General features: G+C 39.9%; 2 protein-coding genes and 2 long non-coding RNA genes across 7 annotated transcripts; 3 read left to right on the forward strand and 1 right to left on the reverse strand.

Moving 5' to 3' along the window:
- Positions 1-22,138: 22,138 nt before the first annotated feature.
- LOC122015488 lies at positions 22,139-24,415 on the reverse strand. Of its 4 annotated transcripts, none has more exons than XM_042572399.1 (4): positions 24,136-24,415; positions 23,288-24,050; positions 22,478-23,194; positions 22,139-22,382 (listed from the first exon to the last, which is right to left on the reverse strand). In XM_042572399.1, the coding sequence occupies exons 2-4, from the start codon at positions 23,891-23,893 to the stop codon at positions 22,275-22,277; spliced, it is 1,431 nt and encodes a 476-aa protein (XP_042428333.1). In that variant the 5' UTR covers positions 23,894-24,050; positions 24,136-24,415; the 3' UTR covers positions 22,139-22,274. The 4 variants fall into 4 exon arrangements, with proteins under 4 accessions (XP_042428333.1, XP_042428334.1, XP_042428335.1 ...); XM_042572400.1 differs by having other exon boundaries at positions 23,288-24,064; XM_042572401.1 differs by having other exon boundaries at positions 23,288-24,070.
- Positions 24,416-45,380: 20,965 nt separating this feature from the next.
- On the forward strand, positions 45,381-46,414 carry LOC122017733. Its single transcript, XR_006121437.1, has 3 exons — positions 45,381-45,442; positions 45,526-45,615; positions 46,246-46,414. It is a non-coding gene; the product is annotated as an uncharacterized LOC122017733 (long non-coding RNA).
- A 1,906-nt stretch (positions 46,415-48,320) lies between these two features.
- Positions 48,321-52,079, forward strand: LOC122014037. Its single transcript, XM_042570232.1, has 4 exons — positions 48,321-49,544; positions 50,040-50,547; positions 50,995-51,372; positions 51,601-52,079. Exons 1-4 carry the CDS (start codon positions 48,321-48,323, stop codon positions 52,077-52,079), a joined length of 2,589 nt encoding a protein of 862 aa, XP_042426166.1.
- Positions 52,080-54,060: 1,981 nt separating this feature from the next.
- Positions 54,061-56,395, forward strand: LOC122017095. Its single transcript, XR_006121271.1, has 4 exons — positions 54,061-54,072; positions 54,156-54,245; positions 54,874-54,935; positions 56,224-56,395. It is a non-coding gene; the product is annotated as an uncharacterized LOC122017095 (long non-coding RNA).
- The last annotated feature ends 15,694 nt before the right edge of the window (positions 56,396-72,089 follow it).

The raw sequence follows: 72,089 nt of genomic DNA on the forward strand, positions 1-72,089 counted from the left end.
ATTGGATTAAGAGTAATCCAAATTGGGCTAATTGAGTTGGACTCAATTTGATTCATGTATTCAATGAGTCTAATTTAGATTATGACTCATTAAATCAACTTAATTTAATGAATTAGATTCATTATATTAAGTTGGCTTGAATCAAATGGTTAGATTAGATCAACCATGAAAGAGATTTGGTCAAGTTTGACTTGACTTGAGAGGAAGAGGAAGAGTCAAGTTTGACTTGACTAATCGCCACATCATTAGTGAGATGGCAAGATGTGGACCAATGATGATGTGCCACATCATCAAAGTGTGCCACCTCATGGGAGTTACAACTCCATTCTCTTTAATGGCTACATTTAATGAGAATGGGGGTTACACCTTGGAGAGGTGGCCGACCACTTATGGTTTTGAATGGAATTCATTTTTCATTCAAGTGGGTAATCACTCTCTCTTCTTCCTCTCAAGCTCTCCCTCTCCCTCTCCTCCTCTCTTGGCCGAACAAGACAAGGTGCTAGCACACCTTTGTTTGGTTTTCTCCATCAAGGATTGTTCATGTGGATACTTCTAGAGGACCGTACGCTTGACGGTCTAGAGATCCGGCACCTTGGACGAGTGGGATTCACAAAGGGCCGCTTCAAAGGTATAACCTTTCTTCATGTAGATCTAGGAGTAGATCTAAGTAGAAACTCGTACAAGAAATTTTTGAAATCTATTCTTCGCACGAGATCCAGTGGCATGGGTGATTCGGGGTTTCCGCGACGCGAAAACGCGGTTTTCGCGGCCCGAAACACCCAACAGTGGTATCAGAGCCACGTGCGAAGCTTGTATGAGTTTAGTTTTTGTTTTTATGAAAAAAACTCAGTTCTATGATATTCTATAATTTTATGGTTTTTAGAGTTTTTATGGGTATTTTTCTCGTAGAAGCGAAGCACATGTGTTTCGGCACTTTTAGGCTTCGACTACCGAGAAGAATTTTTCAAAACGACAAAGTTTCGCCCCAAAAATTTTTGGGACAGCGGGCTAAGGCACTCTTGGATCGCTTAGGAGCAACTCGCGATGGTTAGATCGCGGGTAGGGGTACTGCCCCTAACCCCGCAAGGGGATTTGCTCCGCGATTGCGCTCGAAATCGCTGATCGGGACCGTCGAAAAAAATTTACTCATAAAATCTGTAAAATTATAAAAAAAAATTACAAAAAATTATAGAAATATATAATTTTGAATTATATATTAATTTTGTGATAGTCATGGCCCAAACGACCCAATTTGGATTTGGAAATGTGTTGTAATTCATAATACGGCCTGTGTGTCGTTATGTGATGTGCGTGCTGTATTTATTTTATTTTTATTTTATTTTCACGGCCTGCGCGTCGTGCCTTTCTCTTATATTCTGGTTGTAAATTAGATTTAGACTCGAATGTAACTCGAGTTTCAAAATTGTAATATAATTTTGAAGCGGTGAAATATCCACACGAGACGGAGTTACGAGGAGGGCGCGAGCAACACAAGGTGGTCAAAGGAAGAAGCTTGAGAAGCTGTTGACCTTAGGTTGACCATCCGATCTTCTCATTGGCTTGAGAAGATCGTAGTAGGGCCATGACACAATCACAAAATAATTTAATTAATTGCTTATATGTATGTGATGCATGTTTAATTAAGTAGTTAATTAGTGCCTAGCGATTAGATTAGATCTAAATCGTGCACATGATGCACCCTTCGATTAGATTAGATCTATCGAGTATATGATACGCATCATCATTTAGATTAGATCTAAATCATGTCAACTCGTAATGCCTACCATGCCGTGATACCTACCACTACCTCGATCGCATGTTGTTGTTGAATCTACCAAAGCAGAGCAACACATACTATCTTGGTAGGGTACGGAGGGACAATCTTGGTCCCGTCTATCAACGCATGGGTGAGTACAACTCAATTAGATTGAGTATTCCTAGTTAACTCGGTTGGATCGAGTACAACTGTAGGCATTCTTCCAACGGTTGGAAAGGTAGGACAAAATCACGTTTATATTAACTCTCGGGCGTATTATCCAAAGCTAACTCGAGTTTTAATATAAATGCGGATTTTGATCCTATAAACAAGAGTTGCATAGAGATGTAATTGGTAATCGTTACCTACCGATCATACTAAGTCTTGGGCGTATTAGCCAAAGCTAACTCAAGGGTTAGTATGATATGGATCTTGTCCCACATGAATTATAGAATTCAATGGGAGCATCATTTAGTTAAAGGCCTAATTAAATGATTAAGAATATGATACTTATTTCTGCATTTATTTCTGTTGTAGAATTTCCATGACGTTGAACACGAACACCTTCTCCCTGCGATCTGTCCTCGAGAAGGACAAGCTCAACGGAGCAAACTTCCTGGACTGGTACAGGAACCTGAGAATAGTTCTCACCCAAGAACGTAAACTGTACGTTCTGGAGCAGCCCATTCCGGAGGCTCCTCCTGCCACTGCCCCGCGAGCTGACCGAGATGCTTTCAAGAAGCATCAAGATGACGCATTAGATGTGTCTTGTCTAATGCTCGCGACCATGAACTCTAAGCTTCAGAAGCAACACGAGTTAATGGGCGCTTACGATATGGTTGAACATCTTCGTCAACTGTATCAAGGACAAGCGAGGCATGAGAGATTTGAGATCTCAAGGGCACTGTTTCAGTGCAAGATGTCAGACGGGGCTCCTGTAGGCCCATATGTACTCAAAATGATTGGGTACATAGAGAACCTACAAAGGTTGGGGTTCCCACTTGGCCAAGAGCTGGCTACTGACCTGATCTTGCAATCCTTGTCGGATAGCTACAGTCAATTCGTTCTAAACTATAATATGAATGAGATTGACAAGCCACTGCCCGAGCATGTTAAGAACCGCTGAGCTAAACCTTAAGAATGCTAAACCCAACACTTTTCTGATGGTTCATAAACATAAGGGCAAGCCCAAAGGCAAGGGAAAGTCCCAAGCCAAGGGCAAAGGCAAGGCAAGCCTAAAGGAGGGTCGCCAAGGATGCTACCGCTTCCATTGCGGTCAGGGCACTGGAAGAGGAACCGCAAGGTATACTTGGAGGATCTTAAGAAGAAGTGAGACTTCCTCATGTATATATGTTATAGAAGTCAATCTATCTATTTCTACATCATGGGTATTAGATACTGGATGTGCTTCTCACATTTGTACTGATGTGTAGGCGCTGAGAAATAGCAGGGCATTGACAAAGGGCGAGGTGGACCTACGAGTAGGCAATGGAGCACGGGTTGCTGCTGTTGCTGTAGGGACTTACTTTCTATCTCTGCCCTCTGGGCTTGTACTAGAGTTAGTCGATTGTTGTTATGTGCCTGCATTAACTAAGAACATTATAGCAGTTTCTTGTTTGGACAAGAAAGGTTTCTCGTTTACTATAAAGAACAAATATTGTTCCGTCTATTTAAACGATATGTTCTATTGTAGTGCACCTCTGATAAACGGACTCTATATTCTAGACCTTGAAAGCCCTATCTATAACATAAATACCAAGAGGTTCAAGTCAAATGACCTGAACCAAACCTATCTCTGGCACTGTCGCTTAGGTCATATAAATGACAAGCGCTTATCCCAGCTTCATAAGGATGGTTTGCTGGACTCATTTAATTTTGAATCATATGAGATATGCGAGTCATGCCTACGAGGCAAGATGACCAAGACTCCCTTTAGTGGGCACAACGAGAGAGCGATTGATTTGTTAGGACTTATACATAGTGATGTATGTGGCCCTTTCAATGTCGCTGCTAGAGGCGGTTATAGGTACTTCATCACATTTACTGATGGCTTCAGTAGATATGGTTATGTGTACTTGATGGCACATAAGTCTGAATCCTTTGAAAAGTTCAAAGAATTCAAGAATGAAGTACAGAACCAGCTTGGCAAGAGTATTAAGATACTTCAATCCGATCGAGGTGGAGAATACCTTAGCCATGAGTTTCGTGACTATCTAGCAGAGTGTGGGATCCTATCCCAACTCACTCCTCCTGGAACACCACAGTGGAATGGTGTATCCGAAAGGAGGAATCGTACCCTATTAGATATGGTGCGATCTATGATGAGTCACACAGATCTTCCGACATACCTTTGGGGTTATGCTCTAGACACGACAGCTTTTATACTCAACCGAGTTCCATCCAAGGCCATGATAAAGACACCATATAGGATATGGACTAGGAGAGATGCCCAGGTGTCTTTCATGAGGATTTGGGGTTGTGAGGCTTACGTTAGACGTCAAGTCTCAGACAAGTTATAACCCAAATCCGACAAGTGCTATTTTATTGGATATCCCAAGGAAACTAAGGGATATTACTTCTACATTCCCAGTCAGCACAAGGTAGTTGTGGCAAAGACTGGGGTCTTTCTAGAAAGGGACTTTGTTTTTAGAAAGACTAGTGGGAGCATGTTCGATCTTGAAGAAGTTCAAGATGCGAACAATAGCACTGAAGCCTCGATGGAAGTTGAACTGGAACCACAAAGTGTTGTGGATGATGTTGTTCCACAAGGAGTTGAGGATCAACAACCAGTTCAAGTAGACATACCTCTTCGCAGGTCTGATAGGGTACGTCGTCAGCCTGAGAGATACTCATTTCTCTTGTCTGACCATGATGACGTTGTGCTCATAGATGATGAGTCTACCACCTATCAGGAAGCTGTGATGAGACCAGATTCCGAGAAATGGCTAGAGGCCATGAGATCCGAGATGGAATCCATGTACACCAACCAAGAATGGGCTTTGGTTGATCCACCTAAAGGGGTAAAACCCATTGGGTGTAAGTGGGTCTTTAAGAGAAAGACTGACATGGATGGACTTATCTATAAGGGTCGCTTGGTAGCTAAAGGTTTCAAGCAGATTCATTGTATTGACTATGATGAAACCTTTTCTCCAGTAGCGATGTTTAAGTCCATTCGGATCATGCTTGCTATTGCAGCCTACCATGACTATGAGATATGGCAGATGGATGTCAAAATCGCGTTTCTGAATGGAAACCTGCTCGAGGATGTGTACATGACACAACCTGAGGGTTTTGTAGATCTATAGCATACTAGCAGAGTATGCAAGCTGCATAGGTCCATTTATGGACTAAAGCAAGCTTCTCGGAGCTGGAATCTTCGATTCGATGATGCAATCAAATAGTTTGGTTTCATCAAGAATGAAGATGAACCTTGTGTCTACAAGAAGGTTGTAGGGGATATAGTTGTCTTTCTCATATTGTATGTGGATGACATACTACTCATTGGGAAGGACATCCCTATGCTTCAATCAAACCGGCTAGGGAGTTGCTTCTCAATGAAAGACTTAAGCGAGGCATCCCGCATTCTAGGATACAGATCTATAGAGATAGATCTAAGAGATTGCTTGGCTTAAGTCGAGTACATACATTAACAAGGTACTCCTTCGGTTTGCCAGAACTCCAAGAAGGGATTTCTGCCGATGTCACATGGCGTGAGTCTTTCGAAGACTCAAGGTCCCTCTTCTAGAGAGGAGAGAGACCGCATGGATCAGATCCCTTATGCCTCAGCCATAGGATCGATCATGTACGCCATGCTATGTACTCGACCTGATGTCTTGTATGCTTTAAGCATGACGAGCATATAGGTGAAAGTCATCGATAGCGGTCAAGAATATTCTTAAGTACTTGAGAAGGACTAAAGAATATTTCTTGATATACGGAGGCAATGATGAACTACCCGTAAAGGGTTACAGTGATGCTACTTCCAAACCGATCGGGATGATTACCGATCGCAGGTGGTTCGATTTTGCATTAATGGTGGTGCTGTCACCGGAAGAGTTGCGGGACATGAGTCGATTCTACAACAGAGGCCGAGTACATTGCTGCATCAGAGGCAGCAAAGGAGGCAGTTTGGATCCGCAAGTTCATCACTTAACTTGGGGTGGTTCCTAACATTGCTGACCCCATTGAGCTCTATTGTGACAACAATGGAGCTATAGCACAGGCGAAGGAACCTCACTCACACCAGCAGACCAAACACATACTACGGTGCTTCCATCTCATTCGAGAGATCATCGAGAGAGGAGATGTGAAGATTTGCAGAGTACCTACAGAGGCTAACATCGCAGATCCCTTGACCAAGGCTTTGGCACAGAGGAAGCATGATGGTCACACTAGGTCATTGGGGCTTAAAGCCTATATTGATTGGCACTAGTGCTAGTGGGAGATTGTTAATTAGAGCCCTATAGCCAATCATTTGATGATTGTATTTTTGGACTTGTTGTATCATATTCTATATAAATAAAGGCATTTGGTTTTTGGTAATTATACTTACTTGTATTTGTGCCAAATAAACTAAGTGTAATAACGTCCTTGAGTAGAAGGTTCTTACCTATATCAATCGATTGGTTGAATCGATAGTGAGATGATATAGGGAACACTACTCTAAATCATTCCTAGTCGAGTATTAACATTCAGGGACAATGTTAATGCAATAAGACTAGCATGTAGGTCAACTTGATGACTTGATCTCACAAGTCATGGATATAGAGATATCAAGTTGACACATGGGTATGCATTGGAGAATGTATACTCAATGACCCGTCATGAGAAAGTATCATGGATCGTTATATGAGTGTCATATACTTTCTCATGTGGCTATTAGTATGACTACTATTCCTTAGACCTGAAGTCACCATGGTTCCCTACATAAGGAGTTATGTACTTTGGTTTCGTCAAATGTCACCCATAACTGGGTGGACTATAAAGGCGATTACTGGGTATGTAACGAATTATGCAGAGGGATGTGAGTGATGTAGATGGGATATATCCCTCCTATATGACGGGAGTGACATCGATATTCTTGATAGAGTGAGACCACGAAGTGAATGACCATGCCCAAATGAGTCAATATGAGATATTGAGCTCATTTGATTGAGTGAGTCTACTTGGAGTTCAAGATTTAGATTGGTCAGAGGATGACACGGTCTATGTCTCACATTGATTAATGTAGATGTCTAGGATAGAAGGGCACTTGTCATATATTGTGAGGAGTCACAATTAATAGTCACAAGGTGATGTTGGATCTCAACATTCTTGTAACATTGGGTAGTAATGATGTGTTGCTAGATACCGCTCATTACTTATGCTCCTAAATGGGTTTAGGGGCATTGTCAACGTTACAAGAACCTATAGGGTCGTACACTAAGGACAATTAGATGGAGATTGGGTTTATATGATGAACCAAGAGGATTAGATTCATTTGATGAATCAAATTGGATTAAGAGTAATCCAAATTGGGCTAATTGAGTTGGACTCAATTTGATTCATGTATTCAATGAGTCTAATTTAGATTATGACTCATTAAATCAACTTAATTTAATGAATTAGATTCATTATATTAAGTTAGCTTGAATCAAATGGTTAGATTAGATCAACCATGGAAGAGATTTGGTCAAGTTTGACTTGACTTGAGAGGAAGAGGAAGAGTCAAGTTTGACTTGACTAATCGCCACATCATTAGTGAGATGGCAAGATGTGGACCAATGATGATGTGCCACATCATCAAAGTGTGCCACCTCATAGGAGTTACAACTCCATTCTCTTTAATGGCTACATTTAATGAGAATGGGGGTTACACCTTGGAGAGGTGGCCGGCCACTTATGGTTTTGAATGGAATTCATTTTTCATTCAAGTGGGTAATCACTCTCTCTTCTTCCTCTCAAGCTCTCCCTCTCCCTCTCCTCCTCTCTTGGCCGAACAAGACAAGGTGCTAGCACACCTTTGTTTGGTTTTCTCCATCAAGGATTGTTTGTGTGGATACTTCTAGAGGACCGTACGCTTGACGGTCTAGAGATCCGGCACCTTGGACGAGCGGGATTCGCATAGGGCGCGCTTCAAAGGTATAACCTTTCTTCATGTAGATCTAGGAGTAGATCTAAGTAGAAACTCGTACAAGAAATTTTTGAAATCTATTCTTCACACGAGATCCAGTGGCATGGGTGATTCGAGGTTTCCGCGACGTGAAAACGCGGTTTTCGCGGCCCGAAACACCCAACAACTTGTCACCCCTAACTTCGTCCACCAAGTTGTCCACGGGAAACTTGATCTTCTAGCAGAACGTGGACACGACCGCTCGAAACTCATTCAGCGTCGGTCGACCCAAAATGTTGTAGGCAGACAGGGCATCCACCACATTGAAGTTCATCGTCCTTGTCCTATTGAGGGGTTCCTCCCCGAGGGATATGGCCAGTCGATCCTGGCCAATCTGTAGCACCTCATTGCTCATGAACCCATACAAGGGTGTTGTTATGGGTTACAACTCGCTCTGATCGATTTGTAATTGATTGAATGCCTTCTTGAATATAATATTTACTGAGCTGCCTATGTCTACAAAAGTGCTTTGAATCTTATAATTAGCAATTACCACTTTGATGATCAGGGCATCATCGTGAGGAACCTCTACTCCCTCTAAGTCTCGAGGATCGAAATTGATCTCGGGTCCTTTTGCTCTACCCTTGCTGCATCCGACAGCATGTATCTCCACTCATCGGGCGTGTGACTTCTGAGCCCGGTTAGAATCAACGTCGGTCGAGTCTTCTGTAATCATGTCTATGTCACCCCAAGTGGCAATGCTACGATTTTTCTCTTCATAGGCTGACAGGCGTGATCGCTCGGCAGATGCTCAAGTGAGCCCCTCATAATCTCTTCATTGAGCCAGCTGTTAATGTTGTTCGGTGGCCGACCTTCTATCCTCACACCGCCCTCCTGATCAGTGGAGATGATGTTGATCAGGAGAGGGGGGTCGATGGTGGATTCTTGGTAATGCTGCTCTACGAGTCTTCGATTTGAGTTGGTAGCAATCTTTAGTGTTATGCATTGGTGACCAATGATAAGCACAGAAGAGCAGTGTCCACGGTCTGGACTTGGTGAACCTTGTCCGCTCGGCTTTAACATACTGGACTGCATCGGTTCGAGGCTCTAGCTATGACTGTGCTATTCCTGTTTGGGTCCCCTTTGGTGGTTGGTATGTATGGGCCGCTCCGTAATCTAAGACAGCGACCGACTTGGGGATCACTTCCTTCTTCCGAGCCACCTGAGCCTCTTCAATGTTGATGTACTTGGTAGTCCGTCCGAACAGATGATCGAAGTCTCTCAGGGGCTTCCGGATGAGTGGCAGAAAGAACTCGCCCTCTATAAGTCCTTGGAAGAAAGAACTTATTAAGATTTTCGGAGTGGTTGATGGAACTTCTATGGCCACTTAGTTAAACCTCTTAATGTAGGTCCGTATTGCTTCCTTGGTCCCTTCTTTGATCACGAACAAGTTGACGTTAGTCTTCTGATAGCGGCGGCTACTTGCAAAGTACTAGAGGAACGCCGTCTAGAAGTCTTTGAAGCTGCATATGGATCCGATCAGCACTCGCCTGAATCACCTCTGCACTGATCCGGAGAGCATGGTGAGGAATACTTGCCATTTGACTCTATCAGTAGACTGATAGAGAGTGGCCATGTTATCAAATTTTATCAGATGATCCTCGAGTTTGATTGCCCCTGTGTATTCCCCGATTATTAGTGATCTATAATGACGTGGCAGTTAGTCATCCAACATCTTCTGGGAGAACTGCCTATTGATCCGCTCGGGAGAGTCGTCTAGTCACGGTGCTTTTCCTTTCTGCTCGTCCCGGGCGGGCATGCCCTCTGAAGAGGATCCTTGTGTCCTCTTCTCTCGGCCCTGCTCTTTTGATAGTGTGTGGAAAAATGCGCGGTGGTAAGGGATTTGCGCATTCGACGCTTCTTTGAAGGCGTTCGTCGACCTGTTGTTTGGCTTATGAACAGCGGGATTTTTCTCTCAGCCTCTTAGATCAGCTTGTCGACCCGTCAATGACACGACTAGGTCATTTGGCGCTCGACCATCAGCTGCTGCTTCTTGTTGCTATTGTACCATTTTTGCAACTCGAGTATTTATGAGCATCTCCAACTCTTCTTGTGTCAGTATTACCGTGGTGAGTCGTCCAACATCCTCCATTTTTCGTATTTCGGAGTCAGGTGAAGTTCCCATAAATGGCACCAAATATGATCATGTCCGAAAGCGGAGAAGATGGCAAGCTAGGGATGTGGCTGGAAATTTGACTGGGCGAAAACTCCATGTGGTCCTGCAACACAAAAGCGTTAGTGTCGGGCCGGGAATGGGTTCCTGGCATTAGCACTCCTATGCTCAAGTCAGTTTCCGGCGATGTAAAGAACAGTAGGAATGTTGTAGCAAAAGACCGTGTAGAATGATGAAATTGCACATCCCTCCACCTATATATGGGAACCCCCTTTTATAGTGCCGCTATAGTGTATGCGCATGCATCTCAAAGCATGCATACGTTTTTCCACGTGTCCTATGAAAAGATTAGTCAAAAAGTGTCCATGACATCTTTCTTTAAGCGAGCATGCATATCTCTGATGCGACAGGATGGAAGCTTCCAAAGTATGATTTTCTTGTGAAATATGCTCTGTTGTCAATGGCACAAACCTCCAAAAGAGTACGAGGAGATAGATGGATGGGTCCCATAGTAGGTCGGCCGGTGTCCACGCGGCCATGACAGCTCCATTCGATTGTGCTGATCAGAACAACCTTCCTTCACTTATCTTTCCCGTAGTCGGAGGGTTGCATCTCTCCCAAATGGACACGTTGTATGCTCGGCCGGGATGATGGTCGTGGGATGTAGTATCCGTCTGTCTCTTGACTTTATGCTATTTGCTTAGTTTGGCTCACCCGCACGGACGTGCTGTCTGTCCGACCATAACTAGCTTATTCGGTCGATCTGTGGCCCGCATCTCTTTTACTTTGACCTCCACGTCAACCGGTCTTCCTTACTTTAGTCTATCTTTGGTGGGGCCTGTTAGTTAGAGCCCTAGAGCCAATCATTTGATGATTGTATGGACTCATGTATATCATATTCTTGTATATTAATAAAGGCATTTGTTTGGTTATTATACTTATTTATATTAGTGCCAAATAGACTAAGTATAATAGCGTCCTTGAGTAGAAGGTTCATACCTATATCAATCGATTAGTTGAATCGATAGTGAGATGATATAGGGAACACTACTCTAAATCATTCCTAGTCGAGTATTAGCATTCAGGGACGATGTTAATACAATAAGACTAGCATGTAGGTCAGCTCGATGACTTGATCTCACAAGTCATGGATATAGAGATATCAAGCTGACACATGGGTATGCATTAGAGAATGTATACTGAATGACCCGTCATGAGAAAGTATCATGGATCGTTATATGAGTGTCATATACTTTCTCATGTGGCTATTAGTATGACTATTAGTCCTTAGACCTGAAGTCACCATGGACCCCTACATAAGGAGTTATGTACTTTAGTTTCGTCAAACGTCACCCATAACTGGGTGGACTATAAAGGCGATTACTAGGTATATAACGAATTATGTAGAGGGATGTGAGTGATGTAGATGGAATCTATCCCTCCCATATGACGGGAGCGACATCGGTATTCTTGATAGAGTGAGACCACTAAGTGCATGGCCATGCCCAAATGAGTCAACATTAGATGTTGAGCTCATTTGATCGAGTGAGTCTACTTGGAGTTCAAGATTTAGATTGATTAGAGGATGACACGGTCTATGCCTCATATTGATCAACTAGATGTCTAGGATAGAAGGACACTTGTCATTATTTTGTGAGTAGTCACAATTGGTAGTCACAAGGTCATGTCGGATCTCGACATTCTTGTAACTTGGGTAGTAATGATGTGTTGCTAGATACCGCTCATTACTTATGCTCCTAAATGGGTTTAGGGCATTGCCAACGTTACAAGAACCTATAGGGTCACACACTTAGGACAATTAGGTGGAGATTAGGTTCATTTGATGAACCAAGAGGATTAGATTCATTTGATGAATCAAATTGGATTAAGAGTAATCCTAATTGGGCTAACTTGAGTTCGACTCAAGTTGATTCATGTGTTAAATGAGTCTAATTTAGATTTTGACTCATTGAATCAATTTAATTTAATGAATTAGATTCATTATATTAAGTTGGCTCGAATCAAATGGTTGGATTAGATCCACCATGGTAGAGATTGAGTCAAGTTTGACTTGACTTGAGAAGGAAGACCAAAGGTCAATTTTGACTTGACCTTTTGCCACCTCATTGGTGAGTTGGCATTAGGTGGACCAATAATGATGTTCCACATCATCATGGGTGCCACCTCATGGAAGTGACAAAGCCACTCTCTTAATGGTTTCATATTAATTGCAATTAATACAATTAATGTGATTTTATGGTTTCATATTAATTGCAATTAATGCAATTAATGTGAATTTGAAATGTGGCCGGCCACTTTGTTTTGGGTGAAGAAATTCATTTTTCATTCACTTGTGTGCATCTTCCTCCTTCTCCCTCTCAAGCTCTCCCTCTCCCTCTCCTCCCTTGGCCGAACCACATAGGTGCTAGCACACCTTGGTTTTTGGTCATTTCCATCTAGTGTGTCCGTGTGGATACTTCTAGAGGACCGGCGCTTGACGGTCTTGAGATCCGGCATCATTTGGACGAGCGGGAACGCGAAGGGCATCGCATCAAAGGTATAAATGGTTTATCCTTATGTAGATCTACTGTAGATTAAAGTTTTCAAACTCGTACTCTTTTCGCTCGGTTTTACCTTGCACGAGATCCGTGGCTTGGCGATTCGGGTTTCATGACGCAAAGCGGTTTCGCGTCCGAAAACCCAACAAAGGGTATCGAGCCACGCAAGGCTTGTACGAGTTTGTTTTATTTTTATGAAAATAAAACCTTCTGTAATTTTCTGTAAAATTAGTTTTTATGATTTTATGGGTAATTTTTCCGAGAAGCGAAGCACAAGTGTCTCAAGACTTGTAGGCTTCGACCACCGAAAAGATCTTTCAAAACCGGCTTCGTTTTGCCCCAAATCCTTTTGGGACAGCGAGCTTGGGTGCCATTAGATCGCAAAGGAGCAACTCACGATGGTTAGATCGTGGGTAGGGTACTGCCCCTAACCCCGCAAGGGATTTGCTCCGCGATTGCACTGAAATCGCTAAAACGAACCCGCCGGAAGATTTTTCCGAAACGGCAATGTCTCGACCCAAATCGCTTTGGGACAGCGGGTTTAGGCGCTGTTGGATCGCAGGAACCCTAGCGATGGTTAGATCGTGGGTAGGGGCGATGCCCCTGGGCCCCGCAGGATCCGCTCATGATTGCCAAACCGCTAAACGCGATCACCGGAAATTTTATTCAGAAATTGTAAAATTAATTTTAAAATTATAGAAAATTATGAAAATATATAATTTTGAATTATATATATTAATTTGTGATAGTCATGGCCCAAAGCCCAATATGATTGGTTGTGTTGTAATTCATAATACGGCCTGCGTGCCGTTATGTGTTTGCGAGTGTTGTATTATATTCGCGACCTGCGTGTCGTGCCTTCTCATATTTTCTTGTTGTAAATTAGATTTAGACTCGAATGTAATTCGAGTTTCAAATTATAATGTACAAATTGGAGCGGTGGAGGGTCCACACGAGACGGAGTTCCGAGGCGGGCACAAGCAACACAAGGTGGTCAAAGGGAGGCGCTTGGAGAAGCTGTTGACCCTAGGTTGACCAATCGATCTTCTCATTGGCTTGAGAAGATCGTAGTAGGGCCATGACTAAATCACAAATAGATTAATTAATTAATTATTATGTATTTGATGCATGTTTAATAATTAATTAATTAATTAGTGCCTTAACGATTAGATTAGATCTAAGTCGTGCACATGATGCACCCTTGCGATTAGATTAGATCTAAGTCGTGCACAAGATGCATTCTTCTCGATTAGATTAGATCTAGATCGAACCAACTCTAAAATGCCTAACCGTGTCGTGATACCTATCACTACCTCGATCACATGTATTGTTGAATCTGCCAAAGCAGAGCAATACATATTATCTTGGTAGGGTACGGAGGGACAATCTTGGTCCCGCCTATCAACGCATGGGTGAATACAAACTCAATTAGATTGAGTATTCATAGTTACTCGGTTGGATCGAGTCAACTATAGGCATTCTTCCAATAGTTGGAAAGATAGGTCAATATCACATCTATATTAACTCTCGGGCGTATTAGCCAAAGCTAACTCGAGTTTTAATATAAATGCGGATATTGATTCTATAAACAAGAGTTGCATAGAGATGTAATTGGTAATCGTTACCTACCGATCATACTAAGCCTTGGGCATATTAGCCAAAGCTAACTCAAGGGTTAGTATGATGTGGATCTTGTCCCACAAGAATTATAGAATTCAGTGGGAACATCATTTAATTAAAGGCCTAATTAAATGATTTTTAAGAATATGATATTTATTTCTGCAAATTTTTGTTGTAGATAACCATGACGTCAAATACGAACATTTTCTCTCTGCGATCTGTCCTTAAGAAGGACAAGCTCAACGGAGCAAATTTCCTGGACTGGTACAGGAATCTGAGAATAGTTCTCACCCAAGAACGTAAACTGTACGTTCTGGAGCAGCCCATTCCGGAGGCTCCTCCTGCCACTGCCACGCGAGCAGACCGAGATGCTTACAAGAAGCATCAAGATGACGCATTAGATGTGTCTTGTCTTATGCTCGCAACCATGAACTCTGAGCTTCAGAAGCAACATGAGTTGATGAGCGCTTACGATATGGTTGAACATCTTTGTCACCTATATCAAGGACAAGCAAGGCACTGGAAGAGGAACTCCAAAGAATACCTGGAAGATCTTAAGAAGAAGAGAAATAAGATTTCTACTTCAGGTATAAATGTTATAGAAGTCAACCTCTCTATTTCTTCATCGTGGGTATTAGATACTGGATGTGCTTCGCACATTTGTACTAATGTACAAGCGCTGAGGAATAGCAGGCATTGACGAAGGGTGAGATAGACCTACGAGTAGGCAATGGAGCACGAGTTGCTGCTATTGCTGTAGGAACTTATCATCTATCTCTTCCCTCTGGGCTTGTACTAGAATTAGATGATTGTTGTTATGTGCCTGCCTTGACTAAGAACATAATTTCTGTTTCTTGTTTGGACAAGAAAGGATTTTCGTTTATAATAAAGAACAAATGTTGTTCCGTCTATTTAAACGATATGTTCTATTGTAGTGCACATCTGATAAACGGACTCTATATTCTAGATCTAGAGAGCCCTATCTATAACGTAAATACCAAGAGATTCAAGTCAAATGACATGAACCAAACATACCTCTGGCACTGTCGCTTAGGTCATATAAATGACAAGCGCTTATCCCAGCTCCATAAGGATGGTTTGCTGGACTCATTTGATTTTGAATCATATGAGATATGCGAGTCATGCCTACGAGGCAAGATGACCAAGACGCCCTTTAGTGGGCATAGCGAGAGAGCAACTGATTTGTTAGGACTCATACATAGTGATGTATGTGGCCCTTTCAATGTTGCTACTAGAGGCGGTTATAGGTACTTCATCACATTTACTGATGATTTCAGTAGATACGGTTATGTGTACTTGATGACACATAAGTCTGAATCCTTTGAAAAGTTCAAAGAATTCAAGAATGAAGTACAGAAGCTTGGCAAGAGTATTAAGGTACTTGATCAGATCGAGGTGGTGAATACTTAAGCCATGAGTTTCGTGACTACTTAGAGTGTGGATTTTATCTCAACTCACTCCTCCCGGAACACCACAAGGGAATGGTGTATCCGAAAGGAGGAATCGCACTTATTAGATATGGTACGATCTATGATGAGTCACATGGATCTTCCGACATATCTATGGGGATATGCTCTAGACACGGATCTTTCATACTCAACCGAGTTCCATCAAAGGCCGTGATAAAGACACCATATAGGATATGGACCGGGAGACCCATGTGTCTTTCATGAGGATTTGGGGTTGTGAGGCTTACGCTCGACGTCAAGTCCCGACAAGTTAGGACCCAAACCGACAAGTGCTATTTCATCGAATATCTCAAGGGATATTATTTCTACATTCCCAGTCAGCACAAGGTAGTTGTGGCAAAGACTGGGGTCTTTCTAGAAAGGGACTTTGTTTCTAGAAAGACTAGTGAGAGCACGTTCGATCTTGAAGAAGTTCAAGATGCGAACAATAGCACTGATGCCTCGATGGAAATTGAACTGGAACCACAAAGTGTTGTGGATGATGTTGTTCCACAAGGAGTTGAGGAACAACAACCGGTTCAAGTAGACATACCTCTTCGCAGGTCTGATAGGGTACGTCGTCAGCCTGAGAGATACTCATTTCTCTTGTCTGACCATGATGACATTGTGCTCATAGAGGATGAGCCTACCACCTATCAGGAAGCTGTGATGAGACCAGATTTCGAGAAATGGTTGAGGCCATGAGATCTGAGATGGAATCCATGTACACCAACCAAGTATGGACTTTGGTTGATCCACCTGAAGGGGTAAAACCCATTGGGTGCAAGTGGGTCTTTAAGAGAAAGACTGACATGGATGGACTTATCTATAAGGGTCGCTTGGTAGCTAAAGGTTTCAAGCAGATTCATGGTATTGACTATGATGAAACCTTTTCTCCAGTGGCGATGTTTAAGTCCATTTGGATCATGCTTGCTATTGCAGCCTACCATGACTATGAGATATGGCAGATGGATGTCAAAACCGCGTTTCTGAATGGAAACCTACTCGAGGATGTGTACATGACACAACCTGAGGGTTTTGTAGATCCACAGCATACTAGCAGAGTATGCAAGCTGCATAGGTCCATTTATGGACTAAAGCATGCTTCTCGGAGCTGGAATCTTCGATTCGATGATGCGATCAAACAGTTTGGTTTCATCAAGAACGAAGATGAGCCTTGTGTCTACAAGAAGGTTGTAGGGGACATAGTTGTCTTCCTCATATTATATGTGGATGACATACTACTCATTGGGAAGGAAATTCTTTTGCTACAGTCTGTCAAGCATTAGCTAGGGACATGTTTCTCAATGAAGGACTTAGGTGAGGCATCCCGCATTCTAGGGATACAGATCTATAGAGATAGATCTAAGAGATTGCTTGGCCTAAGTCAGAGTACATATATTGACAAGGTACTCCTTCGGTTTGCCATGCAGAACTCCAAGAAGGGATTTCTGCCGATGTCACATGGCGTGAGTCTTTCGAAGACTCAAGGTCCCTCTTCTAGAGAGGAGAGAGACCGCATGGATCAAATCCCTTATGCCTCAGCCATAGGATCGATCATGTACGCCATGTTATGTACTCGACCTGATGTCTCGTATGCTTTGAGCATGACGAGCAGATACCAGTCAGATCCAGGTGAAAGTCACTGGATAGCGGTCAAGAATATTCTTAAGTACTTAAGAAGGACTAAAGAATATTTCTTGATATATGGAGGTAATGATGAGCTAGCTGTAAAGGGTTACAGTGATGCCAGCTCAGACCGATCGGGATGATTACCGATCGCAGTCGGGGTTCGGATTTTGCATTAATGGTGGTGCTGTGAAGAGTTCACAGTCGCTGATTCTACAATAGAAGTCGAGTATATTGCTGCATCGAGGCAAGAGGCAGTTGGATCCGCAAGTTCATCACCGAACTTGGGGTGGTTCCTAGCATCACGACCCAGTTGAGCTCTATTATGACAACAATGGAGCTATAGCAACGTGCGAAGGAACCTCGCTCACACCAGCGGACCAAGCACATACTACGCTTCCATCTCATTCGAGAGATTATCGATAGAGGAGATGTGAAGATTTGCAGAGTACCTACAGAGGCTAACATCGCAGATCCCTTGACCAAGGCTTTGGCACAGAGGAAGCATGATGGTCACACTAGGTCTTTAGGCCTTAGAGCTTATACTGATTGGCACTAGTGCTAGTGGGAGATTGTTAGTTAGAGCCCTAGAGCCAATCATTTGATGATTGTATGGACTCATGTATATCATATTCTTGTATATTAATAAAGGCATTTGTTTGGTTATTATACTTATTTATATTAGTGCCAAATAGACTAAGTATAATAGCGTCCTTGAGTAGAAGGTTCATACCTATATCAATCGATTAGTTGAATCGATAGTGAGATGATATAGGGAACACTACTCTAAATCATTCCTAGTCGAGTATTAGCATTCAGGGACAATGTTAATACAATAAGACTAGCATGTAGGTCAGCTCGATGACTTGATCTCACAAGTCATGGATATAGAGATATCAAGCTGACACATGGGTATGCATTAGAGAATGTATACTGAATGACCCGCCATGAGAAAGTATCATGGATCGTTATGAGTGTCATATACTTTCTCATGTGGCTATTAGTATGACTATTAGTCCTTAGACCTGAAGTCACCATGGATCCCTACATAAGGAGTTATGTACTTTAGTTTCGTCAAACGTCACCCATAACTGGGTGGACTATAAAGGCGATTACTGGGTATATAACGAATTATGTAGAGGGATGTGAGTGATGTAGATGGAATCTATCCCTCCCATATGACGGGAGCGACATCGGTATTCTTGATAGAGTGAGACCACTAAGTGCATGGTCATGCCCAAATGAGTCAACATTAGATGTTGAGCTCATTTGATCGAGTGAGTCTACTTGGAGTTCAAGATTTAGATTGATTAGAGGATGACACGGTCTATGTCTCATATTGATCAATCTAGATGTCTAGGATAGAAGGACACTTGTCATTATTTTGTGAGTAGTCACAATTGGTTGTCACAAGGTGATGTCGGATCTCGGCATTCTTGTAACTTGGGTAGTAATGATGTGTTGCTAGATACCGCTCATTACTTATGCTCCTAAATGGGTTTAGGGCATTGCCAACGTTACAAGAACCTATAGGGTCACACACTTAGGACAATTAGGTGGAGATTAGGTTCATATGATGAACCAAGAGGATTAGATTCATTTGATGAATCAAATTGGATTAAGAGTAATCCTAATTGGGCTAACTTGAGTTCGACTCAAGTTGATTCATGTGTTAAATGAGTCTAATTTAGATTTTGACTCATTGAATCAATTTAATTTAATGAATTAGATTCATTATATTAAGTTGGCTCGAATCAAATGGTTGGATTAGATCCACCATGGTAGAGATTGAGTCAAGTTTGACTTGACTTGAGAAGGAAGACCAAAGGTCAATTTTGACTTGACCTTTTGCCACCTCATTGGTGAGTTGGCATTAGGTGGACCAATAATGATGTTCCACATCATCATGGGTGCCACCTCATGGAAGTGACAAAGCCACTCTCTTAATTGTTTCATATTAATTGCAATTAATGCAATTAATGTGATTTTATCGTTTCATATTAATTGCAATTAATGCAATTAATGTGAATTTTGAAATGTGGCCGGCCACTTTGTTTTGTGTGAAGAAATTCATTTTTCATTCACTGGTGTGCATCTTCCTCCTTCTCCCTCTCAAGCTCTCCCTCTCCCTCTCCTCCCTTGGCCGAACCACATAGGTACTAGCACACCTTGGTTTTTGGTCATTTCCATCTAGTGTGTCCGTGTGGATACTTCTAGAGGACCGGCGCTTGACGGTCTTGAGATCCGGCATCATTTGGACGAGCGGGAACGCGAAGGGCATCGCATCAAAGGTATAAATGGTTTATCCTTATGTAGATCTACTGTAGATTAAAGTTTTTCAAACTCGTACTCGTATTTTCGTTCGATTTTACCTTGCACGAGATCCGTGGCTTGGGCGATTCGGGGTTTCCGCGACGCGAAAAGCGGTTTTCGCGGCCCGAGAAACCCAACAGGGCCCCCCTTCATCACCGCATTAGGAAGATTTTTTGGACAATTATTGCATAGGTTGTACACTTTCCATTACTCAACAACCTCTGACATTCTTCGCCACCTCATGATTACGGAGATTATGAGAGGTGGTATATAAAGGGGGTCCTCTCCTTTGATAAGGTGCGTTCCTTGAACATCTGAAGCTTACTTTCGTGCACATGTTCTCTATTGTTCTTCATTCACCCATCCGAAATTGTACTAATTTGAGCGTTGAAGGGCCTTCACCAGGGACTCTTCTGATAGTGTGCGGAATAACGCCTAGTGGTAAGGGATTGGCACATTTGGCGCTTCTCTAAAGGCGCCGATCGACCTATTATTAGGCTTGCAAACGATGGGGTTTTCCACTCAACCTCTCGGATCAGCTTGCCGACTCGTCGATGACACAACCGGGTCGTTTAGCGCTTGACCATCAGTCGTTGCTTCTTGTTGCTTTTGTACCATTTTTGCAGCTTGAGTATTTATGAGCTTCTCTAACTCTTCTTGTGTCAGTGATGTGCGTAAATATTATGATCGTTTATGCATGTTTTAACGCACATTCACTTGCTTTATACGTATATATTCCTTGCATGATCGTCTCTTTTATCATATACTCATCATAAATACTCTTTTGTTTGGATATCTGCTCTTTGTTTGGTTTTGTGTTGACAGGGACAACTTTCGGAGCAAAAATAGTGATTGTCGACGCATCGGAACGAGGCAGAGAACACGACCGTGCAACCTCGTACAACCCTGTGGCCAAGCAGAAGAAGAGCAGTGCATGACCGTGCAACTCTTGCACGGTCATGCGGCCAACCAGAGACGGATCCTTGCATGGCCGTGCAATCCTGCATGGCCGTGTCCCCCACGACTATAGCCAAGCAATGCACGACCGTGCAAACCTGCAATGTAAAGAACAGTAGGAATGCTGTAGCAAAAGACCTGTAGAATGATGAAGTTGCGTATTCCTCCGTCTGTAGATGGGAACCCCCTTTTATAGTACCACTGTAGTGTCTGTGCACTCATCTCAAAGTATGCGCATGTTTTCCAATTGTCCTATGAAAAGACCAGTCAAAAAGTGTCCCTGACACTTTTCCTTGAGTGAGTATGCATATCTTTGATGTGAGAGGCTGAAAGCTTCCAAAGTATGATTTACTTGTGAAACATGCTCTATTGTCAGTGACACAAACCTCCAAAAGAGTATGAGGAGATACACGGGTGGGCCCCATTGTAGGCTGACCGGTGTCTGCTCGACTGGGACACCTTTGTTCGGTCGTGCTGATCAACATAACCTTCCTTCACTTATCTTTCCAGTAGTCGGAGGGCTGCATCTCTCTCGAACTGACACGTTGCCCGCTCGGCTGGGACGATGGTCGTGGGATGTAGTGTCCGTCTGTCTCTTAACTTTATGTTGTCTGGTTAGTCTGGCTTGCTCGCTTGGACATGCCGTCCGTCCGGCCATAACTAGCTCGTTCGGTCGATTTGTGGCGAGCATCTCTTTGACTTTGACCTCTATGTCAATTGGTTTTCCTTGCTTTAGCCTATCTTTGGTGGGGCCCCCTTCATCACCGCATCAGGAAGATTTTTCGGGCAATTATTGCATAGGTTGTACACTTTGCATTACTCAACAACCTCTGACATTCTTCGCCATCTCATGATTACGAAAATTATGAGAGGTGGTATATAAAGGGGGTCCTCTCCTTCGGCAAGGTACGTTCTTTGAACATCTGAAGCTTACTTTCGTGCACATATTCTCTATTGTTCTTCATTCACCCGTCCGAAATTGTACTAATTTGAGCATCGGAGGGCCTTCACCAGGGACTCGTCCTGGTTTCTGGGCACTGTCATTTTGTTTGCTAGTCTCAGTGTGCGTAGGATCGAAAGGAAATCTCTTCGTGGAGTAAAACATCTTCTCTCAGTCAAAAATCAAGTCAGTTGCTAGCGCACTATCTCTTCAATTTTCAAATAGGACCACGTGTGATTAAGAAATTTTAAAAATTTAGATGTTATTCAATAAATTGCCAAAGGAACTTTAGATGAGTTAAACTGACCAAGCTGATCATACCATCCCAACTGAATAATAAATTGATTCAAAATTAATTAATATGAACAAAGCATTAAACCTAACTTGCTCAATCTGACCCCATCAATTCGCTCAATTATATTGGAACACAATCCATTTGACAATAGTCTGTCCCAGGGTGACAATAATCCACTGAGCCAGACTCTGCTTGGCCTTGGCTGTCAAACTTGACCAAGACAATTGGATAGACATTATGATAGTATGAGACTTAATTAAATAATAATTTTTAAAAAAAGAAACACAACTACTATAACAATAACAACAACTACTACTACTACTACTAATAAACCAGATTAAACTAAAATGATAATTTTTCTGATAAGAAATTAAACAAGAGCACAACTGACAAAATGATACGATAACTTATTGATCAGTTTCATTCATTTACTACCACCCTCTCCCACCGTCCTCTCTTCTCCTTCTGATGGATCATTCACCCTTCACGCCCATCGAAGTGAGCACACCAACAGTGCTTGCTAAGAAGGCGTCCGTTAGCGCTGTTTTGGACGTCAAAGCAACAACAAGAAAATCATGAACCTGAAACAAGAGCAACAACAAAAGCAGCATGAAGTCTCGTATACTTTTGTAGAACTAGAACTGACACAAATTAAAGGCGAAGCAACCACACTGACCTCCTCTTCAGCTACGCTCAACTCTGCCATCATTATGGGATCAGAGATTTCCTTGCGAAATGAAATGACTTCTGTGAGGGATAGTGGGGTGACTACGAGTTCGTCAGTGACAATGTACATTAGTTCCTGACAGTAGCTTCCGCGTGAAGAAATTGTTCCTCCGGGTTGACCTTTGGGGTCTATAAGTGTTGCCTGTTCTGCCCACGCCTCATGTAAAATGCAGCAATAACGCGTAGTGCTTAGTTTGCAGCAGTGGTTACAAGTATAGTAGATAACTTGCTTCTCCTCCTCCACTCCAATGACTTGATTCTTGCAATTGAAATATGGCGCAAGCTTAGGATTAAGAAGTCTCTCTTCGCAGCCTGCAACCACGAAACCAGATGACCGCAAACGCTCTGCACTGCCATACAAGTTATTGAGACATCCAATCCGGAATCGACTGCCCAAGTGCCTCTTCAGAGAACCCAATGGGAATGTGAGAAAACTGAAAATTAAATCAACGAAGTCCTGACTTGCCGCAGCATACAGCACCTTGTTACGAGTAAGGACCATGTTGAGTTTGTAGATCTTCTTCTCCTCATCAAACGCCTTTCTTTCAACTGTTTTTTCAATGGAAGGGACTGAAACCTTGGGCGTCGTCATGTCTTCTCCATTGTGCAATAAAACATCAGTTAGCGGAGTGTTGGAAATGAGGGACCTTTTAAGAATATGTAAAACCTGCATGCGTTGAATTTAACAATTGAATTACCATCAGCTATTGAAGTAGAACGACAAGAAATTAAAAGACGCCGAAAGAAAAAGAAAACTTGCCTGCTCTCGTTCGATCTTTACCAATCTCTCTTCCATATGGTTACAATCATCATTGCCGCACTCGTTTAAAGTCGAAATGAGGTCCGTAACGAAAGCTATACAAAGAGCATCTGTAACAACAAATTTAGCCCCTTTGACGAATACGCCATGAAATTCTTCATAATTAACACCATCTCGATTCAGCTCATAACTAACTACTGCCTTATTAATGGAACCACCACACTGGCATTTGAGGCCTGAATAATAGCTGTAGCTAAGCCGATAGCAGTTAGCGGAAGAGCATTTATATAACTTTCCCATCTCGTCGATATTAATCCTAAGTTTCTGGCATTTCACTCCAGAGGAATTCACTGGGTTGGTCAACATCGATCTGCACGCTGCCGTCACCAGGTACTTCTCATCCAGCTGTTCAACGCTTTGGTAAAGCTTATCGAAGCAACCCATGGACGACTGCTTGTTGAGAAGACGGACGACGGTGCCAACAGGCAGCGTGAGGAAGCTGAGGAGAACATCTACGAAATCCGAGTCCGATTCGACAAAAGCTACGCAGTTGTTGGTCTTGTTCACAAAGACTTTGAGGGTGATCTGCTGCTGATCAGTGGCCATATATGTCCAACTAGTTCACACAACGTTCGTCATGAGGAGATAGAGCAGAGAACCTGTTTGGATTTTGTGCAAATATCTAAACAGCCAACAGCGAAGAGGAAATGAAAGGAGTGATGGTTACTGGAAGAAAGGTGATTAGCGGGCTTGCCGTTGGTTACTGGAACAAGAGACCTTTTGCTAGAGATGAGTTAAACAAAAATCAAGAAAACTACCGTAAGTGTAAAAAAAAAAGGAAGGAACACCTTTTTCCTCTTCGCTGGCGGCCTCGGCTAGCTCCGGCGGCTGCGGCCGAGATGTGAGGAGGGCAAGGAAAGGGGAAAAATAAAGGCTGCTGTGGTGGCTGCTGCTCTTGAGAAGAGAAGGAGCAGCGGGGAAAAAAGAAATGGAGGAGGGAGGACTGCTGCGGGTTGCAGTTTGGTGGCTGGAAGAAAAGGAGCAGGGAGAGATTGCTGCTGTTGTGAAGAGAAGCAGGGGAGAAATAGAGAGGAGAGGAGAGGAGAGGAGAGTCGGCGCGTGAAAAAGGGCAGGCACGTGAGGCCGCTGGAGGAGAAGAAACGAGGGAAAGCTAGGAGAACAGGTGGCGAGAAGAACGAAAAGTTTCCACATAAATTTTCTATTTCGTTTTAAATTTATCGATCCAATTTAATCAGTTTAAAATTTGATTCAATCGTCATTTAACCGATTCAAATCTAAAACGAACTCAATTTGTTTGTGCAGTCGCAAAGAGACCGTGAGTTTGCAATATCCACAAATTAAACTCGTTCAATCTTGTCGCGAACTTGAGTTCATACGGAGCCAAAAGCTCTCGTTAGCGGCATCACTATCACTAGTTGGTCTATCGTGGTTGCAAGGACTCCTTTTCCCAATTCTTTTCTCATTAATTTTTTTCTCAATCTGTTTTTCTTTTCCCGACCTTTCTCTTTAACCTTTCTTTTTCTTCAGTGGATTCCTTTCTCTCCATAATAATTAAAAACAAACAATAAAGATATGCTAAAGTTGATGTGAACTTTAAATTCTAAATCTTAAATTTGATATTTCAAATTATACTATTAAATATCTCAAAAAAAAAAAAAAAATCTACTATCTTAACGGTCCTCTAATATTAGCCCCATGGATACAGAGAGAGGTTCATATAGATACACAGACCATAGATAGAATTGACCCTTGATCATTACGTCAAAAATAGCATGTGCTCACCGTCTACGCTACGCCCTGGGAACATCCCTTTCTACTAAATATCTCTAAAGATGTTATAATTAGCAAGCCGAACAAATACCATAGAAATTCAAATTTGAGTGAAGAAAATATTATAATATCAATCTGTTTTTAATAAAATCATCCCAAAATAGATTAACAAAATTTCTTTTATAGTTTAATTAACTACTACTATATCAACATGAATGTGGTTTCCACCTAACATACTTAATATATAGAAAGTCTACCAAATATACTTAGAACATCCCCCATCCGATGCTATCGTATCTAAAGATTTTATTTTAAATTTTAGATAAGATAGTTAAAAAATCTTTACATTATCTACTTTATCTATTCCTTAAATTTAGATTTGATGAATAGTAAATCTCTAAATTTAGGAAATAAAATCTCTATCTGAAAAATAAAATAATATTTTTTTCTAATTTATTTCCTTTCACTCATTTCATAAATATAATATAATAAAAAAATAGAAAAAAAGAAGAAAATAATTAAAAATTGAAGATAATGAAAGTTTTAGGATAGTTGATATAATCTATAGTGAAAAGTGATTATCTAAATTTAATAAAGTGAATTATTTATCTTAAATTTTAGATATAGAGATAGGAAAACTCATATGGATGCTCTTAATACATAGAAATGCATACCTTTCAATAATGTACTTATTGGACGATGGATGTGAGCATTAATGGATATGAGTCAATTTAGGGCATCTCCTATAGTTAAACTTTTCCTAAAATTTTTTTTTTTTATTTTATAGTTTTCAATATGTCACATCAAAAAAAAAAATAGCCTTCCTTTTACAATAAAAAAAAATCTCCGTATACTTTTTTTTTATGATCCTACATTACAAATCACATATCTTTATTTATTATTTTTTTCATTTAATATCTCTATATAATTTTTACTTAATGTTTTAATTAATTCTGATCTTTAATTTAATTTAATTTATTTATAATTTTTAAATAATAAATTAATTAACTTATGATTTTTAGTTTAATTTAATTTATAATTTTCATTTAATATTTAATTAACGTATGAATTTTAATTTAATCATACTCATTTATATTTTTTAAACTTATTAAATATATTTATTTTAAAGAAAAGGAGTACAAATTTGATCATTCAAATAAAACATTTTAATTATTTAAAAAATTAAATATGTAATATTATTTTTTTAATGAATAATAGCTCCATCCCTAAAAGAAAAAACATAGATTTAAAAATTAAATTTGCTCTTGAACTAAGACCTCCATACGTATTAAAGCCTTTTTATTGAGCTTTTTTAATATTACAAATCTTTTTAAAAAAGCTGGCATGAAAATGCTCTTAATATTTGAATTGAATGGACCAGTTAATTCGTCATGCAATATGATAAGAACTTTTAATTTTCAAGTTAACATAACCTTTTTCATCATTTCTTCAAGTGGACCTAAATACTACGTACCCTGCTTTGTAAATTGCTTCGACACGAAGAAAGAAATAAAAAAATGGTCTCGATCTCCAACACATAAATGGTCATGAGGTCATGTTTCCATTATCTCCGTGTCTATCTAATTTAATTCGAATTCAAATTGACTTTAACTCAATCTTTCATTTTGTGTTCCCGATTCAATTAGTCTATTTTTATAGATCTAAAATTTAAATATATTTTTTCTCATAAAGATGAATATTTAACCGAATTTATCATGGCTGCTTTGAAGTTAGAAGGTTTTAGATGGCTTGGGTTTTCCAAATCATACGCAAGAGATGCATTTTCACTAGAAAGGATAAATCATATAAGAATTTTGATATTTTTCTTTATTTATCTAATAAGAAAATAACTTACTATGGATTCTAAATTGGTTTCCAGTAAGATTTTGGTTTATTTTTTTCATCCATTCAGAATTATACAACAAACTTTTCATCCTCTTCTAAAACATACAAATGCAAACAACAGTTTAACGAAGGCGTCGATGGGAAATTACGAATTAGCTATCGCAATGTCTTTGTAGGACCATATCCTCGCTCTTCTTTTCACTTTAGTTGTCTTCTCTCTCTCTCCTTTTTTTTTTTTCTCAATCTTTCTCTTTAACCTTTAGTTTTTTTAGTGGATTCCTTCTCCTCTTTCATCCATCCATGAGCCAGGCTATAAAAGATATAAAGGTATTCTAAAGTATAATCTCCAAAGATTTTGATTAGTAAGCCGAAATGAATACTCATAAAGTCACAAGTACAACCTATAACATAGAAAATTTAAATTTGAGTGAAGAAATTGTTGGGAATATGAATGAAATAAAAAGTTAGAGACTAGGAGATTCTATTATGCATGAGTTTTTTGTTTCACATTAGAAGTCTTTTGACTTTATTTTTGATTTAAATTGTGACACATGCATTGATTTTGTAAACATATACATGGGAAGAGTCTCTCTCACACATGAGTGTGCAAGGGTGGGTGCAAATCCAGGGTCATGATTATACTGAACTAAAGTTGACTTGTGTGCGAGTACGACCTACGCATGTCGAATACCGGACCAGTTGAGGCAAGATTTGCCTAAAAGAACGGACCAACGTTTTGCCACCTGAATATTCTTTTTTTACTTGCTCAAAAGTGTAACTGAAGCATTAATATGAAATTCATGCCGATTCTGTAACGTCTCAACATTAATGACGACATTAAACTTATTAATAGTGATTTCGTAACATCTCATCATTAATGACAACATTAAACTCATTAATAATGATTCCATAACGTCTCGATATTAATGAAGACATTAAACTCATTAATGACGACATTAAACCCAACATTTAATGACCATAATTTGGTCATTTATTACCGGCAAGGTGAGAGGTCCTATATAAGGAGGCTGTATCTTAAATAGAGGAAGAAATGTAAGAGAAGCGAAAACAAAAGAATTTGTCCACCTTTGTTTCTCGATTCTTTTATCTCAGTCGTGCATCCGTTTGGCTAAACTACTCGTGATAGCACTCAGGTGCATTCTAAGTTTGCCACATACAACCAGTGCTTGGTTATGTGCGTGGTTCTATCATTATATCTTGGAAAATAGACAACCCGAGAGAACCTCGAAGCACAACTGGAGGTGGTGCGAATCTGTTTCAAGGAAACTGCATTGAGCGCAAGCCTCGACATCTTCCTCGACGAATTCTTTTTATGATTTTGCTACGCACCGTATCAACTTTGTGACTCGAACCATCAGAAGCTTGGCAGAACCAGCCCCGCTGCAGCTTGAGATTATCTGTTCAGGTCATCTCGACAAATAAGTTGAATTTAATTTGGTGTATTTAAATTTAGCTAATTCTTCAATATCTCCGTCAATAAATTATTCAATAATCATGAAACAGACTCTATTTTGTTGAGATGACCACATAACAAAGTGTTAAGGTGCAATAGACTCAACACATGAAGGCTCACTCCACCCCGATTGGAACTGTGCCAATCAACCACGGAGAAAGGCTAGAGAAGATCATTGGAGTGAACTTCAAGAGCTGACAGCAAAAGATGCTCTTTTACTTGACCACGCTCAATCTGGCTTAGCTCTTGACCAAGAACCCTCCCAAGCATGCTAAGGATGTTGATACGCAGATCATCAGTGTAGTGGAGACATGAACTCATTCTGAGTTCCTTTGCCAAAACTACATCCTCAACTGTCTTGCCAACTCATTGTATACTGTGTATAGCATAAAGAGAATGACTAAGGAGTCATGGGAGTCCTTGGACAAGAAGTACAAGATGGGAGATGCAGGGACCAAGAAGTTTATCGTGGGCCGATTCCTAAACTACAAGATGGTTGACTCCAAGATGGTGATCAGCCAAGTCCAGGAGTTTTAGGTGATCTTGCACGAGATCCACTTAGAAGGGATGGTTTTGAGTGGAACCTTCCAAGTGGATATTATCATGGAGAAGCTACCTCCCGGATGGAAGAACTTCAAAAACTACCTGAAGCACAAATGGAAGAAGATGAATGTGGTGGAACTCATTGTTAGACTTCGTATCGTAGATGACAACAAGAGTTTAGAAAGAAAGTTGTTCTCTCAGGCTATTGTGAAAGCCAATATGGTCGAGCACAGTTAAAACTCAAAATGGAAGAACCTAAAGACTTCCAAGATAAGACCTAGAGGAGGCATTGAGAAATTCTCTGGGAAGTGCTTTAACTATGGTCGAGCCAATCACAAATCTTCAAAATACAGAAAGCTGAAGAAGAAGCAGGAGGTCAACCTGAACGAGGGACGAGAAATGGATGACCTTTGTACTGTTGTCTCTGAACTGAACATTGTCGATTCAGACCCGCGGTAATGGTGGATCGATACTAGAGCCACCAGACATGTCTGCTGTAATAAGGAACTGTTCCACAACTTTAAAGAAGTCAATGGAGACAACCTGTTCATGGGAAACTCAACAACCTCGGACATCATGGGTCAAGGAAAAGTAGTGCTGAAAATGACCTCGGGTAAAGACCTTACTCTGAATAATGTGTTATACGTTTCAGAGATTCAAAAGAATCTAGTACCCGGATTACTATTAAGCAAGCATGACTTTCATATTATTTTTGAATCAGACATAGTTGTATTGCCTAAGAATGAAATGTTTGTAAGAAGGGACTATGTATCTGATGGACTATTTAAGCTCAATGTAATGACCATTAGACTTAACATAAATAAATATGAAAGCTCTTCTATATATATGCTTGAGTCTTCATGTTTGTAGCATAGTAGAGTAGGATATATTAATTACGATATGTTGTGTAGATTAATAAACTGTAAAATATACCTACATTCCACCTTAACCCAAAACACAAGTGTGAGATTTGTGTTGAAGTGAAAATGACAAGGTCATCCTTTTAATGTGTTGAAAGAAGCAACGAATCACTCTGGCTAATTAACACCGATAGGTGCGACCTCAAAGGTACACCGATATGTGGTGGGAATAAATACTTCATTACTTTTGTAGATGATAACACAAAATATTATTATGTGTATCATCTCAAAAGTAAGGATGAACCTATAGAGAAATTTTCTCTCTATAAGAATGAGGTTGAAAACTAACTTAATAAAAAGATTAAGGTGGTTTGAAATGACTAAGGCGGTGAATATGTATCGTCGTTCGTTGAGTTGTGTGCTAAACATGGGATCAGACATGAAACCATAACTCCTTATACATCTCAGCAAAATGGTGTTGCTGAGTAGAAGAACCACACTCTAAAAGAGATGATGAATGCTCTTCTATTGAGCTTTGGACTGCCTAGTTCATGTGGAGGAAACTGTGTTAACAGCTAATTACCTTTTAAATATGATGTCCCGAAAGAAAATATATAAGAGCCCTTATGAGTTATGGAATGTAAGACAACTGACCTATAAATATTTACGAATATTGGGGGTGTCATGCCAAAGTTTTGGTGCCTGATCCGAAAATGATTAAGATAGGACCAAAGATTGTCGATTGCATATTTATTAAATATGCATATAACAACAGTGTGTATCAGTTTTTTGTGCATGAGTCACAAATATTGGATATACACAAGAACTTGATAATAGAATCAAGAAATACCTCGTTCTTCAAGCATGTATTTTCGTATATGACCTGAAAGAATGCTAGCTCCTCAAAATAAACATGTGAAACACAAGGCGAAGAAGATAATGATGAATCAGTCGAGGTTGAGCTTAAATGGAGCAAAAGAGCATGAGTAGAAAAATCCTACGGATAAGATTCTATCACTTTCATGTTGGAAAGTGAACTCCGAAGTTACTCAGAAGTAGTAAACTATTCTAATGAACCTCACTGGAGAGAGACAATTACATTTGAGATATAATCTATCTTACAAAATCACACTTGAGAACTTACGAATCTTCATCTAGGAAGTAAATCATTAGGTTGCAAGTGGATCTTTGAGAAGAAAATAAAGTCAGATGACACAATTGATAAGTATAATGCTAGATTGGTAATCAAAAGATACCGACAGTAAGAAGACCTTGATTGCTTTGATACGTATTCTCCAATATGGAGAATAACTTCCATTAGAGTATTATTGGCTATTACAGCTCTATGAAATCTGGATATATATCAAATTGATGTAAATACATCCTTTCTAAATGGAGATTTAGAAGAGAAAATCTATATGGAGCAACCTGAGGGGCTTTTTATACCAGGATAGAAAAATAAGGTCCGTAGATTGGTGAAGTCATTATATAGCTTGAAACAAGCACTAAAGTAGTGACATGAGAAATTTGATAATGTCATGAAGGAATGTAGATTCAAGATTAATGAATGTGATAAATGTGTTTACATGAAAATCATATAGAATGTCTACATTATCTTGTGTCTATATATAGATGACATATTTATCATTGAGAGTAATGATAAATAATCAAATCTACTAAAGATATGTTGAACTCAAGATTTGACATGAAAGATATGAGTCTAGCTGATGTGATTATAGGAATTAAAATTCTTAGAATAACAGAAAGACTTGTTCTCAGTCAGTCCCATTACGTGGACAAGATTCTTAAAAAATTACCAAGAGTGATATTGTGTTGGCATGAATGCCGATAGATACAAGTCAATATTTATCAAAAAAATCAAGGTGAAAGTATTTCTCAGATAGAGTACTCTCGAGTGATTGGAAGTCTAATATACATGATAAGTTGTATACGACCAGATTTGCCTACGCAATAAGTAAACTGAGTAGATACATGAGTAATCCTATTGTTGAGCACTGGAAAGGGATAACATGAGTATTGAGGTATTTGAAGTATACTCATGAATATGGATTGCACTATATGAGATATCCAACTGTTATAAAAGGATATAGCGATGCGAGTTGGATATCTGACATAAAAGACTCTAAGTCTACAAGTGGATATATATTCACTTTGGGAGGTGTAGCCATTTCCTAAAAATTTTCTAAGCAAATGGTAATAATCAGATCCATGATAGAATCTGAGTTTGTAGCGCTTGACAAATGTATTAGAGTGTATACTAAAAGTCTACCTTTTTGTATATAATAATCACATTGGTCAAATGTCTACATTTATATGCTAAGTGTAGTTGTTTAATTAATTTATATTGTAGATAACATGGTGTGTGGTATCACACACAGAAGATCATGTTATTAGTTCCTTATAAATTATAAACAGTAGCTTGCGACTAAGATGGAAAGGAATAAACCATTGGAATAGTCGTAGTATAATTAAGTATTAGTTTATCTTGACTGATAAATTACACTAGTACACTATGAGTGTATTGAGCAGGACCATTTGAGGTAGTTTCTTTTTATACTGACTAAATAAAAGAACAATACCTCTGTTATTATGGAAGTATGTGCTCTTAATCCTAATATAATAACAAGCACATATACTTAATATTTATTTTTTTAATTTATCAAAGGGTGTGATTTAGTTCGATAAATCAATAAGCCCGATAAGTTAGGAAATGATATTACTTATAGTGTGTGTTGTTGATTATAGAAGGAAATTGTGTCCTAGTAATCTAGGTTGATAATGTCCCCAAGAGGAGCTCATAAGGATTGTCATGTTAAACCCTGCAGGTGGACTTAGTCCGACATGACGATAAGGTTGAGTGGTACTACTCTTGGACTAAGATATTAATTAAAGTGAGTTGTCAGCAACTCGTTTAATTAGTGGGCATTCGACATCTTAAACACAGGGAGACTAACACACTCATAATAAGAAGGAACCCAAAATATAATTTGGGATTGACGTAGTAGTTCAATAATAATTATTTAGTGGAATAAATTATTATTGATGAAATTAAGTTGGGTGTTCGAGGTGAACACGGGAAGCTTAATTTCATCGGGAGACCAAAACCAATTTCTCCTCTCGGTCCCTATCGTAGCCTCTTAATTATAAAGTATTATATCCACCCATACTCACCTTCTTATCCATCCTAGGTGGCTAGCCAAGCCATGCTTGGAGCCCAAGCAAGGGCTGACCACATAAAGGCTTGGATGGGATGAAGTGTGGCCGACCCTAGCTTGAACTCAAGCTAGGTGGGTTGGCCACAATAAAAATAAAAGGGTTTTATTTTTTAAAATTTTTCTTATGTGATTCCATGGTTTTAAAAGAGAGTTTAAAATTTAAATTTTTTCTTTTATAGCTTTCTACAAAAGATTAAGAAAAAATTTGATATCTTTCCTTATTTGTTGATTGGAAGGAAGATTTTAATTTTGAGAAAACTTTCCTTTTTGTAACCATGTTCATGATTTAAAAAGAGAGTTTTAAAATTAAATATTTCCTTTTATAAGTTTCTACAAAAGATTAAGAAAAGATAAGATATCTTTCCTTATTTGTAGATTGAAAGGAGATTTTAATTTTAGAGAAAACTTTCCTTTTAGAAATCATCCACATGTTTTAATAAGAGAGATTTTAATTTATAAAATTTCCTTTTATAACCAACCATGAAGGGATAAATTATTAGAGAAATTTTAATTTTAAAATTTCCGGAAACAAATAAGAAAGTTTTAATTTTATGTTTAAAACTTTCCTTATTTGGAGCATTGGTGTGTGGCCGGCCATAGCATGGTTAAAAGGAAAATTTAATTAATTTTCGCTTAACAACCAAAGGCAAGGAATATAAGGGAATTTTAATAATAATTAAATTTCCTTATTTGCCAAGACCAAGGAATATAAAAGAGGGGGTAGAGGTGCCTTCACCTTACAACATCTCTTCTATTGTTCCTCCTCTTTTCCTTGGTGTGTGCCTGGCCCTATTCCCTCCTCTTCTCTTCTTCTTTAGTGGCCGGATCATCTTTCTCTTGGAGCTCTTGTTGGTGGTCAGTTCTAGCTAGGAGAAGAATGAGAGAAATGAGACTTTACTCTTGCATCCCTTGGAGCTTGGTGGTGGTGGCCGAACCTCTACATCTCTTGGAGACTTGGTGGTGGCCGAAACTAGCTTGGAGAAGAAGGAGCTTGGGTGGTTCTCGTCTCGGTAGATCGTCGCCCACACAACGTCCGAGATTAGAAGAGGAGGACGGTAGAAGATCAAGAGGTTATTGCTTACAAAGAAAGGTATAACTAGTAATTATTTTCCACATCATACTAGTTTTTCTTTGTATGAATTCCAAACACAAGAGGCATATGATTCTAGATTTTCGGATTAAAAAATCGAGTTTGTATTTTTTTTATTTTTCGAATTTGTGATTTGATTGTTCCTTTTGGTTAAACCTAGAGTTATATAAGGAAATTAAATATTAAATTTCTTTAAAAGGCTTTGTCTAGACGGCAGTGGATGATCCCATACCCAAGAAGGTCTAGTCCTCGCCATGCAGTCCTGAAAGCTAATTTTGAAAATTAATATTTAATTGAATTTATAACTTAGGTGTATTTGGATTAATAATGTTAAGCATCGTTTGCGATCCAAGTCTAAACCATTAAGAACAAATAAGTTAAATTTGGAATCAATAATGTTAACTTCTATTTACGATTCCGAATTTAATTTCTAAAGAACACAATAGGTTATTAGGAAAGGTTCGACACTTGTACAAAATTTTTGTATAATGGAACCAGTACGATCTTCTTAGGACTAACCAACAATTGGTATCAGAGCTAAGGTTTGCCTCTGTGTGTTTGGTTTTCAGATAGATTATGCACATGTCATACATAATTTAGGCAGGATAATAGTAGGATATGCTAACTTTGTGGTTGTAGGCTCCAACTATTATGACATATAGATATTGTGTGTGATTGGACCCTTGGACATGTCAAGGACATTTTATTATGTGTGCATGATTGTAATATTAAATACAGTAGGAGCTATATTAGTTATTACGATTTTACATTTTTGTTTCCATCTAGATTACATGTACATTCCTTCATGGAATATAAGATCGATATATGTAAAATTCTATTTTTGTCGCGGATCGTATCCTTGTGAGGCGTGGTGCTATTGGAGGACCAGAGGCGCAGCAGAAAAGGAAGCTCGATGGACCCGACGACATGATCCCTAGAGATGGCAGCACGCGAAGGACAGTGATAGAAGAAGCCATAATAGTTGGAAAATTAATTTCCATATTTATTGCTTTTATTTACTGTGATGTGTGTGTGTGTGCCTGTGATGTATGCTAGCATAGTCAAAAATCCTCACCTTAAATAACTAAGTGGGAGAGGGATTTTTAATAAATTCCACGGTCTCCATTACTAGTTTGTAAGTGATGCAAACAAACTTGCGCATTGGCTCTGAGTGCCTTTCTCTATATCGGATGAGTTTGTTTGTGGATCACTAGATCAAACTTCCATTTTGGATGACTATAGGAAATTAATTAAGAGCGTGTGATCTTCCCCATCAGAAGGGGTGCAATCTTATTTAATGGACTAAGTGTCAAGTAATGGTATACACTTAGGTACATTTAATAGTATCCTCCTCATCGGAGTCACTGCTATTATTTGTGTGACCAAAGTAAAACTAACTATTAATTTGTCATAAATATAGGGTGACAAGATAATAAAATTAAAACCCCCTCTTACAAATGTTGAGATTTTGTATACGTCTACACTATCGTGGCATACAAAATTCACAGTGTATGAGGTAATTTTATTTGTCAAGAAAATAAAATTAATGGGAAAACCCCCTCTTACAAATGTTTGGTTTTGTATACATCTACACTATCGTGGCATACAAAATTCACGGTGTTTGAGGTAATTTTATTTGTCATAAAGAGAGCTTGACAAAATATTAATGGGTAAAACCCTTCTCTTACAAATGTTTGAATTTGTATACGTTCATACTATCGTGGCATGCATAATTCCCGGTGTTTGAGGTGTTGGTGAATTTAAATAATATTGTTTGAGGAATCAATGTTATTTTAAATTCAAAGTTTTGACCAAATATTTGATCAAAGATAGACCAACTACTAATTTTATTTGTCATAAAGTTAGGTTGAAAAGATAATAAAATTAATGGATAAAATCTCTTTTTGATTTTGTATACATCCACACTATCATGGCATACAAAATTCACAGAGATTTTAAGGTGTTGGTCTTGACCAAATATTTTTGTGATTCTTAGGATTTCATATGTTTGTCAATCCCCTAGCCATTATACCATAGAATAGACTTAATAGTCCCAATTATAATTGGAAACAAAACTAGGATATTAAGGTGGACTGCCCTCTCAGAACTAAGAACAATATAGGTGTATTTTATTCATTAGTTGTTGAAACATGTCTAGTGGTGTTATCTACAGGTACCTGGCGTGTAGATACAAGAGCCACTGATCATGTCTGTAATTTATTGCAGGGGTTCCAGGAAATCCGACAACTATATGAAGAGAATCACCATGGGCACTGTTGCAAAAGTAGCAGCTATTGCAATGGGAGATGTTTATCCTCTAATAGGAATAAAACATGAATTTTTGAGAAATTGTCTTTACGTACCAAGTTTAGAAAGAACCAGTTTTCAATTTCTAAACTATTCAAAGAACTTGATATTCTGCCTCTTTTAATAACAAAGTTGTTATCAAGAAAAAAAGGGAAGTTATCTGTTCTGATACGTTGGTTGACAATTTAAAAATCCAATAACTCCCACGATGCAACAAATGGAAATTAATAACACATCTTCTAATCCTAATAAGAGAAAGCAACCTTCAGAAATGAACCAATTATATCTTTGGCATCTAAGGCTAGGTCATATTAACTTCAGTAGGATTCAAAGGATAATAGCCAAAGAACTTTTGGGTTCATTGGTGGTGGAAAAACTTTCCAACCTGCGAGTCTTACTTGGAAGGGAAAATGACTAAGAGAGCTTTTAAAACTAAGGGGTAAAGAGCCAAAGATGTGTTAGAATTGGTTCATTCTGATTTGTGTAGACCTATGACTATCCAGGCAAGAGTTGGTTTCGAATATTTCATCTATTTTATAGATGACTATTTGAGATGAGGGTACATTTACTTGATGCACCGCAAGTCTAAGTACTTTGATAAGTTCAAAGAGTACAAGGCTGATGTGGAGAAACGTTAAGATAAAAGTATCAAGACACTGCGGTAAGATCATAGTGGTGAGTACCTCTTAGGAGAGCTTAGGAATCACTTATCAGAAGTCGGGATTCAATCCCAACTGACTGCACCTAGTACACCCCAACAGAATGGTGTGATAGAAAGAAGGCATATGACTCTTATGGAAATGATTAGATCGATGATGGGTTATTCAGAATTACCAAATTCATTTTGAGGATATACACTGGAAATGGAAGTGAACATAGTACATTCTAAAGTCAGAACCCTCTACTCCCATAGAATTGTAGAATAGACGTAAGCCTAGTCTAAAGCATATTCAGATTTGGGATAGTCTAGCACATGTGCTGAAGGGAGACACTGATAAGTTGGAATAGGAGTTCACTTGTTTATGGCCTATCCTAGAGAAACGAAAGGAGATTTATAGTCCTTAAAATCAGAAGGTCATTGTTAGCACCAATGCCCAATTTTAGAAGAGGACTATGAACCACAAGCTGATCAGTAAAATTGTTCTTAAGGAAATTAGAGAAGATACGTTTAATCTAGTACCAATTGTACAAGATGAAATATCACAAGAAACTACAACACGTATCACAAATGATACACAATTACAGAAAGTGTCTCATCGTAGTGGGAGGGTTGTTAGGTAACCTGAAAGATTTATGTTTTGGAAAAGTCTTTGGACTAGATCCTTGGTAAACATGAACCTGATTCTTGAACATATGACGAAGCACTCCAAGATAAAGATGCAGCATCTTTGCAAAAAGCAATTAATACAAAATTAGAATATATGTATTCTAATAAAGTCTGGAAGCTTGTAGATCTATCATTGGGTGTAAATAGGTCTACAATAGGAAAAGAGGGATAGACGGGAAGGTGGAAACTTTCAAAGCAAGGCTTGTTGAAAATGGAAACTTTTTCACCGGTAGTCATGCTTAAGTCTATCCGGATTCTTTTATCTATTGCTGCTCATATAGACTATGAGATTTGGCAAGTGGATGTCAAGACAACTTTCCTTTATGGAAGTCTTGAAGAAAGCATCCATATGAAACAACCAGAGGGGTTCATTGAAAAAGGCAAAGAGCATCTAGCATGTAAGCTCAATCGGTCTATGGACTGAAGCAAAGTTTCAAGGTCTTGGAACATCCGATTTAATGAAGTAATCCAGACCTATGGATTTATTCAATGACCGGATAAGTCTTGTGTATACAAGAAGTGTGATGGAAACGTGGTGGTATTTCTTGTACTATACGTAGATGACATTTTTGGTAATTGGAAACAATATCAAAGTGTTGTCGGAAGTAAGGGTATGGTTGTCCAAGAAATTTGATATGAAAGGACTTGGGAGAATGCGCGCATATTCTCGCGATCAAAGTAATAAGGGACACAAGAAAAGAATGTTGTGCCTATCTCAAAGCTTCATACAATCCTTGCTCGTTTTAAGCATGCAAAACTCCAAGAAAGGTTTCTTACCTTTTCAGCATGGAGTATCTTTATCTAAAGAGATGTCTCCGAAGACATCAAAGGAGATAGAGGACATGAAGGCAGTTCCTTATGCTTCGGCTATCAAAAGCCTAATGTATGCTATGTTGTTAACGAGATCGGATATCTATTTTGTCTAGAGCATAGTTAGCAGATATCGAAGTAACTCAGGACCGGGACACTAGACTACCGTAAAACATATATTAAAAGTACCTTAGTGGGACTAGAGATTATATGCTAGTTTATAAGGCAGATAATTTAATCCCTGTGGGTTACACGGATTTTGACTTCCAATCAGATAGGGACAATAGTAAGTCGACCTCGGGGTTTTGTGTTTACTTTAGGAGGTAAAGCCATAACAATGGAGGAGTGTTAAGCATAGTTATTTTTCAGACTCCACCATAGAAGCTGAGTGTGTGGCAGCCTCTAGGCAGCCATAGAAGCTGTATGGCTTAGAAACTTCATGATGGACTTAGACATGATTTCTTGTTTGCCCAAAAATTATTACAATTTATTGTAATAATAGTGGTGCAGTAGCAAACTCGAAAAAATCATAAGCCCATAAGGCAAGTAAACACAATAGAGTGCAAGTACCACCCAATACGAGACATCGTATAACGAGGAGAACTTGTTGCCACCTAGATTGCATTAGATGATAACTTGAGAGATCCTTTCATGGGTATGTTGAAGGGATGAGAATCAGATGAATGACAGGATATATGACAGCATAATCTTTTAGTATAAGTGGGAGATTATTAGAGTGTATACTAAAAGTCTAGCTTTTTGTATATAAGAATCACATTGGTCAAAAATCTATATTTATATGCTAAGTGTAGTTGTTCAATTAATTTATATTGTAGATAACATGGTGTGTGGTGTCACACACAGAAGATCATGTTATCAGTTCCTTATAAATTATAAACAGTAGCTTGCGACTAAGATGGAAATGAGCAAACCATTAGAATAGTCTTAATGTAATTAAGTATTAGTTTATCTTGACTGATAAATTATACAAGTACACTATGAGTGAATTGAGCAAAACCATTTGAGGTAGTTTCTTTTTATACTGACTAAATAAAAGAACAATACCTCTGTTATTATGGAAGTATGTGCTCTTAATCCAAATATAATAACAATCACATATACCTAATATTTATTTCTTTGATTTATCAAAGGGTGCGATTTAGTTCGATAAATCAATAAGCCCGATAAGTTGGGAAATGATATTACTTATAGTGTGTGTTGTTGATTATAGAAGGAAACTGTGTCCTAGTAATCTAGGTTGATAATGTCCCCAAGAGGAGCTCATAAGGATTGTCATGTTAAACTCTGCAGGTGGACTTAGTCCAACATGCCAATAAGGTTGAGTGGTACTACTCTTGGACTAAGATATTAATTAAAGTGAGTTGTCAGTAACTCGTTTAATTAGTGGGCATTCGACATCTTAAACACAGGGAGACTAACACACTCATAATAAGAAGGAACCTAAAATATATTTTGGGATTGACGTGGTAGTTCAATAATAATTTTTTAGTGGAATAAATTATTATTGATGAAATTAAGTTGGGTGTTCGAGGCGAACACAGGAAGCTTAATTTCATCGGGAGACTAAAACCAATTCCACCTCTCGGTCCCTATCGTAACCTCTTAATTATAAAGTATTATACCCACTCATACCCACCTTCTTAACCATCCTAGGTGCCCGGCCAAGCCATGATTGGAGCCCAAGCAAGGGCCGGCCACATAAATGTTAGGGTCGAAAAGTAGCTAGAGGGGGGGTGAATAGTTCGTCGCAATCTCGTGCTCGTCGTTGCTTGCTTCTTGTGATGATGTGCAGTGGAAAATACAAGAATCAAATACAAACAACGCTAACTCTAGGGATTTACTTGGTATCCACCTCAAGAAGAGGTGACTAGTCCAAGGATCCACACACTCACGCACCCTCCACTATGAAAACACTCCTTTGCTGTAACTACCGAAGGCGGAGAAGCCTTACAAGCTCACAATACAACCATAAGAGAGAAAGAAGCAAAATACAAGTAAGTCTTACAAGATTACAATGAAACCCTAGCTTCTTCTTCTTGTTGTTGTAACTCACCTCTTGACTTGGACGTACCTCCAAGAACCTTCAAGAATTGGCGGTGAGGAAGAAAGAATCGCTGTGGAGCTGTGCTCTGATCGCCTGTGGAGAAGAGAGGAAGAAGTGTCGAAGAAAATGCTCGCCAACGTCTATATTTGAGCCAACGGTCGAATCCCAATCGATTGGATTGCTCCCAATCAATTGGGGAGGCTTTGGATCGATCGACCGATCGATCCAGAGTGCCTCTGTGCTCTCTGGAATCGCCCTGAATCGATTGCCCAATCGATTCAAGGCTTCTCGAGCGATTTCCAGCGCTCCAATCGATCACCTGATCAATTGAAGGCTTCAATCTATCAATTGATCGATTCAGAAGCTTACTGATCACTCAAAAACTCCCCCAATCGATTGACCAATTGATTGGAGAAGTTTTGATCGATTACCCAATCGATCCACAGCTTTTCTGCACAAAATCACGTCGCCCAATCGATTTACCAATAGATTGAACCCCCCAATCGATTGACCAATCAATTGGGGGCATAAATCTGTGTCGATCTTGAAATTAGCTTCGTTTTGCATCCAAGATCACCTCATTCCGATATCCGAGTCAAAAGTTATGGTCTTCGGAAGTTTACTACGTCCGAACTTTCTAGTTCCATGCCAACTCCCTATTGGACTTACGACCGCTAAGAGTTCGATCAACTTTTGACTCATCTGGACTTTCTCTTTGTACCAAGTGTCCGGTCCTCCATTATCCACTTGGACTTCCTTCCACCAGATATTCGATCAGCCTTGATCCATCTAGATTTCCTCGTGCCAAGTATCCGATCAATCCCTTTGACCTACTTAGACTTCCTAACACCAGATGTCCGATCAACCTTGATCCATCTAGATTTCCTCGTGCCAAGTATCCGGTCAATCCCTTTGACCTACTTGGACTTCCCAACACCAGATGTCTGATCAGCCTTGATCCATCTGGATTTCTTGTGTCTGGCTTCACTCACAAGGACTTCCCATACTGCCTAGCTTCACTCACTAGGTCTTTCACAACTGTCTGGCTTCACTCACTGGGACTTTCCTTCTGCCTACATTCACTCACTAGGACTTTCCACAACTGCCTGGCTTCACTCACCAGGACTTCCACCTGGCTTCATTCACCAGGATTTTTCAGTCAGGTATCCAGTCAACCTTGACCTACTTGACTCTCCTTCACAATCTCCCCACATGAACAATCACACCTGTAAGACTCGAGCTACATGTATTGTCAAACATCAAAAATTAACCATCAAGACTCGAGCTTGACCCAATTCAAGCTCATTCAACCAGGTCAACCTTGACCTAGGGAATATTGCACCAATAATCTCCCTATTTTTGATGTTTGACAATACCTCCTTTAAGTTAGGCTAATCCCATAGCCTCAACCTCCTTCATGCCAATATATGAATGAGGATTCCCTCCATTCTCCTCCTTTTCTAGAGGGCAACCTCCCTCTTAGGTAATGAAGGCCTAACTTAACCATACATTCTCCCCTTATTGACACACATCAAAAACTCTCCCCCTGAAGAGTTACCCAACATTGTTCACAACTTCACTCGTTGTTCACAGCACAATAACGAAGGTCCCATACCTTTCATTATTCTTAACACTCAACCTTGACCATATACCCCGTGAACAATGAAGATATCCACTCTCCATTGTAGACAAATGTCCAACCTTGAGAATTTACGCTAAGGAAGGTTAACCACCTCCCAAGGTGTATGAAAAATAGATTTTCATATCCTTAAAGAGTAACTCCCCCTAAAGACATGCACGTCACTTCTGTCATTGCACCAACAATGAATTGGAATCCCTAAATCTTTAGGAAACCCAAATTTAGAAGTTTTGAGGTTCAAAAATTCAATAATGAAACCAAACCTCAACCTAAACCTCTACTTAGTCTTCCTTAGCCAATCCATCCTTGTTTTCATCATGAAAACTCGCCCTAAATGTATATAAATATGTTTCAAGGGGTTAGAAATGGTTACCTAGACCAAAAATGGTTTAAATCACTGACAACAAGCTTTCCCAACTGAAATTAGTGATTCAATCGATCAATGGATCGATTCAGACCATGTGGATCGATTGGTGGAACAATCCAGCAAGCTTCTGCTTGCGAGAAAACGCCTCTCAATCGATCACCCGATCGATTGAGACACTCCAATCGATCGGGTGATCGATTGGAGGCCTGAAATTGCTGAAATTCAATTTCAGTCAACTTCAGTAACTCCCTAAAAATTCTACAAAATTCAAAAAATCGTAAAAATTCATGTAGACATTACTTAGGGTATACACTATCAAGGAAAAATAGTTTTCTATGAAAATAGTTCCCATTTTCAAAAATTGACACAAACTTGAAAACTTATAAAAACTTTAGTGTTTTCTTCCAAGTTTATGCCTAACTATTCAATGATGATTACTATCAAAAGATAGCCTTCATCAAGGTTTTTCGAAAGCATTTTAAAATCATTTTCAAAACCAATATCCAACTATGTTCCTTAGGCTCAATGTACATGACTTGTACACTAGCTTTCCCAATGATTGGAAAGCACATAACTATGTGTTTTGATGAACATACAACTAAAAAAAAATGTACTAAATCAACATCTTGAGTTTTGTTCATCAGCCTAACATCTCACTTGTATTTAATGTTTATGAAAACACACACAAGTCACCTTATAGTCCTTTTGTGAGATGCAAAGTTCGGTTTTGACCTAAACTATGGATCATGCATATCTATCTAGGCATTTTGAAATATAAATATCCACCAAGGATGTTACTTGTTAGTAAATGTCATTTAGTCCTTAATTACAAGGAATTAAACATAATGCATGATATGTTATGGCATACATCAAAATAAAATAATTTTCGAAGGAAGATTTCCTATAATTACATGATGTATGTATGCCACGAAATGATATTTTTATATATTTCATAATAAAACAAAATAAATAAATAAATAAATAAATAAATATGATGTCATGACATATGATGGGCAAGCAAAATATAGCAGATTTGCATAAATAGAATACCTAGATTATTTATCTAAGTATCCTTAACCTTAGTTAACTTAAAATTTGATCCTAGATTGCCCACTATTTCTCAAGAAAATGACAAAATCCCAACTTGGCATTTCTTTACACTTGATTTTTTATGCCAATTAAAATTATATCCAATTTTTTCAAATTATGGCACATCTTACCCTTTCCAAGAGTAACTTATTTATCCAGTTCATTTTCAAAGGTCAATAACAATCTTGAAAATGCTCTCCGAGTGTCAACTTCATCATAATTAGGTTAACCACCCTTTCAATTTGAGTTGACACTCTTTAACCCATCTAAGGGGTAGAGAAAATTCTCTTAGGAACGCAAAACCTATTGGTGCTCCTTGGATGCTCTAGGTACTCACTAGGGATAACCTCCCTAAACACTTTCCTAATAACCTTGTTGGGCTTCTTAGAAGCCTTGGTCACTTTTTTTAGGTCAACTCTAGGGATTGCTTCCCTTGTGATCTTCTTAGTGACTTTCTTAGACTTCGTAGAAATCTTAGTCACATTTGTTGTTGCAAAGATACTCCTAGGAATAGCTTCCTTTGTATCCTTGACTTGACCCATAGACTTAGAGTTGGTTCCATAGCTATATGGAACCCTATGGTAAGAAATTGCATCCTTCTAAGCCTTAGGTTTGTATCCCAAACCTCTATAACCATTGGATAACTTTTGTACTTCTAGACCTACGTTATGCTCTTTTTGCCCTTTTAGGATATTTTTCATCCTTTTTAGGGTCTTCTCCATTTTATCAAGCCTTGACCTCAAGACTTGATTTTCTTCCCATAAATCCCTAGATTTTGATTTTTCATTAAATCCTTGAGCATTTTTATTTCTAGGCTTATAACTATAGTCCTTAGTGTTATTGCCTAAACTTTTACCTACCTTCCTAACCCTAGGTGTGGTAGTCTTAGCATGGAGAGCCATGTGTTTTTCTTTAATGCTATCATGCTTCCTATTTTTATGGTAAATATATGCAAATTTATTTTTAGGGTTATCGTGGAATAACCTTAGGAAAATTTTTAAGAATTTTTAGGAATTTTTCTGGAGTTAAACGGAGTCCGTATGACTTGTTTTGAGGGATATATCGATAGGGTTAGATGGAGACAGGTTTGGAATACCCAAATTAAGTGGGAATTGATTAAGGTTAAACTTAGGTATTAATTAAGCTAATCTAAGGTTGGGATTAACCTCAATATAAAGCGCCGAAGCCTTCTTTCCCCCCCGACTCTCTTCTCTGTTCGTTCTCTGCCGCTCGCGACTTCGGACTTCACGCGGTCGAAACCGGCGACATCTTCTTCTCTCGGTGGCGCCGGCGAGGAGCGGACTTAGGAGCGTTGAGAGGAAGAGAGGTTAGTGACAGCCGAACCCTCTTTCTTCCCGATTCTTTCCTCCCTTCTCTGATCTCGGTGAACAACAGCGACGGAGCTCGGTTTGGGGATTTCGCCGGCTGCCGGGAAGGAACCAAGGGCATCGGCGTTGGATCTGGGCATCGACAACCGGTGGTGTGAGGTAACGCCCATTGTTTCCTTCCGATTTCCCTGTTTTGTTCGTCGGCAAGAACAAGTCGAGCCCTAACTTCGATCTCGGAGGTAAGGGTTTGGTTTTGGTTGTGAATTCGAACCTTGATCTTTTCTAGTTTTGATTCGGGTAGGTTTTGGCTATGAATCAAGGTTTCCGATCCCTTCTCTGTTCGTTAGCAAGAAACAGGACTGAGCCCTAATCGAAGGATTGGAGGTAAGGGGGTTGTTCCCTGCCTTGAATTTGGGTTCTGATTCTTCCTATGGTATTGATTCGAGTGGTTTCGATTCTGTGGACAGAGGTGATGTGGTGATTCCGGCCACCACAGATTGATTGGATTAGTTCTTCCACCGGAGTTGTGATCATCTCCGGCGATAGAAGAAGTAGAGGTAAGGACATCGACTTCTTGTTGTTGTTAATAGATTGGGTGATGATTTCTAGCTGCTCTTATTTCTTGTTCTGTTGGTAGAAATTAGGAGTGATGTGCAATTCTTGTTCTTTCCTCATGATTGAACCCAAGTAGCATTAAAACCAGTGTAATGCTTGAAGCTGGATCCAGGACAGCAGCAGTAAGAATTGTGTTGTTTAGGTGTTAGGAGTTCTAGTGTGCTGGTGCACTAGAATCTCTATGGCAATTGATCGGTTTTTGGTTAGCAGGAGTGAGAATTTCTGTGCTGGTTAGTTGAGGGTGGAGCAGGTGGTTTAACCAGAATCTGCAACATGTTAGGTAATGTTTAGGATTGCTTTCTATTAGGTGTTTGTGGGAACCTACGGTTTAATCAAAATCTGAAATGGTTTTGGTGAGGTTTAGGTTGGTTTCTGTTAGGGGTGTGAAAGGGTTAAGGGGGATTTAATTCTTGAAGGAGTTAAGCTAAGTAGAAAGTTAAACTAACTTTATCAGTGGAAGGAGTAGTAATTATAGCTAGCTACTATTGTAGAATTGGTTATTTGTTCATAGGTGATTCATTTATGTGTAGTATATGTATATGTATATTACATGAACTGTATGTGTGATACAGGACCTTGATTTATACGAGCAGCGTGACTTGGGGTGGTTCTGTTGATTGCGGGATATATCGAGGCGGGTATTTCTTCCTTAAGTTCTATTTAGTTCTTTGAACTTTAAAAGCATGGTTATATTTGGACAAGTAGGTTGCATTCCTTAAATCAGATTATTTGTTATTTTCCTACTTGTCACTTTTGCTTGATCTTTGATATAATCTGGGTTGATTCTTTACAGTCTCTATTCTTGTTATCTGTGACTCTATTGTTCATACACATGTAGAGTGTTGTAGGGATGACCGTATTGGGTATTTGTGGTCTATACCTGTCTAGGTTGTGATTGGTACGTGTTATGGGTTGTACATGATTAACAGTCCATTTGCATAGTGGTATGTGTAGTTACGTTTGTTATGGGTATTGGAGGTGTTTATGAGGGTTGAGGTTGTGGCATGGATGATGATTATATATATATATATATATCATGTTCATCATTCATTGCATCTGATGACCGTTGTCTCCCTTGTGGTTGAGAGAGTCATCAGTTGGTTTGGTTTAGCGTGCACCTTCGGCCACTCATGGGTAGTGGTAGCTGGAGCAGTTGCCGCTTGTCCTGTTGTGCCACCCGGTCACTAGGGTTTTGTGAGATCCGGCGTTGTGAGCAGTCAGGGACCCTGATGCTATGTAGTTAGATAGCTACTAGCGGACTGTCTGCCTCGACCACTCTATTGTGGGCTGGAGGGTAGTACAGTCGTCACAGACCCAAGCCTCTCGGCCATACAGGGGTCGTGGTGTCTAGAGAGGTGGCGGGGGTGACCATGGAGCATGCATTCACTTTTGCATATGATGCACGGTGCATCTGTGGGGATATTTTTGCATACATGCTTACTAGATATTAGTCGCATGTGATTGTGTATTGTTGCATTTGATTGAGCTATGTATGCTGCATATGGATGCCATGTCGCATACATGTCATTTACTTTACATATATTTGCAGTCGTATATGTATTGCACAGGTGTCGGGAGTATGTTGTTGACTCGGTGGGTTTACGGATCATGGTAGCAGGGTATTGGTTCTGTTCGGGTATGTACATTTATGTTATGTGCATTTATTATGTCAGGTATGTTCATGCACAGTTATTTTATCAGATATGGATAGATGAGTTATGTTATGATAGCATATTCTTATTCTTTACTTATGGAGACTGTATTCTTTGATTCCTATCTCATTATGTAGACCATGCTTTATCCTGTCTGTATCCGCTGAGTTCCCTGTACTCACTACCCCGTCTATATTATGTTGGTTTTAGGCAGTAGGTAGATGATATGGAGATGCTTGGAGTATGCTACTGGCCGGTCCCCTTTCCCACGTCATATCCGAGGACCTTTGTCGGTTTTGTTTCTCTTTTCTTACACTTCGTATTTGTTGGATTTAGAGTTGTGAGAACGAATTGTGTTTTTGATACGTGTATTGTGGACTTGTATCTGTGATGTGTTTCGTGGACTTTTGTATTTGTGGGGTTTCTCTTCGCCTTTCCGTTGTGTTTTGATATGGCCGTGTGGGCTATATATTAGTCGTATGCTTGTTTTCATTTCTTTTATCCAGCCGTGTAGGCTGTGGATTATTAACTGCGTGGTTGTGTTTCATTTTGTGCACATATATTCCAGCCGCTTGTGGCTGATGTATTTTGCTTGTATGTGAGGTTCAGATTGTCACCGATACAGGGGAGATGCTGCCGAAATTTTTCGGTAGAGACTCACCCGGGGCGTGACAATTTAGTGGTATCAGAGCGGGTTTACGAGGCTTATTTCTTTTCGTGTTTTGGATCTTTGGGGGTTTTCGTCAATTTGTGTTTTGGATTTTGAGGTTACGATGTCTATTTCTCGGGTCTTGGATTTCCGAGGATTGCGAGATTTACGAGTTTTACGAGGATTACGAAGTTTACGAGGTTTACACTCGGGAGTTGTATTTTTCTGATGTGACTATTCGGATATTGGGACCAGGCAGCGGCAGGATATCTCCAAGCTATAGGATGTAAGTTAAGTTACTGTTGTATTATATTGCTGTAGTCTTACCTTGTGGTACATATCAGGAATGAAGCGCGGAGATACGACCCCTCGTCCGCGTCGTGGTCCGGGGCGACCCCGGAAGCAGCCTATCGAGTCAGTAGAGGTTGAGCCAGAAGAGCACGAGGCAGATTCGGTTAGAGATCCTGTAGGGGTTGAGGTTGACAGTAGTCGACAGACTCCTCAGGCTTCTATTAGAGATCCGGGTTTTCAGCCTCAGTGGGTTCCTCCTACATTACCACCCGTAGCTCCCACTCCTGCTGCCACTTCTTGGACAAGGGACAGAGCTCGGATTCCATTACTGGCCCGGTCGGTAAAGGATCGTTTTACTTTTTTCCATGGAGTTCCTGATCCTAGTATTGCTCGTTCTTGGTTGGGAAATGTGGAGGATACTTTCGAGTATTTGTCGTGTACGGAAGAAGAAAAAGTCGAATTAGCTGCGTACCACCTTCGAGATCAGGCTGTTACATGGTGGAAGATGCAGAAGACACTTTTTGGAGACCAGAGTATCACCTGGACTTTATTCCGAGAGGCATTCGAGAGACAGTATTTCCCAGCTCCTTATCGTATGGCACGTCGACAGGAATTCTTACATCTGAAGCAGGGTGATCGGTCTGTGATGGAGTATGATGCGGAATTTAACCAATTGGCTGAGTATTGCCCTCATCTAGTTGCCCAGGAGAGCGATCGATTAGATCAGTTCACTCAGGGTCTTGCAGTATATATCCGTATCAGGATGTCTGGCTTCGCTCCTAGTACGTACCGGGAGGCGTTGGATAGAGCTTTGATGATTGAGATGACGCAACAACAAATTTCACTAGAAAAAGGAAAGGATAAGCAAAAGGCTCAGGGTACGCCTCCAAATCAGAAACAACGGAACCAGGGTCAGAAGAAACGGAAGAAATGGCAGGGATCCCAGGCTACTTCAGGAGAGTCCTATCGATCATCGAAGACGGGACGATCATCCGCTGGTTCTTCTAGACCTCCTCAGAAGGATTCCTCTGGTGGACTTAGATGTTTTAGATGTGGTGTTGAGGGTCACGCTAAACCGGACTGCCCATTGAGCCAAGATATATGTTACTACTGCAAGCTTCCGGGGCATGTGAGCCGCGATTGTACTCTGAAGGCTCAGCTACAGGCTGCCAAGGTTACTACTCAAGGAAGTCATAATACTCAGACTCGACGGCCGAAGGGACCGCAGAAGACCCAGAGCACTCCACATCAGCAGAGTATACCACCTTCTCAGGCACAGGTATACCATATTCAGAGTCAGCAGTACCCAGCGGTACCTATGGCTATGCAGTATTCCTCGGCTGTCCCGTCACATCAGATGCATCCGGCACATCAGTATTTTCCGACGCCACCTAGCTCTTGTCCGGTGATCCAGTCTTAGCAGTTAGCTACTACTCCATCAGCACAGTTTCAGACTGGCACTGAGATGCCACCGGCATGCACGGAGGCAGGACGGGTTTATGCTATTACTCGAGAGGAGGCACAGCGGGCCGAGGGATCGGTCTTTCGGGGTATGATTATTGTTTATTCTTTTCCTGCTGAATTATTGATAGATACTGGTAGTTCCCATTCTTTTATTTGTCGGGTATTTCTGAGTAAGATTTGTAGATTACCAGTTCGTCGGACTCATATATTAGCGGTATCTTTACCCTCGGGAGAGATACTAAATATCAGTCAGGAGATTAGAGATTGCCCGTTGGATTTCGAGGGTTAGACCCTTGTGGTGGACTTGCAGGTTCTAGATATGCTAGAATTTGACATCATTTTGGGTATGGACTGGTTAGCCAAATATTATGCCACCGTGGATTGCAGCGCGAGAGTGGTTACATTTAGACCTCCGGGTCTACCATCCTGGGTATTCATAGGTACCAAGGATGAGGGGATTTCTATCATCTCAGCGATGCAAGCTCAGAGATTATTGTCTCAAGGATGCCAGGGGTATTTGTTATCTATGATTAAGACTGATCAGGATCATACCCCACAACTTTCTGACATTCCTATAGTTCGGGAGTACCCTGACGTATTTCCAGAAGAATTACCCGGCTTGCCCCCGAAAAGGCAAGTGGAGTTCACGATTGAGTTGATCCCGGGGACAGCACCGGTGTCCAAGGCCCCGTATCGCATGGCACCTAAGGAGTTGGAGGAGCTAAAAATACAGTTACAGGAGCTGCTGGATAGAGGGTTTATCCGTCCTAGTGTGTCTCCGTGGGGAGCTCCGGTACTATTTGTGAAGAAGAAGGACGGTTCGATGAGATTATGCATCGACTATCGGCAGCTGAATGCAGTGACTATTAAGAATAAATATCCACTGCCACGTATAGAGGATCTGTTTGATCAGCTCAAGAATACTTGTGTGTATTCTAAGATTGATCTGCGCTCTGGCTATCATCAGCTCAGTGTGAGAGATTCAGATATACAGAAGACAGCCTTCCATACTCGATATGGACACTATGAGTTCTTGGTAATGCCATTTGGGCTTACCAATGCTCCAGCAGTTTTCATGGATCTGATGAATAGGGTATTTCTTGAGTTCTTGGATCAGTTCGTGATTGTGTTCATCGATGACATTTTGATATATTCTCGATCCGAAGAAGAGCATGGGCGACATCTTCGTATAATATTGGAGACGCTCCAGCGAGAACGTCTCTATGCAAAATTCAGCAAATGTGCATTCTGGTTATCTTCTGTAGGTTTTCTGGGACATGTTGTTTCTAGCAGTGGTATATCCATGGACCCACAAAAGATAGAGGCTGTTACTAGTTGGGAACAACCAAAGTCTGTACAGGAAATTCGTAGCTTTCTTGGTCTGGCCGGGTATTACCGCCGATTTGTTGAGGGCTTCTCTAGCATAGCTCTGTCGTTGACTCAGTTGACTAGGAAAGGGGTGAAGTTTTGCTGGACAGAGTCTTGCGAGACGAGTTTTCAGGAACTGAAGCGAAGACTCGTTTCTGCACCTATATTAGTGCTTCCTTCCGGAGATGATGGCTTCGTACTTTATACAAATGCATCATTACAGGGGTTAGGCGCAGTACTCATGCAACATGGACGGGTAGTTTCTTATGCCTCACGTCAGTTGAAAGAGCATGAGAAGAATTACCCAGTGCATGACCTGGAGTTAGCAGCTATTATATATGCGCTGAAAATCTGGAGACATCATCTATACGGGATCACCTTCGAGATATTCACGGATCATAAGAGTCTTAAGTATCTATCTACTCAGAAAGAATTGAACTTAAGACAAAGAAGATGGATGGAATTCTTGAAGAACTATGACTGTACGATCAACTACCACCCAGGGAAAGCTAACGTGGTAGCTGATGCGTTGAGTAGGAAATCCCGAGGAGTTCTTGCCTGCCACCGTGTGATGGTTACAGAACTGGTACAGAAATTTTCTGAGTTGGGATTAGTAGAGCAGGGTCAGACTGAGCGGGGTATTCTGTTATCTATGGTTGCCCAGTCACCCATTGTAGAGAGGATTAAAGAAGCTCAGGCTATAGATCAGCATCTGCAGTTTTTGTGTAGCAGAATTATCCCAGAACAGCAGACAGGGTTTTCTTGTGATGGAAATGGAATTCTATACTTCCGGGGGAGATTGTGTGTTCCTGAGCTACCTTCTTTGAGGGAGGACCTACTTCAGGAGGCACACCGATCCAGATTTGCGATTCATCCTGGTGGTACACGTATGTATAGGGATCTGAGACGTTCTTATTGGTGGGCTGGAATGAAGAAAGACATCGCAGATTCGTTGCACGATGCCTTGTATGTCAGCAAGTGAAGGCTGAACATCAGAGACCCGCTGGTTTACTCCAGAAGATACAGATACCGGAATGGAAATGGGAGCATATCACGATGGATTTCGTCGTGGGTCTACCCAGAACTCGGCGAACACATGATACGATTTGGGTGATCGTTGATTGATTAACCAAATCTGCTCATTTCCTTCCGATCCGTAGGACGGACTCATTAGATCGATTGGCAGAGTTATATTGTAGAGAGATTATCAGACTTCACGGTGTACCTCTCAGTATTATTTCGGATAGAGATCCGCGGTTTACCTCACGTTTCTGGTAGAGTTTACAGCAGGCTATGGGTACAGAGTTACGATTCAGTACCGCTTTCCACCCCCAGACAGACGGTCAGTCAGAGCGTACTATACAGACATTAGAGGACCTACTGAGATCATGTGTCATAGACTTCGGAGGTAGTTGGGAGGATCATTTACATTTAGTAGAATTTGCCTACAACAACAGTTATCATTCAGCGATACAGATGGCACCTTATGAGGCATTGTATGGCAGAGCATGTAGATCTCCCACTTTATGGATGGAAGTTGGGGAAACACAGATTTTGGGGCCACAGAGTCTTCAGCGTGATGCAGAGATGGTTTGTACCATCAGACGCAGGTTGTCAGAGGCTCAGGATCGGCAGAAGAGTTATGCAGATCGGAGACGGAGACCTTTAGAGTTTTCCGTTGGTGATCATGTATTCTTACGAGTATCCCCTACGAAAGGAGTAAAAAGGTTTGGGTTGAAGGGTAAGTTGGCACCTCGCTACATTGGACCCTTCCAGATTCTCGAGAGGATAGGTGAGGTGGCGTATCGACTGGCGCTACCACCATCACTTATTGGGGTGCATGATGTATTCCATGTATCTATGTTGAGGAGATATGTACCGCACCCTTCGCATATTCTCACTGATGTATCAGTTGTACTTCATCCGGATATATCTTATGAGGAGATTCCAGTTCGGATTTTGGATCGCAGAGAGCGCCGGTTGCGGAACAAGACAATTCGACTGGTCAAGGTCGGATGGCGGCATCACTCAGATGAAGAAGCCACCTGGGAGTTGGAAGATAAGATGCGAGCTAGTTACCCACACATATTTACCGAAGGTGAGTAAAGTTTATTTCAGTAACTAGAATAAGTTTATCTACTACTTCTTGCTTTGGTTGGTAGTGGTAAATTTGGGGACCAAATTTTTATTAGTGGGGTAGAATGTAATATATGCAAATTTATTTTTAGGGTTATCGTGGAATAACCTTAGGAAAATTTTTAAGAATTTTTAGGAATTTTTCTGGAGTTAAACGGAGTCCGTATGACTCGTTTTGAGGGATATATCGATAGGTTAGATGGAGACAGGTTTGGAATACCCAAATTAAGTGGGAATTGATTAAGGTTAAACTTAGGTTTTAATTAAGATAATCTAAGGTTGGGATTAACCTCAATATAAAGCGCCGAAGCCTTCTTTTTCCCCCCCCGACTCTCTTCTCTGTTCGTTCTCTGCCGCTCGCGACTTCGGACTTCATGCGGTCGAAACCGGCGACATCTTCTTCTCTCGGTGGCCCCGGCGAGGAGCGGACTTAGGAGCGTTGAGAGGAAGAGAGGTTAGTGACAGCCGAACCCTCTTTCTTCCCGATTCCTTCCTCCCTTCTCTGATCTCGGTGAACAACAGCGACGGAGCTCGGTTTGGGGATTTCGTCGGCTGCCGGGAAGGAACCAAGGGCATCGGCGTTGGATCTGGGCATCGACAACCGGTGGTGTGAGGTAACGCCCATTGTTTCCTTCCGATTTCCCTGTTTTGTTCATCGGCAAGAACAAGTCGAGCCCTAACTTCGATCTCGGAGGTAAGGGTTTGGTTTTGGTTGTGAATTCGAACCTTGATCTTTTCTAGTTTTGATTCGGGTAGGTTTTGGCTTTGAATCAAGGTTTTCGATCCCTTCTCTGTTCATTAGCAAGAAACAGGACCGAGCCCTAATCGAAGGATTGGAGGTAAGGGGGTTGTTCCCTGCCTTGAATTTGGGTTCTGATTCTTCATATGGTATTGATTCGAGTGGTTTCGATTCTGTGGACAGAGGTGATGTGGTGATTCCGGCCACCACAGATTGATTGGATTAGTTCTTCCACCGGAGTTGTGATCATCTCCGGTGATAGAAGAAGTAGAGGTAAGGACATCGACTTCTTGTTGTTGTTAACAGATTGGGTGATGATTTCTAGCTGCTTATTTCTTGTTCTGTTGGTAGAAATTAGGAGTGATGTGCAATTCTTGTTCTTTCCTCATGATCGAACCCAAGTAGCATTAAAACCAGTGTAATGCTTGAAGCTGGATCCAGGACAGCAGCAGTAAGAATTGTGTTGTTTAGGTGTTAGGAGTTCTAGTGTGCTGGTGCACTAGAATCTCTATGGCAATTGATCGGTTTTTGGTTAGCAGGAGTGAGAATTTCTGTGCTGGTTAGTTGAGGGTGGAGCAGGTGGTTTAACCAGAATCTGCAACATGTTAGGTAACGTTTAGGATTGCTTTCTGTTAGGTGTTTGTGGGAACCTACGGTTTAATCAAAATCTGAAATGGTTTTGGTGAGGTTTAGGTTGGTTTCTGTTAGGGGTGTGAAAGGGTTAAGGGGGATTTAATTCTTGAAGGAGTTAAGCTAAGTAGAAAGTTAAACTAACTTTATCAGTGGAAGGAGTAGTAATTATAGCTAGCTACTATTGTAGAATTGGTTATTTGTTCATAGGTGATTCATTTATGTGTAGTATATGTATATGTATATTACATGAACTGTATGTGTGATACAGGACCTTGATTTATACGAGCAGCGTGACTTGGGGTGGTTCTGTTGATTGCGGGATATATCGAGGTGGGTATTTCTTCCTTAAGTTCTATTTAGTTCTTTGAACTTTAAAAGCATGGTTATATTTGGACAAGTAGGTTGCATTCCTTAAATCAGATTATTTGTTGTTTTCCTTCTTGTCACTTTTGCTTGATCTTTGATATAATCTGGGTTGATTCTTTACAGTCTCTATTCTTGTTATCTGTGACTCTATTGTTCATACACATATAGAGTGTTGTAGGGATGACCGTATTGGGTATTTGTGGTCTATACCTGTCTAGGTTGTGATTGGTACGTGTTATGGGTTGTACATGATTAACAGTCCATTTGCATAGTGGTATGTGTAGTTACGTTTGTTATGGGTATTGGAGGTGTTTATGAGGGTTGAGGTTGTGGCATGGATGATGATTATATATATATATATATATATATATATATATATATATATATATATATATATATATATATATATATATATATATATATATCATGTTCATCATTCATTGCATCTGATGACCGTTGTCTCCCTTGTGGTTGAGAGAGTCATCAGTTGGTTTGGTTTAGCGTGCACCTTCGGCCACTCATGGGTAGTGGTAGCTGGAGCAATTGCCGCTTGTCCTGTTGTGCCACCCGGTCACTAGGGTTTTGTGAGATCCGACGTTGTGAGCAGTCAGGGACCCTGATGCTATGTAGTTAGATAGCTACTAGCGGACTGTCCGCCTCGACCACTCTATTGTGGGCTGGAGGGTAGTACAGTCGTCACAGACCCAAGCCTCTCGGCCATACAGGGGTCGTGGTGTCTAGAGAGGTGGCGGGGGTGACCATGGAGCATGCATTCACTTTTGCATATGATGCACGGTGCATCTGTGGGGATATTTTTGCATACGTGCTTACTAGATATTAGTCGCATGTGATTGTGTATTGTTGCATTTGATTGAGCTATGTATGCTGCATATGGATGCCATGTCGCATACATGTCATTTACTTTACATATATTTGCAGTCATATATGTATTGCACAGGTGTCGAGAGTATGTTGTTGACTCGGTGGGTTTACGGATCATGGTAGCAGGGTATTGGTTCTGTTCGGGTATGTACATTTATGTTATGTGCATTTAGTATGCCAGGTATGTTCATGCACAGTTATTTTATCAGATATGGATAGATGAGTTATGTTATGATAGCATATTCTTATTCTTTACTTTTGGAGACTGTATTCTTTGATTCCTATCTCATTATGTAGACCATGCTTTATCCTGTCTGTATCCGCTGAGTTCCCTGTACTCACTACCCCGTCTATATTATGTTGGTTTTAGGCAGTAGGTAGATGATATGGAGATGCTTGGAGTATGCTGCTGGCCGGTCCCCTTTCCCACGTCATATCCGAGGACCTTTGTCGGTTTTGTTTCTCTTTTCTTACACTTCGTATTTGTTGGATTTAGAGTTGTGAGAACGAATTGTGTTTTTGATACGTGTATTGTGGACTTGTATCTGTGATGTGTTTCATGGACTTTTGTATTTGTGGGGTTTCTCTTCGCCTTTCCGTTGTGTTTTGATATGGTCGTGTGGGCTATATATTAGTCGTATGCTTGTTTTCATTTCTTTTATCCAGCCGTGTAGGCTGTGGATTATTAACTGCGTGGTTGTGTTTCATTTTGTGCACATATATCCCAGCCGCTTGTGGCTGATGTATTTTGCTTGTATGTGAGGTTCAGATTGTCACCGATACAGGGGAGATGCTGCCGAAATTTTTCGGTAGAGACTCACCCGGGGCGTGACACTGGGTGTGGTAGTCTTAGCATGGAGAGCCATGTGTTTTTCTTTAATGCTATCATGCTTCCTATTTTTATGGTAAATAGCATTAAAATGATAAAAATTGAAATTAACATGCTTTTTACCATTTGTCAAAGGAATATGTTCAATAAATGATACCTTACGTTTTACCTTGGAAGCTCCCCCTTGACTCGTGCTTCCTCCTTTGACTTTGACCCCTTTCTTTCCCTTAGGACATTGGCTCCAATAATGTCCTTTTTGGTTGCACAAGAAGCACACAATGTGTTGGTGCAGTAAGCATCTGACGATCGAACCTCAGTTTTGATAATGGCAAAGGGATTCAAAGTTAAGATTCCTTGTTATCTAACGTGGTTAAATAAGGTTTCAAGAAAGTCCTAACTGCGGTTAGGCAGGGGAAAATCCTAAGGGGGGGTAACCTTAGGTCCTAGGGGGTGGTAACCCTAGGTGAAGGAAAATCCTAAGGGGGGGGTAACCTTAGGTCCTAGGGGGCGGTAATCCTAGGTGGAGGAAAACCCTAAGGGGCGGCAACCTTAGGTCCTAGGGGGTGGTAACCCTAGGTGGAGGAAAACCCTAAGCGGCGGCAACCTTAGGTCCTAGGGGGCGGTAACCCTAGGTGGAGGAAAACCCTAAGGGACGGCAACCTTAGGTCCTAGGGGGTGGTAACCCTAGGTGGAGAAAAACCCTAGGGGGCGGTAACCCTAGGTCCTAGGGTGTGGTAACCCTAGGCGGAAAGTCCAGTCGGTCTGGAGGACCGGACTGGCATCAGGTAAATCTCCTGAGTGGAGTAGGTGAGGACGCGTTCCCCGTAGAGGGAACAGTAGGCATCTGGTCGACCTAGGGTTTCCGGACGGAAATCCGAAGTCACACCCGGATAGTTCGAAGACTGTCATTACTCTGTTTTCTATTGTATTGTGTTAACTTTGTGTTGCAGGATATTGTTTGGGACTAACATGTCTTGCAGGCACAAAATAATGAAGTTTTTCCTCAGATGAACAGTGTCCGAGGCGCCTCCATGGAGCTTGGAGGCGCCTCGGGTGCAAAAGCTGACCTGGCCACGAAGCAGGGCTGAAGGCGCCTCGGTTGGCTATGGAGGCGCCTTGGAAGGCGCCTTGAAGACCTATGAAGGCGCCTTCAAGGTGATAAGCACAGAATGGTCAGCGCTCATCTGCACGGTAGACTCGGAGCTATGGAGGCGCCTTCGGAGGCTTCCAAGGCGCCTTGAACACCCTTTATAAGGGGGTTTCGACCAGCACCTTAAACCAACGAATTCCAAGTCTTCTATCTTCAACGTGCTGCTCCGAAAGACGCCCGGAAGTGCTGCTACAAGTCTCCGACGACCCTAAGCTCCAAGATTCTATTCTTGTCGTCAGTATAATTAGTTTTTGCATTTACTTGTACTTCAAAGCTGTAACTCCTTTTTCGTACTTATAGTTGTTGCCCATGGAAAGCGATCAAGGATCGCGGGCCTTCGAGTAGGAGTCGACCTAGGCTCCGAACAAAGTAAACGACCGTGTTCTTGTGTTTGTTTCCTTTATTCCGCTGCTTTAATTACTCGACGAACGTTTTACGATTCCGATAATCGAATGATTTAGCCGCGAGCGCTATTCACCCCCCCTCTAGCGCGGTCTCGATCCAACAATTGGTATAAGAGCGGGGTCCTTTCGTTTTTTTTCCCTCCAAAACTATTTTCAAAAAATTCATTTTCATCTTTTCACAATTGATTGGGATTAACGAAATATCGAATTTGGCAAAATTTGAAATAATATTTTTTAAATACTTTTTAACAATATTTTATTATTATTTTATTATTTTTTCTCGAAACTCGTAAATTTCTATTTCTATCCCTCTACCGTACTACTAATCCAAGACCAAGTCTTGGAACAAGTTTTATTGTGTTTATTTTGCGAGATTCCTTCTAATGGCCTATGAAGATGGGTACAACTCCACATGTCTACCACTGTTGTCTGACGAGAACTTCAGATACTGGAAAGACTAGGTGGAGCATCAATTAAAGACCGAAGCAGAAATATGGACCATAGTCCATATTGGATTCACTCTCCCCACCAAAGAAGGTGTACCCATCACCTGTGACAAGTGGGATGCACAAACAATAAGGACATTCGAGGCAAATGCAAAAGCAACTTACATTCTCCTATGCGGGCTAACAAATTCAGATCTTGATCGAGTTGGAAAGTTCAACAATGCTAAGGAGCTTTGGGAGAAAGTGCTCAAGCTTTATGAGATCCCTTCAGAGTTAGAAGATCGAATAGAACCTGAGTCCGAATTTGAAATTGAAACCTCAGAGTCAACCTCCGAACCAGACTCAGAAGAATCAGAGCAAATCGATATCATAGCACTGATGGCCAAAGACGAGATATCTGAATCTGAGTCTGAATTCGAGACGGCAACAGTCACGGGGGAGGATCCTATCATGGATCTAAAAGGCAAAATTGTAAATTCAAATTGTAAATCTCTCATAATCTGTTTTAAGTGTAGGGAAAGAGGGCACTATAGAAACGAATGGCCCACTCGTAAAACTCGACTGGCACAATCGGAGGAGAAGGAGAAAATGATCAGGAGAGGGAAGAAATACATTAAATGCTCCAAATGCAAACTAATGGGTCACTACAAAAGACAATGCCCAGAAAGAAGACCCAAGAATCCAGAGGGAGAAATCAAGGTTAGTACATTTACATTATATGAAAATCCAGTTTTTGCAACACATGATTGCACTAGTTTAACTAATCTTGCTTGCTCTAGTATAGATTTCTCTTCAAAATTAGATATGCATGCTAATAATGTAATGAATAAAATTAATTCAAATAAAAATAAGAAATTAACTCTTAGAAAATTAGAAATACAAAACAATATTTTAAAAGATAAAATTGATAAATTAGAGAAGATTGTTAATAATTTAGTCAAATCACGAAATCTAGACTTGAGTTATAAGTCTAAAGTAAAACTTAAACAGTACAAACCAAGCTATAATCAAGTACCTTTTATTTACTAAACTTAATTTAAATAAAACATAAATCAATAACATAGGAGGAGGCTCCAGAATAGCTGGCACCTCCGAAATTAATCCACCTGATAAGGGTAAACAAGAGTAGACTACCCGACAGGGTAATTAAGGTTAGAAAAAAAAATGGGCTAGGTTTAACTTGACCCACGGTACTGGTGAAGTTTTTGGATGATAGTACGTTAGGGAAGCTTGGGCATCGCATGTCTAGGAAGATATGTCTTTGACCTGGTGCATTTGGCCAAGTGGAACTGACCGAAGCTACCCTTAAATAGATCATAACTAGTTAGACCAAGGTTTAGTATTAAGTTCAATGGGTAGGACTATTTGGAAAACCTCGAATGCATGATTACTTTAATGAGTTCCTTGTGACTCACCATAGCCCAGAAGTTTATCCAAAGAACAACTACTTGTTGAACCCAAAGCTAAACCTGAATCAAACACAAAGTTAAACTAAACCCTAAAATTGAACCTCAATTCATCTCATAACAATTATAGGAGTACCTGATTGAAAATTTAGATCGGGTGAGATGACTAAGGAATTTGAAATTCAAATTGAAAATTAAATTCGTAATTAATTTAAATCAATTTCAATATCAAAATTATTAAAAAATTATTTTCAATTTCAATTTAAAAATTATTCAAAAATTATTTTCAAATTCAATTTCAAAATTATTCAAAAATTATTTTCAAACTCAATCTCAAAATTATTTTCAATTTCAATTTCAAAATTATTCCAAAAATTATTTTCAAATTCAATTTCAAAATTATTCAAAAATTATTTTCAAATTCAATTTCAAAATTATTCAAAAATTATTTTCAAATTCAATTTCAAAATTATACAAAAATTATTTTCAAACTCAATTTAAAAATTATTTAAAAAATTATTTTCAAACTCAATTTCAAAATTATTTAAAAAATTATTTTCAAACTCAATTTCAAAATTATTCAAAAATTATTTTCAAACTCAATTTCAAAATTATTTAAAAAGTATTTTCAAATTCAATTTCAAAATTTAAATCAATTTCAAAATTATTTTCAAATTCAATTTCAAAATTATTTAAAAAGTATTTTCAAATTCAATTTCAAAATTATTTAAAACTCTTTTGAAAATTGTTTAAAAAATCTTTTAAAACTTAATTTCAAAATTAGTTGAAAAATCTTTTTAAAAATTATTTAAAAATATTTTAAAACTTAATTTCAAAATTATTTAAGAAATCTTTTAAAAAATCATTTTAAATCTTTTAAACCTTAATTTCAAAATTATTTGAAAAATCTTTTAAAAAATCATTTTAAATCTTTTAAACCTTAATTTCAAAATTATTTGAAAAATATTTTAAAAATCATCTTAAATCTTTTAAACTTAATTTCAAAAATCATTTTAAAAATCCTTTCAAAATTAATCTAGAATGAGTGAGATGGAAAGATAGGAAAATATTTTTTTTTAACCTCTCATGCTTGGACTCCTGAACTCAAAAAATTTATTAAGACATTAATTAAGGGGGAGTGATTTTGAGTTGGTTTTAAAATAGTTTTTCTTTAAAATAAAATTTTGACTTGACCTCAAAATTAAAAACTATTTTTTACTTATCTTCAAAAATTCAGGTTATTTTTAACTTAAATTTAAAATTAAAATTATTTATGACCTGGCTTTTAAATTACAACTGTTATAGAATGTTTTCAAAGCTAAGCCTTTATGTAAAACCGCTTTAAGCTAAGTACTTAATTAAGTTTTCTCTAACTAAACTTAGTTAAATTATTTTCTAAACTTAGCTACTTGGCAAGATATTTTCTCAATGCAATCGTGTTTAAGCAGAAAACATAGCTAAGTATTTTCAAATTTAGCTAAATATTTTTCTTCTTTTTTCAAAAACATTTAGCTAAGTACTTTTTAAAGTGTTTTAAAGTTAGGGAATTTAGCTAAGTGTCTCTCAAAGCAATTGTTATCAAATGCTAAGTTCTGCTGACTATGCTAAGTATTTTCCAAAGCATTCCCAAAATTTCATCAAAACAGTTTTTTTTTTAAAAAAAAAACTAAGTCTTTTTAAGGTTAAATACTTAACAAAACTAAGAATTTTGCTAAGTCTTTAAGTATCTTCATAAGTTTAGCTAAGTCTTTGATAAAAGTATTTTAAAAGTAAAAATCTTAGCTAACCTAAGTCTTGATCAAATTTTTTATCAAAAATATGCTAAGCTAAGGCCTAGATTTTCTTCACTCTCTTGGGTATTTTGATATATGGCAAAGGGGGAGAGTAGAAAGAAATTCAAAGAAAATTCAAAGAAAATTAAAATTCAAAGAAAATTAAAAAGAAATTTTTGTCGTGAATGTGCCTATGCTTTATTTATGTCTGTGCTTATTTATGCGTATCTTTATTGCATTTTTACTTAACTTTGAATTTCGATTGTCATAATCAAAAAGGGGGAGATTGTTGGTGCAGTAAGCATCCGACGATCGAACCTCAGTTTTGATAATGGCAAAGGGATTCAAAGTTAAGATTCCTTGTTATCTAACATGGTTAAATAAGGTTTCAGGAAAGTCATAACTGCGGTTAGGCAAGGGAAAATCCTAAGGGGGGTAACCTTAGGTCCTAGGGGGTGGTAACCCTAGGTGAAGGAAAATCCTAAGGGGGGGTAACCTTAGGTCCTAGGGGGTGGTAACCCTAGGTGGAGGAAAACCCTAAGGGGCGGCAACCTTAGGTCCTAGGGGGCGGTAACCCTAGGTGGAGGAAAACCCTAAGGGGCGGCAACCTTAGGTCCTAGGGGGTGGTAACCCTAGGTGGAGAAAAACCCTAGGGGGCGGTAACCCTAGATCCTAGGGGGTGGTAACCCTAGGTGGAGGAAAACCTTAGGGGGCGGTAACCCTAGGTCCTAGGGGGTGGTAACCCTAGGCGGAAAGTCCAGTAGGTCTGGAGGACCGGACTGGCATCAGGTAAATCTCCTGAGTGGAGTAGGTGAGGACGCGTTCCCCGTAGAGGGTACAGTAGGCGTCGGGTCGACCTAGGGTTTCCGGACGAAAATTCGAAGTCAGACCCGGACAGTCCGAAGACTGTCATTACTCTATTTTCTGTTGTATTGTGCTAACTTTGTGTTGTAGGATATTGTTTGGGACTAACATGTCTTGCAGGCACAAAATAATGAAGTTTTTCCTCGGATGAACAGTGTCCGAGGCGCCTCCACGGAGCTTGGAGGCGCCTCAGGTGCAAAAGCTGACCTGGCCGTGAAGCAGGGCTGAAGGTGCCTCGGTTGGCTATGGAGGCACCTTGGAAGGCGCCTTGAAGACCTATGAAGGCGCCTTCAAGGTGATAAGCGCAGAATGGTCAGCGCTCATCTGCACGGTGGACTCGGAGCTATGGAGGTGCCTTCGGAGGCTTCCAAGGCATCTTGAACACCCTTTATAAGGGGGTTTCGACCAGCACCTCAAACCAACAAATTCCAAGTCTTCTATCTTCAACGTGCTACTCCGAAAGACGCCCGGAAGTGCTGCTACAAGTCTCCGATGACCCGAAGCTCCAAGATTCTATTCTTGTCATCAGTATAATTAGTTTTTGCATTTACTTATACTTCAAAGCTGTAACTCCTTTTTTGTACTTATAGTTGTTGCCCACGGAAAGCGATCAAGGATCGCGGGCCTTCGAGTAGGAGTCGACCTAGGCTCCGAACGAAGTAAACGACCGTGTTCTTGTGTTTGTTTCCTTTATTTCGCTGCTTTAATTACTCGACGAACATTTTACGATTCCGATAATCGAACGATTTAGCCGCGAGCGCTATTCACCCCCCCTCTAGCGCGGTCTTGATCCAACACAATGTGCTCCTTGCTCTTCTTTGTTGTGGGAGCGGTCTCTTTGGATTTCTCCTTGCCCTTAGGTGTCACTTGGCCCTTCTTCTTAGCCAATTTAGGGCACTTGCTCTTGTAGTGCCCATGTTCCCTACACTCAAAACATATAATGTGATTTTTATTTTTAATTAAACAATTTATACCTTCACATGTAGGGATGACACTTGATCCTCCATTTGATTCTTCATGACTCTTGGAGGATGCATCATCTTCTTCTCCATTTGACCCAGACGTAGAGGCCTCTTCTTGCTCCGGTGTCAATGATCTACACTCTCCCTCAATCCTAAAGGTGGAGGCTTGATCTTCTTCTTCATCCTCTTGTACATGAAACAAGGAATATGCTCCTTCCTTTCTCTTTTAGTTGCACTCCTTTGAGGATGAAGCTTCTAGGACTTCTTCTTCCGATGTTGAGCACCTCTCAAGCTCAGAGTCCTCTTCTTCTTCCTTTTGATCTTGATTCAATAAATCACCCTCATTTGATTCTTCTTGGATTTGTACAGTGGAGGGGATCTCATGAATCGTTGCCAATTTGCTCCAAAGCTCCTTGACATCCTTGAATTCTCCAACTTGAGCCAAAATATTGCTTGGCAATAGATTGACCAATAGCTTGGCCACTTTGTCATTTGCCTCGCTCCTTTGAATTTGCTCTTGGCTCCACTTGCTCCTCTTGAGAATCTTGCCTTTTAAATTTCTTGGAGCTTCGAAGCATTCCATTAGAGCAAACCGTTGCTCTATCTCCATCATAAGAAAATTCTCAATCCTTGATTTCTAAGAATCGAAGCTTGTAGATACATATGGTGGAGGCACCCTTGTGTCGAATCCAAGGCCATCTTGGAATTCCATTTTGAAGTTGAGCTTTTTGAATTCTTTGACTTGATGAATTTGCTTCAACTTCTTCACCCTCTAGCTTTGTTGCCCCTTCCGGCGATGATTCCGGTGAAGAGTGACCTCGCTCTGATACCACTTGTTAGGGTCAAAAAGTAGCTAGAGGGGGGGGGGGGTGAATAGCTCGTCACCATCTCGTGCACGTCGTTGCTTGCTTCTTGTGATGATGTGCAGCGGAAAATACAAGAACCAAACACAAACAACGCTAACTCTAGGGATTTACTTGGTATCCATCTCAAGAAGAGGTGACTAGTCCAAGGATCCACACACTCACGCACCCTCCACTATGAAAACACTCCTTTGCGGTAACTACCGAAGGCGGAGAAGCCTTACAAGCTCACAATACAACAATAAGAGAGAAAGAAGCAAAATACAAGTAAGTCTTACAAGATTACAATGAAACCCTAGCTTCTTCTTCTTGTTGTTGTAACTCGCCTCTTGACTTGGACGTGCCTCCAAGAACCTTCAAGAATTGGCGGTGAGGAAGAAAGAATCACTGTGGAGCTGTGCTTTGATCGCCTGTGGAGAAGAGAGGAAGAAGTGTCGAAGAAAATGCTCGCCAACGTCTATATTTGAGCCAACGGTCGAATCTCAATCGATTGGATTGCTCCCAATCGATTGGGGAGGCTTTGGATCGATCGACCGATTGATCCAGAGTGCTTCTGTGCTCTCTGGAATCGCCCTGAATTGATTGCCCGATCGATTCAAGGCTTCTCGAGATTGGAGGCTTCAATCGATCAATTGATCGATTCAGAAGATTACTGTTCGCTCAAAAACTCCCCCAATCGATTGACCAATTGATTGGGGAAGTTTTGATAGATTACCCAATCGATCCACAGCTTTTCTGCACAAAATCATGTCTCCCAATCGATTGGCCAATCGATTGGGAGGCAGAAATCTGTGTCAATCTTGAAATTATCTTTGTTTCGCATCTGAGATCACCTCATTCCGATATCCGAGTCAAAAGTTATGGTCTTCGGAAGTTTACTACGTCCGAACTTCCTAGTTCCATGCCAACTCCCTATTGGACTTACGACCGCTAAGAGTTCGGTCAACTTTTGACTCATCTGGACTTTCTCTTTGTGCCAAGTGTCCGGTCCTCCATTACCCACTTGGACTTCCTTCCACCAGATGTTCGATCAGCCTTGATCCATCTGGATTTCCTCGTGCCAAGTATCCGATCAATTCCTTTGACCTACTTGGACTTCCCAACACTAGATGTCCGATCAACCTTGATCTATCTGGATTTCCTCGTGCCAAGTATCCGGTCAATCCCTTTGACCTACTTGGACTTCCCAACACCGGATGTCCGATCAACCTTGATCCATCTGGATTTCTTGTGCCTGGCTTCACTCACCAGGACTTCCCATACTGCCTAGCTTCACTCACTAGGTCTTTCACAACTGTCTAGCTTCACTCACCGGGACTTTCCTTCTGCCTAGCTTCACTCACTAGGACTTTCCATAACTGCCTGGCTTCACTCACCAGGACTTCCACCTGGCTTCACTCACCAGGATTTTTCAGTCAGGTATCCAGTCAACCTTGACTTACTTGACTCTCTTTCATAATCTCCCCACATGAATAATCACACCTGCAATATCCATGTGTTGTCTACATGTATTGTCAAACATCGAAACTTAACCATCAAGACTCAAGCTTGACCCAATTCAAGCTCAGTCAACCAGGTCAACCTTGACTTAGGGAATATTACACCAACAATAAAGGCTTGGATGAGATGAAGTGTGGCTGACCCTAGCTTGAACTCAAGCTAGGTGGGCCGGCCACAATAAAATTAAAAGAGTTTTATTTTTTAAATTTTTTTCTTATATGGATTCTATGGTTTTAAAAGAGAGTTTAAAATTTAAATCTTTCCTTTTATAGCTTTCTACAAAAGATTAAGAAAAGACTTGATATCTTTCCTTATTTGTAGATTGGAAGGAAGATTTTAATTTTGAGAAAACTTTTCTTTTTTGTAACTATGTTCATGATTTAAAAAGAGAGTTTTAAAATTAAATATGTCCTTTTATAAGTTTCTACAAAAGATTAAGAAAAGATAAGATATCTTTTCTTATTTGTAGATTAAAAGGAGATTTTAATTTTAGAGAAAACTTTCCTTTTAGAAATCATCCACATGTTTTAATAAGAGAGATTTTAATTTATAAAATTTCCTTTTATAACCAACCATGAAGGAATAAATTATTAGATAAATTTTAATTTTAAAATTTTCGGAAACAAATAAGGAAGTTTTAATTTTGTGTTTAAAACTTTCCTTATTTGGAGCATTGGTGTGTGGCCGACCATAGCATGGTTAAAAGGAAAATTTAATTAATTTTTCCTTAACAACCAAAGGCAAGGAATATAAGGGAATTTTAATAACAATTAAATTTCCTTATTTGCCAAGACCAAGGAATATAAAAGAGGGGGTAGAGGTGCCTTCACCTTACAACATCTCTTCTATTGTTCCTCCTCTTTTCCTTGGTGTGTGGCCGACCCTATTCCCTTCTCTTCTTTTCTTCTTTAGTGGTTGGATCATCTTTCTCTTGGAGCTCTTGTTGGTAGCCGGTTCTAGCTAGGAGAAGAAGGAGAGAAATGAGACTTTGCTCTTGCATCTCTTGGAGCTTGGTGGTGGTGGCCGACCTCTACATCTCTTAGAGACTTGGTGGTGGCCGAAACTAGCTTGGAGAAGAAGGAGCTTGGGTGGTGCTCGTCTCGGTAGATCGTCGCCCACACGACGTCCGAGATTAGAAGAGGAATACGGTAGAAGATCAAGAGGTTATTGCTTACAAAGAAAGGTATAACTAGTAATTATTTTCCGCATCATACTAGTTTTCCTTTGTATGAATTCCAAACACAAGAGGCATATGATTCTAGATTTTCGGATTAGAAATTCGAGTTTGTGTTTTTTTTTTATTTTTCAAATTTGTGATTCGATTGTTCCTTTTGGTTAAACCTAGAGTCATAAAAGGAAATTAAATATTAAATTTCTTTAAAAGGCTTTGTCTAGGCGATGGATGATCTCATACCCAAGAAGTCCTAGCCCTCGCCATGCAGTCCTGGAAGCCAATTTTGGAAATTAATATTTATTAAATGTATAACTTAGGTGGAATTGGATCAATAATATTAAGCATCGTTTGTGATCCAAGTCTAAACCATTAAGAACAAAAAAACTAAATTTGGAATCAATAATGTTAAGTTCTGTTTGTGATTCCGAATTTAATTTCTAAAGAATACAATAGGTTATTAGGAAAGGTTCGACACTGGTACAAAATTTTTGTACAGTAGAACCGGTACGATCTTCCTAGGACTAACTAACAAAATGTGGTGAAGAGGCTGAATGACTACAATAATTCTTAGAAGATATTCTGAAATGGTCGAAACCTGTGCCAGTAATTTGCATACATTGCGATAGTCCTCTCAATGAGAGTTATCACTGTTGATTTTGTGAAGTCAAAGGATAACCTAGTAGATTCGTTAACCAAGGGATTAAACAGAGAGTTAGTTGCAAGCTCATCGCGAAGGATGAGTTTGATGTCGTTGTGAATGATCAGTGTAAAGGACACCCAACCTATGTTGACTAGAGATCCCAATAACTAGGTTAAAAGGGACAACTAATTTGGGAACAACCTAATAAAATAGTGACTTGATAGAATTAGAGGGATAATTCTTAAAACTTCTCACAGAACCAGGCGTGTTCATGGCTAAGAATGAACATACTCATGAGAATTGAGTTGTATCAGGGAGAGTCTTGGGTGAGATTTGTAAATACTTACACAAATGGCAATATAGTTCAAGGACATCATGTTTGCTATCAATCAGTGAACAAATAGATCTTCACAAGGGAAGGTTCAAAGGGTAAAACCTACCTATCTTATACTTGACTTAACTGCCGAATGTTATCATATACCCTATTTTCCATTTATATGGGGGATTGTTGGAAATGTGAATGGAATAAAGACGCGAAGATGAGGAGACTATTGTGTATGGGTTTTTAGTTCCACATTATAAGTCTCTTGGCTTTATTCTTAGTTTAAATTATGGCACATCCATTGATGTTGTAAACATATGCATAGGGAGAAACTTTCTCACGTGTGGGTGCGCAAGGGTGGGTGCAAATCTAGAGCCCGGATACTGAACCAAAGTTGACTTGTGTGCAAGTACGACCAGCGCATGTTGAATGTCGGACTGGTCGAGGTAAGATTTGCCTAAAAGAATGAATCAACATTTTGCCACCTGAATATCTTTTTGCTACCTGCTCAAGAGTATAACGGAAGCATTAATATGAAATTAATGGTGATTCCATAATTTCTCGATATTAATGATGATATTAAATTCATTAATGGTGATTTCGTAATGTCTCAACATTAATGACGATATTAAATCCATTAATAATGATTCTGTGACGTCTCTGTTGGATCGAGACGCGCTAGAGGGGGGGTGAATAGCGCTCACGGCTATTCGTTCTATTATAAGAATCGTAAAACTATCAAAGTAAATTTACGCAGCGGAAGTAACGAACGCAATCACAGAAGAACACAAGTAGTTTTACTTCGTTCGGAGCCTAGGTCGACTCCTACTCGAAGGCCCGCGATCCTTGATCGCTTTCGGTGGGCAACACTTATAAGTACGAAAAAGGAGTACAAGATTTACAATTAGTACAGTAATTAAAAACAAGTATACCGACGACAGAATCGTAATCTCGAAGCTCCTGGTCGTCGTGGACTTGTAACAGCACTTTAGGGTCGTTGAATGAGCAGCACGCAGCACAAGGATTGCTTGGAAGTTGTATATGAAGCTGCTGGTCGAGACCCCTTATAAAGGGGGTTCAAGGCGCCTTACACTGTTCACTAAGGCGCCTTGAACGAGCCGAGTCACCCGCGTGGATCAGCACGGACCTGGTCGAACTCTATCTAGTTTAAGGCGCCTTCAGCCTATCCAAGGCGCCTTCAACCTCCGGTTCAAGGCGCCTTGATCTCCATTCAAGGCACCTCCAGTCTGCTGCGCTGGCCTTTTCCTGGCTCGCACCCGAGGCGCCTCCAAGCTCCATAGAGGCGCCTCGGACACTGTTCATCCGAGTCCTTCTTTGTGTTTTTGGTACCTGCAAGTATGTTAATCCAAAGATACCTGCAACACAAAGTTAACACAACATAATAGTATGAATATGAAATTATGACAGTCTCCGGACTGTCCGGGTCTGACTTCGGGTTTCCAACCGGAAACCCTAGGTCGACCCGACGCCTACTGTTCCCTCTACGGGGAACGCGCCCTCACCTACTCCTCTCAGAGCGGTGATCCTCCAGATCGACTGGACTTTTGCTCGGCACTCGATGCTCCCGGACTTTCTGCTGAACATCCGCTTCACCGGCCAGTTCAGACTTTCACCTGGTTCGCGACACCAGGACTTTCCACCTAGGGTTACCACCCCCTAGGACTTTTGCCTGAAGCCATCGACCTGCCAAGACTTTTCGCATAGGGTTACCACCCCCTATGACCTAGGGTTACCACCCCCTAGGGTTTTACCTTGCCTAACCACAGTTAGGACTTTCCTGAAACACTCAGCAAAAGCTGTCAGATAACAAAGCACCTTAACTTTGAATCCTTTGCCATAATCAAAACTTAGGTTCGATCGTCGGATGCTTCCCGCACCAACAATCTCCCCCTTTTTGATTATGGCAATACGTAATTCAAAGTTAAAAAAAACATTTGTAATAACTGAATATATGTAATAACTGCATAACGTTAACCAGGCTTAATTAAACTTCAAATGAAATAACAGTTAAGCTGGAAACTTTTTACCTTGGTAATATTAGACTCCCCCTTAATAAAAGCCCGCCTTTTATTAAATACTTTGAATTTTCCTTTAACTTTTAATTTACCTACTCTCCCCCTTTGCCATACATCAAAAATAAACCAGTTTGAGAGTAGATTTGTATTTTTCTGAAGGAAAGTTTTCAAAGAAAAAAAATAAATTTTCTTTTTGACAAAACGACTTAGCTTTTTGAATTTTGGAATTTGCCAAATATGAAGGTACTTAGCTATATATTTAGCTTTGAAATGATTTGTCTTGAGAAGATATTTTGCAAAAATAGCTAAGGTTAGAGTACAGTATAACTAAGTCTAGTTAAAATAGTCTTGACATTAACTAGGTTTGAAAATAGGAGTATTTGAATTTTCAATAAAAGGAATTGTTTAGAAGTTATAAAATATGAAGTCACTTAAAAACTTTTAAACCGTTACAAAAAAGTTGACTAGATTTGAAAATAATTGAATATTCACTACATAGATAAGTTTTCTGAAAAACTGTAATTAAGTTTTGAATACCCATTTTGAAGAAGGAAAGAGGGAGTAGCAGTAGTTTGTTTTCTAGTCCAAGTATGAGTCAAATTAAATTATTGAGTTTAAATTGATTAAGTATCAGAGCCTTTAAAATAATTAGGTAAAGTAATTTGATTAGAACCTTAAGTACTATCATGCTTGACCAAAAAATTGAAACATACTTTTCCTAATTGTCTAACCTTTAGCTACTTGCTGATTGCCTAGAGGGCAGTAGCTTTCACATGGTTAGTCAAGTTAAGTCTATTTGGTCCAATTAGAATTGGCTAGAGCTGGAAGACCTGACTTGATTACTATTTATGATGTGTTTAACGCCCAGACTCATATTGATGCACAAATATAAGCATTCTTGAGTCCAGGCTGTACCCTATGCATCTCACGCCTTTCTAAGTTTTTCAAACACAAGCAAGGTAGACCTAGGTATTTGTGAGATGCTCTGGCTTTAATCTAGGGGGAACATGATTTCTAGGGGAAAGCTTAGGCTAGATCCAAATGTTGAAAATTCTAAGAAATTGGAATTTTGAAATAAGTATTTTCCTAGAAATTTAAAAGCAAATGATAACCAAACATTGTCTATTCTACCCAACACATTCCTATTTGTCTTCTAAGTGAGCTGAACTCAAGTTCAGGTAAGGGTTTTGTGAAGATGTTAGCTAGATTTGATTTTGACTCAACATAGTTGAGTATAATATCACCCTTAGCTACATGATCCCTTACAAAATGGTGCTTCACTTCTATATGTTTAGTCCTTGAGTGATGAATTGGGTTTTTTGTTAAATTTATGGAACTTATATTATCAATTGAGATTTTGTGTTATGATAGTTCAGTTGATAGTCTTTAAGAGTGTGCATCATCCAAAGCAATTGAGATGTGCATTCACCTAAGGCTATATATTCAGCTTCAGTGGTAGACAAAGCCACACAATGTTGCTTTCTACTTGACCAACTTACTAGGCATTGTCCTAGAAATTGACAACTACCACTTGTGCTTTTTCTGTCTAACTTACATCCGGCGTAATCCGAGTCAGAATAGCCAAGAAGGTCAAAGGTGCAAGTTCTAGGGTACCAGAGTCCTATATTTAGAGTACCTTTAATGTACCTAAGTATTCTTTTAACATAGGTTAAATGTGACTCTTTTGCACAAGACTGGTATCTTGCGCACATACCAACTGCAAATAATATGTCGGGTCGGCTTAAGCAGGATTCCTATGGCACTCTTATAGTACTTTGGGTCTACTGGTTTGCCTTCAGGGTCAGAGTCTATGTTAATGTTGGTTGCCATGGGTGTATTTATTATTTTTGAATTTTCCATGCAGAATT

The sequence above is a fragment of the Zingiber officinale genome, chromosome 8B (genome assembly GCF_018446385.1).
Source record: "Zingiber officinale cultivar Zhangliang chromosome 8B, Zo_v1.1, whole genome shotgun sequence".
Taxonomy (NCBI): Eukaryota; Viridiplantae; Streptophyta; class Magnoliopsida; order Zingiberales; family Zingiberaceae; genus Zingiber; species Zingiber officinale.

What these genes read in the sequence shown, in the direction of transcription:
- LOC122014037 (XM_042570232.1), top strand. Translation starts at nt 48,321, where the DNA reads ATGAAGCGCGGAGATACGACCCCTCGTCCGCGTCGTGGTCCGGGGCGA. An exon ending in TACCACCTTCTCAGGCACAG is followed by an intron (nt 49,545 to 50,039) that starts GTATACCATATT and finishes GTGGACTTGCAG; the next exon opens with GTTCTAGATATGCTAGAATT. An exon ending in GGTAGTTTCTTATGCCTCAC is followed by an intron (nt 51,373 to 51,600) that starts GTCAGTTGAAAG and finishes ACTACCACCCAG; the next exon opens with GGAAAGCTAACGTGGTAGCT.
- LOC122015488 (XM_042572399.1), bottom strand. Translation starts at nt 23,893, where the DNA reads ATGGCCACTGATCAGCAGCAGATCACCCTCAAAGTCTTTGTGAACAAG. An exon ending in TAAAGATCGAACGAGAGCAG is followed by an intron (nt 23,195 to 23,287) that starts GCAAGTTTTCTT and finishes CAACGCATGCAG; the next exon opens with GTTTTACATATTCTTAAAAG. An exon ending in TGAGCGTAGCTGAAGAGGAG is followed by an intron (nt 22,383 to 22,477) that starts GTCAGTGTGGTT and finishes CTCTTGTTTCAG; the next exon opens with GTTCATGATTTTCTTGTTGT.